We start from the raw sequence: 68,183 nt of genomic DNA, 5'->3' as shown, positions 1-68,183 counted from the left end.
GCGCAGCGGTGCGGGCCGGCGGCTGCACCCTCCTGCTGAGGCAGTCGCGGGCGTCGCAGTATATTCCTGCCATCCTCGCGTCCTCGAACAAGGGGTGGCAGCGCCGGTGGTTCTTCCTCCGGAACGACGGTGAGTTGCTCCCGCCGTTCTCCCAGCGAGTAGTCACCACCGCCACCGACGCCTGGCGTCACGGGACCCCGCACGAAAGACAGAAGAACCTCGGACCCCTTCTCTAGGCCTTGGAGGCGTTGCGGGAGGGGGACTCACCGCTGTGGGAGTGATTGCCGCCATCCACCGTCGGAGGGTGCTTCCCTTGGCGGAGCGACGACTGTCGCTTTGGGAGATGACCCCGGAGGCTGACTGGGAGGGCTCGCGGATGTCCTCTGATCCTCTTCCCTTCGACGCCCTCCAATGGCGGGTGTCCGCTGCGTTGGGGAAGCCGGACCCCCACGCCTTCTCCCAGCTTCGGATGCGCCCCAACCAGGGGTGCGTGACTCTGGTGAGTGTTCGCTCCTTCCTTCTTCATACATTGGGTTGCTCCTGGTTCTTACGATCGGGCTTCTTTCCCCCCCTTCTTCAGGAGGTGGGGTGGCACAAGCCTTCTCGGACACGGGTCCCGCAGGATGCGGTGGACCGAGCAGCGCGGCGGGTCGCCGCGGAGGAGAAGAAGAGGAAGAAGGACGCGGAGAAGGCCCGGGCCCGTGAGCGGAGGCGGGCTCGAGACGCCTTGGAAAAGCGCCGTCGCCAGCAGGAGAGGGAGGGACTCCCGAGGGAGCCGTCGCCGGAAACGCCCGACGACGACGACGACGACGATGATGATCATGAGGAGGAGGACGACATGGCCGCCCGTCTCGGCCTCAGCCCCGTCTCGGGGTGTGGCCAGGAGCCGTCGAGCCAGCCCCCGAGCGGGCCGACGCCGTCAGTCCCCAGAGTCGGGGCGTCGGGGTCCCGGTCCGAGGCACGGGGGCAACCCGAGAGGACACCTGACCCCTCGGCCGGAGGAGCCGAGGTGACTCCGGGGGGCCAGGTCAGGGCGTCTGCTCCCCAAGAGCCGCCGCTCGTGCCGGCAGCGCAAGGAGGTGACCCTCAAGTCATCGTGACAGTGCCCGGGCAATCTGCTCCCCGGGTGTCCAAAGCAAGGGTGGCGCCGAAGTTGCCGGCGAAGCGGACCTCGGCGGCTGTTCCGGGAGCTGGGGTCCAAGAAACTTCCCCCAGGCGCGGTGGATCATGGCCCGGAGCGGGTAGGTATCTCGGAATGTCTTCGTCCTGGCTTTCCATTCATATGTCTCGGCCGTGATTTTCCTTTTTCCCTCAGCAAGCGAAGCCATGGCCAGACCGACCTGGCACCCCGGAAGGCCCTTAAGACGGCGCCGGCCTGTGCGACTAGCGCCGCTCCGGGCCTTGTCGTTCAGCCGACCCTCTCGCAGAACGTTTCACTGCAGGGGGCTCGGGTGGCACCTGTCGCTGTGGAGCAGGTTCCCGAGGCTGGCTCTTCTACCGAGGCGGCCATCGTGATAGGGGAGGCGGCTGACGCTGACGTGGTCCCGAGCCCACCTGACGTGCCGGCCATGCTGGCGCCTGCCGCTACCGAAGTCGCCGCCGTCCCAGTCGGAGAGCGACCGGTTGCTGCCGGCGTCGAGACGGCTGATGCGTCGGCGCCCAGTGCCTCGGAAGAGGTGGGCGTGGAGGCGCGATCCGTCCAGCCGGGCGGCAGCCTCATCGCTGTGCGGCGGAGCCCCGGGGCCCGGCGCCAGTTGCTCTGGTTTCGGACCCGCGAGGCCTCGGACCCTGTCTTCATTCTCGACGATGAACAGGAGGACCAGTCCTGGGATGAGCTCCGCGAGTGTGCTGAAGCGACGGTGGGGTCGCTCCGGTCGTCGCTGGAGGTTTTCTGCAGGGACGTCCCCAAAATCCTCCAGGTAACGGTTTCAGGCATACCTTTTCTTTTCTGTGAACGAGGCGTTCTTCGTGACGCCCCGTTTCCTTCCCCCAGGATCTGACGGATCGGAGCACCGCCAAGTCATCGTTCATCCGCCGCGAGGTCGATGTCTTGGGCTCGCTGCGATCCCTGAGGACCTCGCTCGCCGGGGCTACTGCGCGCCTTTCTTAGCAGGGTGCCAAGGTAGCGGACCTCCAGTTGCTCTGCACTGACCTGAGAGCCGAGGCGGCAGCAGCGCGCGCGGAGGCGGCAGCGGCGCGCGCAGAGGCGCAACGGCAGCGGTCGGAGTTCGTCCAGGTCGTCGAGGAGCGGGACCAATCTCGGGGCCGGGCTGCCGAGGCCGAAAGCCGGGCTGAAACCCTCGCAGCCGACTTAGACGCAGCCCAGGTCGCGGCCTCGGAGCAGCGTGCCCGAGCCGGAGGTACGCCTTGGCCGTCCCTGGTTCTTGTTCTTGTTTGTTTCCTCTGCTTGTGTTTGAGATCTTTCTTCTGGTTGTTCGCAGAGCTCGAGTCCGCCCTTGACGAGTCCGCCAAGGCGCTTGCCGAGGCGCTTGCTGGAGCGGTCGAGCAGAGGGAGGCCGACCTCGCGGCCATGTCCGAGGCCGTCTCGGACGTTTATCGGATCCTTGGCTCCGGCGACGTCCCTTCAGGAAGCTCCCCTCAAAGCCGCCTTCAAGCCTTGGGTGATCACGCGCGCGGCAGAGTCCGCGAGGCGCTACACCATGGCGTCAGGCGGGCCTTCGCCGTGCTCGCTTCCCACTACGTTGTGGACCTAGAGCGGGTTAGTGAGGGGTATTGTCTTCCTGACGAAGACGAAGCTGCCCTGGCAGAAGTTCAGCGGCTCGACGCGGTCGCCGTGGGTCCGAGCGCAGTGCTGGCGACCACCTTTGAGGCGGAGATCCTTCCCCCTGCGCCGTCGCCGGAAGCCGAGATGGACCTTACCGAAGGCGGGGACGGAGCTGAAGGCGCGGTTCCTTCCCAAGGCGACGCCTAACTCTTGTTGGAACAGTTCCTGTTGGATGTGCGTGTGTCTTACTGCGGCCGCTGAGGCCTGAACACTTTGTTTTCATTGCAGGAAGTCGTACTCTTCTTCCTTTTATTTTGCGTGTCCGGCTTAGCTTGTCAATAATAGGGTGGCTTCCCGAGTAGGGTCATTTTTCGTGGCGGGTGATGAGTGAGGTGTCCCTAACCCGGAGGCGTAGGAGTTCCTCGGCTCAGTCGGCCTCGCCACTTACATGCACCCACGTTCGCTCCTTGGGGCCCTGCTTCTGACATAGCCGGGAGAACGCAAAAGCCTTTTTTGATCGAAAATTTTGGATGCGGAGAGATACACCCAATCTTGACGCAGAGGGGTTCCCCCTTTTTAGCCCCCGAGGGAGGGTCGGGCTCTGCCGAGGCGAGGCCGACCCTTCCTTGACGACTGAGACTTGTGTGGGAGCGAGGTATACGAATAGCTTGAAAACATCTTAAGGGTAGAAGCAACGTAGCTGTCGGACGTTCCAAGCGTTGTCGTAGACCTCGCCTTGACCGCCGGCCAGCTTGTACGTTTCGGGCTCCAGAACGTCGGTGGTGACAAGCGGCCTTTCCCGGGGGTGCGTGCAGCCCCCGGGTACCCCCAGCAAGGGCTCGGGGTGCTGTGCGATGGTCGGGGTCTTCTCCTGGTTGGCTTTGATGCCCCGTTTGGAGATAATGAACTCCAAGACCATGCCCTGGGGCGCCCCGAGGACCCACCTTTCAGGGTTGAGCTTGACGCTTTTCGCTTCTTTTAGCATGTGGATCTTCTCGCCTATCACTCTGCGCTTCTCCTTGTCGAATCGGCGCAGAGGCTGCTTGACGGGTCGGGCTCCGGCCCGAATATCCAGCGAGTGCTCGGCGACATCCCTCGGTATGCCGGGCATGTCCGAGGGACTCCACGCAAAGACGTCGGCGTTTGCGCGGAGAAAGTCGATGAGCACTGCTTCCTATTTGGGGTCGAGCCCGGAACCGATCCGGATCTGCTTGGAGGTGTCGCCACTGGGGTCGAGAGGGACGACCTTGACCGTCTCCACTGGCTCGAAGTTGCCGGCATGGCGCTTCACGTCTGGCACCTCTTTGGAGAGGCTTTCCAGGTCGGCGATGAGGGCCTCGGACTCGGCGAGGGCCTCGGCGTACTCCACGCACTCCACGTCGCATTCGAACGCGTGTTTGTACGTGGGGCCGACAGTGATGACCCCGTTGGGGCCCGACATCTTGAGCTTCAGGTAGGTGTAGTTGGGGACGACCATAAACTTCGCGTAGCATGGCCTCCCCAGCACCGCGTGGTAGGTTCCTCGGAACCCGACCACCTCGAACGTCAGAGTCTCCTTTCGGAAGTTGGAGGGCGTTCCGAAGCAGACGGGAAGGTCGAGTCGTCCGAGGGGCTGGACGCGCTTCCCGGGAATGATCCCGTGGAAGGGCGCAGCGCCTGCTCGGACGGAGGACAGGTCGACGCGCAGGAGCCTGAGGGTCTCGGCGTAGATGATGTTGAGGCAGCTGCCCCCGTCCATAAGGACCTTGGTGAGCCTAACGTCGCCGACGATGGGGTCGACGACGAGCGGGTATTTTCCCAGGCTCGGCACGTGGTCAGGGTGATCAGCTTGGTCGAAGGTGATGGGCTTGTCGGACCAGTCTAGGTAGACTGGCGCCGCCACCTTCACCGAGCAGACCTCCTAGCGCTCTTGCTTGCGATGCCAAGCCGAGGCATTCGCCGCATGCCCACCGTAGATCATGAAGCAGTCGCGGACCTTGGGGAACTCTCCTGCTTGGTGATCTTCCTTCTTGTCGTCGTCGCGGGCCCTGCCACCCTCCGCGGGTGGCCCGGCCCTATGGAAGTGGCGTCGAAGCATGACGCACTCCTCAAGGGTGTGCTTGACGGGCCCTTGATGATAGGGGCACGGCTCCTTGAGCATCTTGTCGAAGAGGTTAGCACCTCCGGGGGGCTTCCGAGGGTTCTTGTACTCGGCGGCGGCGACAAGGTCCGCGTCCGCGGCGTCGCGTTTCGCTTGCGACTTCTTCTTGCCTTTCTTCTTGGCGCCGCGCGGAGTAGATGCCTCGGGAGCATCTTCCAATGGGCGGCCCTGGGGCTGCTTGTCCTTTCGGAAGATTGCTTCGACCGCCTCCTGGCCAGAGGCGAACTTGGTGGCGATGTCATATCAGCTCGCTCGCCCTGGTGGGGGTCTTGCGACCCAACTTACTCACCAGGTCGCGGCAGGTGGTGCCGGCAAGGAACGCGCCGATAACATCCGAGTCGGTGATGTTGGGCAGCTTGGTGCGCTGCTTCGAGAATCGCCGGATGTAGTCCCGGAGAGACTCTCCCGGCTGCTGCCGGCAGCTTCGGAGGTCCCAGGAATTCCCGGGGCGCACGTACGTGCCCTGGAAATTGCCGGCGAAGGCTTGGACCAGGTCATCCTAGTTGGAGATCTGCCCCGGAGGCAGGTGCTCCAACCAGGCGCGAGCGGTGTCGGAGAGGAATAGGGGGAGGTTGCGGATGATGAGTTTGTCGTCGTCCGTTCCACCCAGTTGGCAGGCTAGGCGGTAGTCCGCGAGCCACAGTTCCGGTCTCGTTTCCCCCGAGTACTTTGTGATAGTAGTCGGGGGTCAGAACCGGGTCGGGAACGGCGCCCGTCGGATGGCTCGGCTGAAGGCCTGCGAACCGGGTGGTTCGGGCGAGGGACTCCGATCCTCCCCGCTGTCGTAGCGTCCCCCACGCCTGGGGTGGTAACCTCGGCGCACCCTCTCGTCGAGGTGGGCCCGACGGTCGCGATGATGGTGCTCGTTGCCGAGGTGGCCTGGGGCCGCAGGCGCGGTGTTGCGCGTGCGCCCGGTGTAGACCGAGGCTTCCCGCATGAATCGGGAAGTCGCGGCATGAGGTTCCGAGGGGTATCCCTGCCTTCGGGAGGCAGAGCTCTCGGCCCGTCGGACCGCAGCGCCTTCCAGAAGATTCTTGAGCTCTCCCTGGATTCGCTGACCCTCGGTGGTTGATGGCTCCGGCATCGCGCAGAGAAGCATCGCTGCTGCAGCCAGGTTCTGACCGACCCCACTGGATGCGGGTGGCGGCCTGACCCTGACGCCGTCGGCGACGCGGTGCCGGAGACCCTGGGGCAGGTGACGTATTTCTCCGTCCGGGGGTTGGCTCGCCCATGCCTGCCCGACGTCCCGGCGGATCGGCTCAAGCGCTCCTGCTCCCTCGTCGAGCCTGGCCTGCGCCCCTCGGACTTGCTCGAGCTGTGGGTCGTGACCCCCCGCCGGAACGGGGACCACAGCTAGCTCCCGCGGGATGTCAGCGCGAGGCACCGGCCTAGGGAGATCACCGTCCTCCGGCATGCCGAGATGATTGCCTTCGGAGGGATCCCCTAGCTCGACGTGGAAACATTTGCGGCTTGGGCCGCAGTCCTCGTCGTCGAGGCTGCAGCTACCGTCGGAACAGTCGGAGAGGCAGTAGTCACATGCGGTCATGAAGTCCTGCATGGCACTGGGGTTGCCAAATCCAGAGAAATCCCAACAGATGTTGGGGTCGTCATCTTCCTCGGACCCAGAGGGCCCGTAGGTCGAGACGTCCGTCAACCAGTCCCAAGGCGACCGCATGCGAAACCCCAGAGGGTTTGAACTCGCCTTTACGAGAGCGCCCGCCAAAGCAAGGTCGCTAGGCGGGTTGAGGCTGAGTCCAAATGACGTAGGATGGGAATCGATCGGTACCTTTCGGTCGACGAGCAGCGACATAGTCACGTCGGGGATTGATTGCACCGCCGTCTCAGGTACGAGGGCGACGTCCTGCAAGCTCTCTGCGAGCGCACTGGCGTCGTCCGCTTGCTCGGGGTTGGCGTGTCGCGGGGAGACGGCGCTCGCCTTCGTCTCAAACGCGAGGTCGACGCCCGACGCGCCCCCCGTTGGAGCGCTGGGGACGTCGACTCGCTCGACAGCCGACAAGGCGCAGCCTCCCGCTTGGCCTTGGTTGCCCCGCCTCCTCCTCCGTTGGCGGGGGAGGGGACGGGGCGAGCTCGAATGTTGTTCTTCCACTACGCGGGGAAGACGTCGTCGATCCCGCCGCCGGCGGGCGGGCTGTCGGCCGCCATTGTCGTTGTCACGCGGCGGTGGAAGGAGTATCATGTCGTAGCTGCCATCGAAGGACATGAACTCAAGACTCCCGAAACGGAGCACCGTCCCGGGTCGGAGAGGTTGCTGGAGACTGCCCATCTGGAGCTTGACGGGAAGCTGTTCGTCAACACGCAGCAGGCCCCTACCTGGCGCGCCAACTGTTGGCGTTTCGAGACCGGGGGGTCCCTAAGCCGACGAGTGAATGTCGCCGCGTGCCCCAGCCCAGATGGGTCGACGCGAGGCCGAGCGCGAAGGGGGGAAGTGAGGTGGCCGGAGATGGGCGTGAGAGAGGTGGAAATCCCGCGGCCTTCGTGTTCGTCCCGCGCCCAGGTCGGGTGCGCTTGCAGTAGGGGGTTACAAGCGTCCACGCGGGTGAGGGAAGCGAGCGGCCCCAAGAGAGCGCCTGTCCCGTCCTCGTCCCCGCACGGCCAACCCTCTCTAAGAGGGCCCTGGTCCTTCCTTTTATAGGCGTAAGGAGAGGATCCAGGTGTACAATGGGGGTGTAGCAGAGTGCTACACTGCTACGTGTCTAGCGAGGGAGAGCCAGCGCCCTAAGTACATGCCGATGTGGCAGCCGGAGAGATCTTGGCACCCAGCTGGTGTGATGTCGTGGCCGTCGGAGGAGCGACGGAGCCTGGCGGAGGGACAGCTGTCGGAGCGGTTGAGTCCTTGCTGACGTCCTCCTGCTTCCGTAAGAGACCTGAGAGCCGTCGTCGTCACAGAGCATGCGGGGCGCCATCATTGCCTATCTGGCGGAGCTAGCCAGATGGGACACCGGTCTTGTTCTCTGCGGCCCGAGTCAGCTCGGGGTAGGGCGATGATGGCGCTTCCTGTTGACGTGGCTGGCCTGCGCCCTAGGTTGGGCGACGTGGAGGCTCCTCCGAAGCCGAGGTCGAGTCTGTCTTCCATGGCCGAGGCCGAGTCCGAGCCTCTGGGTCGGGTGAGGCGGAGGTCGTTCGGCAGAGGCCAGGGCGGAGTCCGAGCCCTGGGGTCGGGCGAAGCGGAGTTCGTCGTCTTCTGGGGCTAAGCCCGAGTCCGAGCCCTGGGGTCGGGCGGAGCGGAGTTCGCCGTCTTCCGGGACCTAGCCCGAGTCCGAGCCCTGGGGTCGGGCGGAGCGGAGTTCGCCGTCTTCCGGGACCTAGCCCGAGTCCGAGCCCTAGGGTCGGGCGGAGCGGAGTTCGCCGTCTTCCGGGACCTAGCCCGAGTCCGAGCCCTGGGTCGGGCGGAGCGGAGTTCGCCATCTTCCGGGACCTAGCCCGAGTCCGAGCCTTGGGTCGGGCGGAGCGGAGCTTCCTATGGTGCCTTTGGCAGGGCCTGACTGCCTGTCGGTCTCACTCTGTCAAGTGGCACTGCAGTCGGAGTGGCGCAGGCGGCGCTGTCCTTTTGTCAGGCCGGTCATTGGAGCGGCGAAGTGACGGCGGTCACTTCGGCTCTGCCGGGGGGCGTGCGTCAGGATAAAGTTGTCAGGCCACCTTTACGTTAAATGCTCCTGCGATTCGGTCGGTCGGTGCTGCGATTTAGTCAGGGTTGCTTCTTAGCGAAGGCAGGGCCTCGGGCGAGACGGAAATCCTCCGGGGTCGGCTGCCCTTGTCCGAGGCTAGGCTCGGGCGAGGCATGATCGAGTCGCTCGAATGGACTGATCCCTGACTTAATCGCACCCATCAGGCCTTTGCAGCTTTATGCTGATGGGGGTTACCAGCTGAGAATTAGGAGTCTTGAGGGTACCCCTAATTATGGTCCCCGACACTTTTACAGAAGAAGGATGAGCCTTCGGCTATAAAGAAGAAGGCTGAAAAAACGAAGAATCGTTACTATCATGCAAGCCATTGAACAGACATCACCGTTGACCTTGGCATCCAAGATAACATCTATTGCAAACGCCGAGGCCACTGCTGAAGCTGATACCTCTGCCAAAGCTGCAGCTGCTGCTAAAGCTGCCAACCTTGAGAGACACTGTCTGGGATTGATAAAATGCTCTCAGATATGGCTGCAAAAGAGACAGTTGCAGCTGAAGAGAAGGTCATGGCCACAGTGCCTGACAAAGGGAAAAAGATTTTCGATGCTGCTTCGGAAGAAAAGGACTTCGACCTTCGGAACCTGGTCGATCAAGAATTATCCAAGGCTGAAAAGAAGGAGCTACAGGAATATGGTATATCCTGTGGCTACCAGCCTGAGCTATGCTATTTGGTGGAATCGACGAAGGGGCCTTAGGATGTATTCGAGACCGCGCCGGGGCAAAGATAATCGGCACTCTGTCGAAGAGTGTCGGTTTCCCAAAGCTTGAAGCTTATATCAGCGGCTACCAGCGACAACATATCGTCAGCAGTTTGTTCTACTCCAATTTCAAGGTAAAATTCCTTTCGCTAGGTTTCTTTTATTTTTGTGATGAAGCAAAGTTTTCTGATGAAGGCTTATTTCTACAGAGTATGCTGCTAAGTAAGGCATTGAGGATGCAACAAGACCTCGAAGACAAGAAAAACGAAATTATAATCGAGGGCTTGGAAAATAAAATTGAAGACTACGAAGCTTCTCTTGAGAAGAAAGACTTCCTGCTTCAGGCAATGGAGGGTTCCCTCGTGGAGCTTCAAACTGAAAATGCCAGATTAAACGAGGAGCTTCTCTAGGCTTAAGAAAATTTAAAGAAAAATTCAGAATGCTTCGAGCAAGAGAAACAAGAACTGCAAGCAAAATGCAAAGCCGAAGCTGATAATAATACGAAGCTGTAGGAGTCTTTGAAAGAGCTTCAGAATAAGTGCTTAGAATTCGGTAGCCGTTGCGTGCAACAGTTGAAAAAGGTCTTCAGCTCGGTTGGGGCCTGCTCCGAAGATATTACCCCTTCGGCTGAAGACACACCAAACATATTTGATCATATTGAAAATGAAGTTAATGCTCTTGATGAAGTGATAGCCGGGCACGGTGACTTCTGTGCCTTGCTAGCTTCTCGCGGCACAACTACAGAATTTATGAAGGCTAGTTGCACGCACGCAAATACGGTAAATAGACCAACCTTCAGTCTGTCTCCAACAGATTTGGTTGATATCCCCAGCGAAGCCCAGAGCATCGAAAACAGATTTATAACTCAGATTTGGGCTAAGGGTGGGCGAGAGTTGGCTGGTGAAGAAGCCCGAAACCCGCTTAAGCCGGTATGGAACTTATACCTGTTGCTTGCCTTATCTCTTGTAATTACTTTTTACCTTATACCGTTTGTTTGTATGCAGGATGGTGGATTGATAATCCGAAGCCCGTTCCGAAGGCTGCTGAAGCTTCTCTTTAGGCCTGCCTGTATAGGGCTTAGGAAGATTTGTATTATCCTTGTAAAAAACTATAATCGAGGATTGAGCATTACTGTGTATATCTGTCCATACCTTGTAATATATTTTTACCTTTTTATCCATGTACAAATTGCTTTGTTGTGGACGAAACTTGTATCTTTTGAGCCGAAGGCAAAAACACCTTCCCTTCTTTTCGTTCACAACGAAGCATGTCGTTGCATAACATGTAAACTTTTGAAACGAAGATTCTTTGTGTTCATCGAAGCACTGTCGTCGAAGATGGAGTATTTATGTTCGTGCTTCATGTTATGATGATGATGATCCTACGAATGTCTAAATGAATGTCTGTATGAATGCAATGAATGATGTAATGTAATGTGCAAATGAATGTCCCAAACACACGCAAAACCACACCCAGACTCTGCATCCCCTTAGGAACGATTTTGGAGTCTTTAAGCTCTACATCCCCTTAGGAACGACTTTGGAGCTTCTTCACCTTATATTTCGATGGTATTTAAGCTCTGCATCCTCTTAGGAACGACTTTGGAGCTTCTTCACCTTCTATTTCGGTGGCATTTAAGCTCTGCATCCCCTTAGGAACGACTTTGGAGCTTCTTCACCTTATATTTCGGTGGTATTTGGCTCTGTATTTCCTTAGGAACGACTTCTGAGCTTCGAAACTTACGCTGCGCTCCCTTAGGAACGACTTTTTGCAGCTTTAGAACTTGCGCTGCGCTCCCTTAGGAATGACTTTTTACAGCTTCGTCTTGCTCTGCATCCCCTTAGGGACGTCTTTTGAGCTTCTCCCTGTTTTCTTTTTGCACTCGATGTTGCAGGCTCTGATTTTACACATTACATCTTTGGGGGATTTTGGCCCTTGTATTGTGTAGGGCTAAATAAGAATGAAAAATTACAAGCTATGGCTGTCAGTGTTTGGGACCCGACCGCGCACCTGGGGTTACCCCTCGAGGTGCTTTTGGGTAGGACGGTGTAACTGACTGTAGCTCGATGGTTCGTGTTGAGCGCACGAGAGATGGTAGACAATTTTCTACAGGTTCGGGCCGCTTAGAGAGGCGTAATACCCTACTTCCTGGTGTGGATCTTTATGTGGTGGGTTACAAAGGGATTCTCTAGTATGAAGGACGCTAGAGAATTGTGTAGATGGCTAATGAGTGACCTGTTATTTGATGGGGTGCTCCCTAGGCCTTATATACTCGACCGTGGGGCATTACATGCAGGTATGATAACTATGTGCTCCTAAGTAATAGTGAACCGACTAAACTTATCTCCCTATTATCCTGCCGACTTATCCTCGTTTAGTTCCGATGTCTAAGGGTGCTGCGCGGGAGAATCGGATCAATGCTGCGGATAATGTTTAAACCCATTGAGCCGCCTGGGCTCGAGTTGATCCAATCTTGTGTCGATCCATTCTTCCAGTGATTCCTCCCCTGGCCCACTAAGGGGTGGCCTTGCGAAATAATGGGCCCAGAGTCTTTTGCGAGGCCTTCCAGCCTTCTAGTGGACCCGGGGGATATCTGTCCCCCACAAGCCCCCAATCTTTGAGTTGATTTTGAAACAATCGACCCAAAGATTCTAGGTCCAGCTTGCAGTTTTGATTTTAGACTGTGGATGCTTTGATAGTACACTTGTCAAGTCGTTGCTTCTGAACTTTGATCGGTCCGGTAAAAACAAACTTATGTTATATTCTTCAGCTCTTTCTGCGTTCTTCGCTTTATATTTCAGAGATTAGTGCTTGGTCACCAGCTTATGCTTTAGAGATCAGCATTTTGTTTTTAGGGGTTGAGGATTCATTGGGTGCATCGGAGGTGCACCCAATGGGTGTAGCCCCCGAGCTTTGAGTGGATTACTGAGAATAATCCACTCAAAGGTCTTCATCTCCTGCTTTTTAGAAGTCGTTGATTCATCTTCATCTCATGCTTTAGAAATCAGCATTTCATCGTCGTTCCATGCCCTAGAGATCAGTGTTCTGCCTTCGGGGTTGAGAACTCATTGGGTGCACCGAAGGTGCACCCAATGGGTGTAGCCCCCGAGCTTTGAGTGGATTACTGAAAATAATCCACTCAAAGGTCTTCATCTCATGCCTTAGAATTTTGGCATTATATCATCAGCTTATGCTTTTAGAGATCAGCCTGTTGTCTTTAATTCTTGCCTTTGAGATCAGCAACGCGGTCTACCCATGTCCTGTTAGGTTTGAAATTTATTTGATTGGCGACAAATTGGACGTCCGGTAGATGGCTCTTGGCTGGTCTTCATTTCGCTTCGTGCTTCAATGCTTCTGTTGATTAGACTTGTACTTCAGCAGCTATTTTTGGCTTTCCTCCGATCTCTATTGATATCTTCCTTCTGTCTTGATACATTCATTGTGTATACTGTATGGATGTGTCTGCTTGGGGAAATCTATTGAAAATTCCTGGACGTCCCCCCCAATGGGTGTAGCCAAGGGACGACTTGGTGCGCTGAGCATTAAGCAAACTGCCCTTGAGTAGTAACTTGACGTGACCGCGGGGTGTAATCATATCGTCCAAGCAGTTGTCCTCAGTCCCAATGGTGTCGTGTTACATGAAACGGCGTCTGCCGCCTGACTTATTTCCAGACGATTTGAATGGCTTATTGAATATTTGTGACTATTCAGTGACCGTGGTAGGAGATGAGCGGTTGCCTCCCACCTCTATAAATAGCCTGCCTGCTTCACTGGTGTCTTCACACATCTCCCGGCCGTTTGTTGCTTATTCTCCACTTTTCTCTTCTCTTCCAATCAACTATGGGAAAGAACAAGAAGGGCAGAAGTTCGTCGCACCACTCTGGCGACAAGCGGAAGCGCGAGCCAAGTCCCCCTCGGAGGACTTTGGTGACTCCAAGTACTCGGAGGAGGAGTTCTCCTCCGAGTCCAAGGGGTCACCGATCTACGCCTCTCCCTCGGTATCGTCCGATGACTCGGACGATTCCTAGGGGATCGCTGTCGAGGTGTGGACGTACATCCAGGCCATCGAGCGCTCCGGGCTCGAGGGCTCGGATGAGTCAGAGATCTCCTCATACGAGGAGAACTCCTCCTACTCGTCCGAGGAGGGGAGCGGTGGTGACGGCGACAACGAAGGCGACGGCGGCGATGGAGGCGACGACGGCGGTGGAGGCGATGGCGACGACAAGGGCGACGACGACGACGGCAAGGGCGACGGTGGCAGTGGCAAGGGTGACAGCGGCAGTAGCAAGGCCAGTGGCAAAGCGCCACTGGCTTAAATATTAGTATAGATAATTAGTAGTAGAAGTAGTATTAGTAGTAGTAGAATAATGTGGTAGTAGTTAGTAGTGTAGTGTAATTTAAGTAGTGTGGTGATGCAGTAGTGTAATGTAGTGAAAAAGGGAAAGAAAGCCGACTCATAATGAGTTGGTCTTTGAGTTTGTGGAAGAACTTCCCTTCTTAATATATTGAAGAAAATTTCAGCTTGTTCTGAGTATCTCCTTTGCTTTTCCATCGTTCTTTTATAGTCAATCGATAGCTTGTATTCATGCTCAGTGTTGCCGTTGTTCTTAGAGATAACACCCCAGTAACGACTGGTAATTGCTGAGTCATATTTGGTTCTGCCGGCATTTACATAGAGAAAACGACTGAGTTATGGCGGGTATTGCCGACATCTCTTAGAAGTAACTGTCGAGGTGCCCTGGACCATGCCGGCGTTTTAGAGGTAACAGCCGAATCATGCTGGGCCACGTTGGCGTTTTAGAGGTAACAGCCAAGTGGTGCTTGGCGACGTTGGCGTCTTAGAGGCAACAGCCGAGTTACTCTGGGTACGTCGGCGTTTTAGAGGTAACAGTCGAGTTATGCTGGGCCACGTCGGCGTTTTAGAGGTAACAACCGAGTTATGCTGGGCCACGTTGGCGCTTTAGAGGTAACGATCGAGTTATGCTGGGCCACGTCGGCGCTTTAGAGGTAACAACTGAGTTATGCTGGGCCACGTTGGCGCTTTAGAGGTAACTAATGAGTTATGCTAGGAAATCTTGTTTTTCTCGAGTGATGACTTAGCACTTTTTAGAAAAGGTGCTCAACCCGGGAAGACCCCATTTATATCACGTTGCCGCACGCCTCTGCGTTCTGAGCCCTAACCTCACCTTTCTGCTTCAAAACATTCCTCTGTTTCCCTCTGATTTTGCTTCGGTTCAATCCGCCGACGAGATTGCGATGGCGCCCAAGCGGAAGAACCAGAATTCTACTGCGATGGTCATTCCTCCCATCGACCCCAACAACCAGTTGCCCTTCGCAGGTAACCATATGTCTGTTGTCTCGGAGTCGGATCTCCTCCGCCTTGTCGATGTTGGAGTTCTTCCTCCGAAGAAGCTTTGTTCTTGGCGGATTTGCCATGGGGTCACTATTCCGACAGAAGATACCCACGAGTCCGTTGTCTATGTTCCTTTTCTTATCCGCGGCCTTGCTCTTCCCATTTCTCTCTTCTTCCGCGGTCTCCTTGACTTTTATAATCTGAACCTGACTCATCTAAATCCCAATTCCATTTTGCAAATTTCTATCTTTGTTCATCTGTGCGAGGCCTACCTCGGAATTCTTCCCCACTTTGGTTTATGGAAGTATATGTATCACTGTCGACCTAGGATGGCTGGGGGTCAGCACCAACTCGTGGGTGGTGCGAGTCTGGAGATGCGCCGTGGGAGGAAAACAGAATACCTTGACATCCCGCTTAAGGATAGTATTAAAGGGTGGCGCCTGGAGTGGTTTATTGTGGAAAATCACGGCAAGTCCCTCCCCCCTTGTTCGGGGAGACAACCCGATGTGTGCACTCCGAGTTGGATTGAGTCTCCTACTGCCTTGGAAGTAATAGAAGCTAGGGTCTTGCTTGCTGAAATTAGTCTGTTGAAGGAGATATGTCTGACCACCGAGGTTGTGGTTGCTGACTTTGTTTTTAAGAATATTCAGCCCCTGAAGGACAGAGCATACCCAGCTTACTTGTATAGTGGGTTACCGACTCGACTCGAGTTACCAATAGGAGAATTCCTGCTGGGGATCTGGTGAGCCGACTAGACATGATCTTGAGAGGCAAAGTATCAAATGTTGGTGCTCATGTTGCCTACTCTGCCTGGAATCTGCCACCTTCTAAGTCCTTTTTCAATTTCGTGCCCAATCCTCTTGCTTGTGATAGTGGTCTGGGTCTTAGAGTGTGACCCTCTCCTGAAGATATTGAGGCCTTGGTATTTTCTCTTTGTGATCTTCCTAATGATGAGTGGCAAGTTCATTTTGAGATGCCAGCGAGTCCAGATGATGCAGAAATAAATGTTGTACTCGACATGTTGGCTGGAGAATCTTCTGACTCGGTCCCTGCTGAAACATTGGTTGTTGCGGTTATACTAGAGGCTTACAAAACAGTGAACACCCGAAAGCCTGAGGGTACTCGCCCAAATCGTCTTCGTCAAGTTAGCCGTCCAACTGCTCCTGCTGAGGAGGAGAAGAAGAAAAAGAAACTACTTCAGCGACTGTCATGCTTGGATCAGGATGCTAGACCTTCTGCTCCTGCTTGCGAAGAAGTACCAACAGAGGTCTTTACTGAAGTTGACCCCACTGGTGGTGTATCTGTTGAAGCTGACCCCAATGGGTGTGACCGTGCGCCAGCTGAACCCAATGGGTGTGATGCTGCACCAACTGACCTCAATGAGTGTATCCATGTGCCAACTAATCCCAATGGGTGTGATCCTGTTGAAGCTGAACCCAATGGGTGTGATCCTGCACCATCTATTATCCGCATTCTTAACGAGGATGAAGAAGAGGAAGAAGAAATTCCGCTAATTCGTAAGAATAGCCGGCGCTACAGAGGTAGTAGGGGGGATAGTGATATTTCTTCTCCAGCTCTGTCTGCTCTTGTCAGCCTTCTAGATTTATCCATAACAGATTTTGATCAGCCCTTGAGGATGTCATTCTTGAGGATATGCTATTGGAACCGGCTGCTGATGATATGATGGATGTTTGTTCTGATACTCCGGACGTGGGATTAGAGGTATCTCGGGCGGTATCTCGCGCATCGTCGACTTTGGAAGGCAGTCTTCGATGTCAAGGATCTGGTTAGGATTGTCCGACTCCCATGGAGGTGACTGAGGATCCTTCAGCCTCAGAGGTGGCTGTTACAGAAAACTCAGCCCCCAAGGGTGATGCTGGCGGTTACCCAGCCCCGAGGGTGTCGCCGGTAATGATCCGGCTCTGGTGGGTAGTGCAAGCTGCAACTCAGCCCCCGAGGGTGTTGCCGGTAGTGATCCGGTTCCGATGGGTAGTGCGAGCTGCAACCCAGCCCCCGAGGTGTCAGAGCGAGCTCTCCTTCCCACACCTCCATGGACGTCCACGTCGGGTCATCCCCACCACGATCTGATGGAATGATAGCGATGCATACTTCTTTAGCTTCGAGTGAGGGAGTCGCCTTGGAGGTCGGCGAGCCGGATGCCAGAATTCTGATATCTGCTAGTGGAGCTGAATCAATCCCCGACGATGCCCTTCAGATTGTTCCAGTTGATCTTCCTTCGTCGAGCTACAACACAGCTTCTCATGACTTGGGATTGCCCTCATTCTTCTCTAATCTTCAGGTGACTTAGCTCTTTTCGTTCTGTCATTCCTCCTGGTAAATCACTTTCTTTATACTCATTTGTTTTTTATAACAGGCTTTGGTTGACGAGATGTATGCTCAATTGAAATCACATGGTGCCACTATCCCAGAAGGAGCTCTGTCTCTGATGCAATGGAATTCATTGCTGCTTCAAAAACAGATAGCTGATTTGAAAGTGTCAAATGTTGGTTGGTATCTTTGTTTCTTCCTTGGCTGATTGATTAATTTATTTGTAACCATGTATCCTTCTTCGACTGCTTTTTATCAGATATGACCGGTGGTACTCTGAGCTTGAGGACAAACATCTTCAACATCAAGCCGACTCGACCCGGCGGTACTCTGAGCTTGAGGAGAAGTATTCCCAAGGTCAAATCGACTTAGCTCGGGTTTCTGCTTCTTTAGACGACGCACATTCTTTGAATTGTTCTCTGAACGCTCAGCTTGACTCTTAAAGGGTAACTAACGAGGTAAACTTACTCAGTTGGATCTGCTGTGCTTTTACTGCTTAATGGATGCTTGAGAGTTGATTCTTGTTTGTAGGAGGAAAAACGAGCACTTGCAGCCTCTCGCGATAACCTGGATAGGTTGTATCGTGACGTCAGCAACTCCCTAACCATCTTGGAGAGGAGCCACCGCTTTACCATGACAGATCTAGATCATCATCGTCATGAGCTGCAAGTATCCCATGATGAGATCCTGCGGCTCAGTCAGTTGGTGTCAAGCAAGGACTCCATCATCAAAGATCTGTGTGCCACCAAGAGATTAGTCGCCCAGGAGCTAGAGGTCGCTCGACTGGCTACCAAAGTTGCAGAGGACAACTGCGCCGCTTTGAAAGCCCAGCGTGACAAGGCCATGGACAAAGCCATTCGCGCGGGGCGAATCTTGATGAGAAGGCCCGGTGTAGTTGTTCCCGATGACATTGTTGCAGATGTCAAGGCTACGCCTGATGCTTCGAGTCGCCCTTCCTGCTCGATTGCTCCTGCGAAAGATATTGCCAAATAGGGATGTTTTGCTGTGTTTAGAAGATACTGAATGTATTTGTGAACTATATGTGTGTGTGATCAGTGCGCTCGAATAAACATATTTTTGGATCTTGGTTGCATGGGGTGCATCTCAAAGTTAAAAATCTGATTATTACAGGTGTTGCAGCTTTATGTTGGGCTATCTGGATAAGTCGGAATGACTTAGTGTTTAACAAAACCCCGATGGTTACTTATTTGCAGGTTCTGTTTCGGGCGACGCATTGGCTTAGGTTTTGGGGATATTTGCAGAGGGTTGAAGACCAGGAGATAATCAAGGAGACGTGTCGACGGATCGAAGTCGCATCTATGCAATTTTTTTTTCTTATTATGGTTGGAGTTTTACGAACAGTATTACATATTGAGGTTATAGTATGTCTGTTGGGTGTTGTGTTTATTTTAATGTTTATGGTGTAAGATTGCACTCTATGTTGAGAGTGTTGATCTTTTGATGTTAGTTTATTTGTAAGGTTTTACCCTCCTTTCATAGAGGACAAAGCCGGAACCTAGTTTCCATTATCTAAAAAAATGTGACACTTGCACGATTGTAGTATAGTGCATTTAAGTGGGGAGCCAAGCACAACACATTGGCTCCTCGGCACCGGTCATTTTCTATCGAGGCCCAACGTCACATATTGCATCATATATTCATATATCTCTTTCACTAGCGACAGGTCTTCCTCGCCATTGTATACTTTTTTTTTCCCTCCAACGATGTATCATTTTTCTTTTTCGCCTCCAACAGCAACGTGTCATTTCATATGCTGAGATGCTCACTTTCTTTGCCAGGTAAGTTGATCAATCCAAATTGACTTCTTGCAAATAAAGGGATTGAAATTGACCCGAGCTCGATCGCCAATAGGCATGCTAAAACGTCCCCAGTCTCCACACGAAAGATAGGCGATCCAAAATTAGCAATGCAATATCTAGATCCATCCTCACTCTAGGATAATGATGCAGAAAGAAGGGATAAGTGGTAGCAATCAGATACGATTGTTCTTAATTATCTAGAATGGCAAACACAGCCACATGGATATATTAATTGTTCCTGACATCACACGCAGGGCAAAACTAACTAACACTCACTTAAACGATCATCCGAGAAGAGCAATTAGACAAGGCCAAAACTACTTGTGGGTAAAGCACGTCTCGTCGAGTTCGTTCTCGACGGGCGGCGGCAGCTACATCATCTATCGCTCAACGCTGACGGTGACGTTGCCGCCGCCGACGTTGCTGGAGACGGTGGGCAGCTCCACGTTCTTCTCCTTCTTGGGGGTCGACTTGTAGTAGCAGAAGTAGAGGATCAGCTGGACGAGGCCGAAGAATGCGCCCAGGGCGTTCGGGATCTGCATTGCAGGTATTTTAAAAACTGAGATGAGACTATACTCAACTTGGAGGTGGAATTATATTAATTCTGTAACGCTTTTGTTAACATGAGAGGCCGGTGATACTGACCGTGACGTAGAGGTCGAAGCGGATGAGCGCGTAGGCCGTCCAGCAGCAGCCGTTGAGGAAGCTCACCAGCGACAGGAGGAAGGGCATGTACTCAACGCTCTTGGTCTTGATCACTCGACTCTGCACAAAAAAGAAAGATAATAAGTTCACATCTGGCTCCCTCTCCTCCAAGGGAAAAAAACATTTCACTTGTTTCAAATCGGAGTGTGAAACAAATAGAACAACAATAGACCAGCTAAGCACAACAGTACTATACCACAGAAAATATGACAAAAGGAGAGAACCACTGAAAAAAAGGGAATAGCACATTCTGGTACAGGGGACACCTGTACTCACTCCATCCAGGACCAATATATTCCAAAACTATCACACACCAGAAACTGGCTCAAGATTGAACTTGGTCCACCAACCGGCATACGTTTGTGATGAAAAGGTAACCCGTCTTTCAAACAACTAATCGGCATACGTTTTGCGATGAAATATATAACCTCCGTCAGATTCCTTCCTTTCTAGATCCGTACGTCACCTTAGCACCACGCGAGTTTGGTGATCGCAACTGAACGAGTTCGGTTTGTGGTTTGCCAATATATCCAAAGCACAGCGAAGGAACAACACCCTCTACTATGGAATAAAAGCACCATGTGAACGAGAGCAGTAGGCAACCCACGTACGTAGCTAGTCAAGTAAAACAATTAAATACAGTAAGCCTTTTTGACGGAAATAAAGGAGGAAAACATGTCCTCAAAGATCAAGGTGTCCAGCAGGAACAAGAATTATAATACAATTTGACTTCGGTATTATTGAAATGGCCACAGGGCATCTATAAGCAGGGACAGATGATTGTAAACGTGGACATCCAATGCAACATTTAGAGACTATTAACGAAATTGGCTTTCCCATCGGTTTCCGTCCTAACAACTACGCTGTGGCCGCTACTACACATAAATATGGATGCCCTGCGCAGGCTGCAAAATCCTTAATAGATCCACTCGTGTCTAGAGTAGACTCTAGATCATGCAACAAGTTCTAAAGGTGAATGGGACTCTTGACTAGCAATCAATTAAAGCTAATAAATTAACACACATGACCTAATAAATTAACACACATGACCTGAAGATGTCTAAATCCACTCGCATGTTCCAGAAGTTCAAACACTAACAATGAAACACCTGACTACTTGAGCAGAACTAAATCCAATCAGCCCGCAAAGGTGACATTGCACTGGCAAGTGGGTCCACCAAATCCTTCCCCAGCCCACCATACCAAATTACAAGTTAGGCACGCATGCACGCACGCCTCGATCTCTCCCCACAACAGTGTCAGAACTAGTAACTTCTATCCGTATGATAACGATTAAAAATTAGCAAACACCAACCGACACGTGGTTCCCAAATTAAAGCCATGCAGATAAACGAACGCCTAACTGTTGCAAGCCACGACGGTAGGCAGGCGCGGCGGGTTCAAATGAGAGACTGGATAGATGACGGATCACGTACCATCATAGCAAAATTAAAGGGAGAGCGACTGGATAGATGATGGATCACGTACCATGATAGTGAGTGGTGAGGCGTACATCATCGAGCCGAAGATGACGCAGAGGATGCCGACGATCATGGAACGTTTCTCGTGAGTGTGCGCGCCGAGGATCACACCGAGCACCACGGCGACCATGAACAGAATCTCCACGGCCAGGATCGCGAACGCCTTCTTCTGCATTAAGCTCAAAAACCACCACCAGATGAGAGATACACTACACGTGGAGGGAAACAACAGCAGGGACAGATCATGGATCGGGCGAACAACATGGCACGACACTCACGCGCTTCTGGCTGTCGGAATAGAGGAAGAAGATAGTGAGGTAGACGGCCTCGATGACGAGGCCGATGCCGTTGATGGTGACGACGAGAATGCTGTTGGGGTGGACGACGGGGATGCCATAGAACACCCAGAGCATGCAGTTGAGCAGCGTCGCCAGGTAAGGGTCCGGCTTGAACTCCTCCACGTCCTTGGCCTTGTAGATCCGCCAGAACGTCAGCCTGCACAGGCACGCGAGAACACAGATGCAGGCGGCGGCGCGCCTCTCCATATATCAGTACAAACAAAACCCTAACCAAATCAAAAAAAAAAACCACCCAGATGAACCCGGACCGATCGATGAGTGCCTACACTGGGGACAGGAAGAGGCCGAAGGAGATGACATTGCCTGAAACCAAAGCGAGAAATTAACCACGCGTGAGCAGTTGAGCACCCCGAGAGAGACACCCAGCGAAATCGATCGAACGAAACCAAAACCCGACAGCCCGATCTGAGTTCCAGACTTCCAGGCGGCGCCTATCGTACGTACGTACCGATGATGCCGACTACGTTGCGGGCTGCGTCCGGGGAGATCATCTTCGGTCGCCGGGGTGGCGGCGGCGGCTACGGAGGTTTTGGAACGGGCCGGGCTAGACGAAGACGACGAGAGGCGACTACTGAGATTTGGGAAGGTGGTTGCGGTTGCGGCTTGGGGCAATCGGGTACGCCGTACGCCCGCACTTTATAGGCGCGAGGAGGCGAGGGTGGCCTGGCCCGGGGCGGGGGCAGGAGCGGGCGCAGACTCTGGCCAGGGCCGCCACGAACCGCGAGTCCCTGATCGCGTGGGCGGCGGCGCGTGTAGTCTTTATCCTGATGGAACCGGATGGATGCATGGATGGACACATCACATCTCCCTTAATCTCGGTTATTGTTGCGATAGAGGCTGTATGTTTGTTTGTGAAGTTAGATTAGATGATTTGAGCAGATTATAATCTAAATAAACCAATCTACAATCTAGCTTGTATACGGTTAAAGTCTCGTTGCATAATACTAGTTGTATACGTCGTCCAATCAAAATCATGTGTCTCGTGTGAGATATCGAAACCCTGATTTGGGAATTATTATTGATCTGTAGTCTCATTATGCAACGTCAATCTTTCTTAATTTTATTTTATTTGCACAATGTAACAAATCGCTTGCTAGTTTTTGGGGTGGTTGGGCTAGTTCGAGCTAGACCGGGCCAGAGTCCAGACATACTATTCCACTCAGCCCGGCAGCCTGGCCCAACATTAAGAGCCGAGCTAGATGTGCATGACAAAAGGCTTTGACTATCTTTTATGTTGCTAAAAACTGGCTTAAGAACTCGGCGTCGATCGTTTTAGCAAGAGCGAGTTCAAATTAAACCGACAGTTGGCTGTCTACGAGGGGATACAGGCAAAACACGAAGCGAACACCAATCATGCAAACGCGATTGGCATGCCGCGAGTGTCGTTTCTGGGGTTACACACTATTGGCATGAAGAAGCCATGCAGTGATGCATCACGACACATGCATGTATTTTATTTTTTCTGGAAGACGCATGCGCGGCAGAGCTGTTTCCGGACCCTTTAGACCAAGTCCCCATTCCTCCGTATGCACAGTGACGCGTAGAATGGGCGTGTATCACCTTACATGCCACCGTGAACCTTCAACCAATCAAAAGACGGTTGCCCAGAAGAGAGAACCGGAGAAGAGAGTAAAATAAAAGGCCTCCATTTTGCACGGTAGGACTACTAAATGGTGGAACAGTATCTCCATCATGAACCTTTAATTAATCAAGGATGAGGCATAGATGAACCGTGAACGCGATAGTTGATTTGCACGAAAGAGAGGGAACTCGGAGAAAAAGAGAGTGCAATAGGAGGCCTCCATTTTGCGTTGCATGATAGTAACGGCTGAACAGTATCCTAGAGCACATAAAATGGGGATGGAGAGCAAAATGAGAAGGATTCTGGAGTTGGTCAAATTGATTCAAGTAGACTGTTGAATGACAGAATCTGTCGTTTAAGCCGGTCACGTTTAAACAGTTCCTGGCCAATCAGCCAGCAAAGGCATCAAACAATTTTGATTTAGCCGATCAAAATTAACCCCCCATGGTTTAACAGTTAACATATGCTTGTAGAACAATGTAAAGAATGCAATATAACAAGTCAACAACATTACTAAGATGTGAAATCATAGTGTATATGCTTAGGTAGTTTCAAACGGGAAAGATGCAAGCAGCCTCTGCATTCCTTAACCACAACAGTGGCTTCTGGAATGGTGGTATCGTCCTAGAACAATTAACCAAGTGCTTTCCCTGCACTTGGTTAACCCCCAATCATTTGTACATGGCACATATAACAACATAAACATTTCCAACTCCAACATTCAATTCATATGTCATTCTTGTTCCGTCCCATGATATGTCTAAACTTATGGTTTTGACACCAGCTTCCCCCACAAGTGGATACAGTTCACTTCTCCACTCTTTTTGGATTGATGTATCCTCCTTTTTTTTTTGAAGGTGGTGTCATGAAAAGCTTCCGAACAGAGGTAAAAGGGTCATCCTCCTGAATCATAGTGTCGGTGTCTCAACCCTAGGGTCTTACCAACTAGTGAAATAATGATGTATGTCCTGGCTCAGATGGGTGATGCAAGGTAACACAAGTTGTTTATCCTCGTTCGGGCGAGAGAAATCCCTACTTCTAGTAGAGGGAGGATGAGACTTATATTATTTGCACCTAACTGCTTGCAGTAGGGAGTACAAGCCAATCAGGAGAGGGAAGGATCCCAAGTCCCAGAGGTTGATTGAGGCAAGTGCTAATATGGTGGTGGATGTGAGAACCGTGAAGTGTGCGCCTGCCCTCTTGAAGTCGTGGCTTCCCTATTTATAGTCTTAAGGAGGGCTGCTAGGAGTACCGGGGTTGGCAACATACGCTGAGGAGGCGAAGCCGAGCCCCTGTAGATGGTGTGGCCTGGGGCATGGGTCTTGTACTTGCTATTGACTTATGCCTGATGGAGACACCCGATTTTTGCTGAGAGTCGAGGCCAGGGCCAAGGGCTCGGTCACGTACCCGAGCCTACCTGACAAGGAGGTTGCCCATGCCGTAGTGGTTGGTGAAGTGCTGAAAGCTCTCTTGGGTTTTGGTGTTTAGATGACAACCCAGTTAAAGGACTAACAAGTGTGCTAAGTGAGGGTTCAACACAAAGTGAACGAGTCTTCCGCGGGCGATCGATCCAATGGCCGAGCACCATCGTCTTCCTCTAGACATTCCAGTCACGGCGCGGTCAAGGAACTGCAGCAGTGCCATTGCCGGTAATCACCGAGCGGGTGCCCAGGAGGCCCAACCTTAGAACGTTAGCGCGCAGAACAGAGAGGGAAAGGTGGCTAACAATATGGTGGAAGTCCTACCGAGGATTAGGCGCGCAATCACCCCGACCATGGCGCTCGGCGGACCGGGACAAATCCCATCGACGACGGGCAACTCCGGTAGCACAGGCAGTGATCTCTCGAGCACCCAGGGAATAGACAAGGTGGGTTGGCCGACTCGGTATCAATTTTATAGGGAGACACAGAGAGGACCCGAGGAAATTGGCACGCCGACGAGCTCGCGCGGATTCCGCGACGCGCCCTTCGCGGATTTGTTTCAGTGTATTCACAAGGTGGTTTCGAGGTGGGGGAGAACCCTGACAACGTGACCCCTCCAGTCGGTGTCTGGGCGCGTGACGAGGGAAGAGTCCGACTCCATGCCCCATTCGTCCGAGGTGGATCACACGCCGCGCGCGGCTGAGGGGCTGACCCCGTGGTCCCACCAGTCGGCGAGAAGCCAGAGCGTGTGGTGGCGTTTGGTTGCGGGTGGAGGGAGAGCTTACGATGACGGCCCACATGACAGAGGCTTGGGCGCGGACGAGTGGCCGATGGGGTGGGCCCGCCTGTCGGCGCGCGTTCACCCCCGGTTGGGCCGAGGTGGCTAAGCGGGTAGAATGGGCCGAGGGCAAGGTGAGGAAGTCGACCCAACAAACTCTTTTCCTTTTTCTTTTACTTTCTATTCTCCTTTATCTTATTTTCAAATTTCAAACTGAATTTTTAACTCTTGTTTTGAACTTCAAATTTCCAAGTGGCAAAAATAATCTTAATGTGAATACCACTCCTTGTGTTGGCAATAATATTGTTTATTTATTTTTCTTTTCTTCCTATTATTTAATCATAGAAGAAAACAATTGACTTTATTACAATTTCCTTTCTTTTTACTCATTTTCTGTTTTCTATTCTCATTTGAATTTAAATTATGATTCCTTTGTTTTTGATAAAAAACACTTTCAAATGTCTAAATCTTTTTAGCTAACATTATTTTATTATGACCATTTACTTTAGAAAGAGGTGAATTCTAAAGTTTAATTATTCATCAAGGTTACTTTATTTTGATTGTTATTATTATTATTATTATTATTTTCTAACTGATTTCCTTATATCACATGCTTAGGATTTCAGGTGTTACACTCTATCCAGATACCGTATATTTAAAGGCTAGTTTGAGAACCTCATTTTTTCCAAAAAAATTCTATTTTTCTAGAAAATTGAGAAAATATGAATCTCTTGGTGAAATAGAGCTCCCAAACTAGCGAAACCTGAGGGCAAAATGTCCGGTGCTGCTTGATAGGATCAAACTCGGTCATTATATAATACAGTCCTTGTTTTTCTATCAAATAAGGCATAAATTCACAGTTTCGGTTAAAGGAGAGCTAACTGTGATGGACACTGATGACAAGTCACAAATCAAATCGCTATCATTTTCAAATCACACGTCAATGATCAAATTACCTGCTGCTAATCCTCCGCGCCATCTTGAAATTATTAAGACCGACATTACAAGTCTATCTGTACATGAGCACACCTGGGCCCCCCTTGCCAGGGGGCGCTTGTCGACCGTTGCAGCCTGGGCAGGAGCAGGACCAGGTCTACGGGCAGGCGAGAACTACGCAGCCGACCGTTGGAGCCCGATCCCTCCCTGGGATTTCAAACTCGCCGTCCGTCCTCGCCCGAGTACCGATCCGACGGTCCTGGAGACCTCCTCTCGCTACCCAGCTACCCGATTATCACCAGTCACTCTACCTACAACCGACGAAAGTCTCCCCAGAACCCAGATCAAGAACCCCGAAATCCCAGCGAGCGAGTCTTTTTTGCTCCTCAGCGTTGAGGAACTCGTCGACGTTTCGGCGCGCTGGTTCGAGCATCTTGTTTGGGATCCCAGGAAGTTCGTTACTTGGAACTTCTGTCCCGAGGAAGGGCGCGCGGTTCGATGCTGGGGCGGAGCAGCGGCTTGCGACACTCAGATCTGGTGTGAGGAGGAGATGCCGGTGGTGACACGGTCGCGGCTCTCCGCCGCCCGCGGCGACGGCGCGGGCGCGCTGCCGTGGGGCTCGGCGTCGGCGGCGCCGGCTCTGAGGCACGACGCCGGGGCGCCGCGGGAAGGCGTCGCGAGCAAGAACCACCACCACCACCACGGGCTCAAGGAGAAGCTGCGCGCACTCACCCAGGACTACGAGCAGCAAAAGCAGAAGCTCGCCGCGTCGCAGCTCCGCCGCAGCATCCGGTGCCTCAACGCGTGGGAGGCGATCAACGACGAGAACGCCGAGGAGGAGGAGGACGGCGGCAGGGTGGCCAAGTTCCGCTACGACGCCTTCGCTCAGGTCCCCGAGTCCGCGGTGCTGAGGGAGAACGTGGCGCCACCGCAGGCGCGAGCACCGTCCAACGACGGCGCCGTGCTCGCGCGGACGACTGAACCGCAGGCGAAGGAGAACGCGGTGGGCCGCGGCGCCAACGCCATGTCCTGCCCCATCAAGAAGGCGGTACCGGCGCTCCCGGTGCTTCCGGTGCCACCGGCGAGGAAACTCTCTTTGGGAGGGGCTGTGGGCGGCAAGCTGAAGGCCGCCGGGGAGGTCGGGGCCGGCACTGCCGAGGCGGCGGAGAGCCGGATCCTCGTGTTCGTGAGGCTGCGCCCCATGTCGAGGAAGGAGAAGGAGGCCGGGTCGAGGAGTTGCGTCAAGATCGTCAACAGGAAGGAGGTGTTCCTCACGGAGTCCGCCTCAGAGAACGACTACCTCCGGCTGAAGCGTGGCCGCGATTCCCATTTCTGCTTCGACTCGGTTTTCCCTGATTCTACGACACAGGCAGAAGTCTACAGCACCTCGTAAGAGCACAAACATCCTACGCTTATATTACATTAAAAGATTATGTTGATAAGATTATGCTGATAAGATTATGTTACATGAAAAGATTAACAAGCAAAGTTCAGACTAGATCCACACAAGTTGATAAGATCATGTTGGATTTTCATGTCATGGCAACTATAGTAGTGCTTTGCTTACCTGATGAAGAAAACTCCATGAAAAAAAGAACTCATGTCATGACAGATTTATACTATTGTTTGCTTGTTTGATGTCAAAAAACCAGGGAAAAGTTCATTCAAATATAGCATCCAATTTTCATCTTATAGTTTCCTTAGCTATCTTAATGATGACAGACGAAATTTACTGATGAACATGTACAGGTTTATGAGATCATACACTAGATAATACCTTCCCATAATCTATTTCTCCATTTCTGGTCCTGCAGAACAGCAGACCTTGTGGAGGGTGTTCTGCAAGGTAGGAATGGGACAGTGTTCTGCTATGGAGCTACAGGGGCTGGCAAGACCTACACCATGCTTGGGACAATGGAAAACCCCGGGGTAATGGTGCTTGCAATAAATGATTTGTTCTCCAAGGTGACGCAGAAGTACCACTCAATTAAGCTGTCATACCTCGAGATATACAATGAGACGGTGAGGGATTTGCTGTCTCCTGGTAGCCCCCTTAACCTGAGAGAAGATAAGCAGGTACATGAACTGAAATGCTTGACCATGTCTTAACTATTGAAAGCAAGTTTTGTTCAGTGAATTTACTTACTACTGAGATTCTTAGCTGTAAGTATTGGATATGGTAAAAGGTTAATCCTGTTGTAAGTATTGGATATTACCAGTGGATTGAGTAGTAAAATGCATCAGTTCTAAACACATGGCCTTTTTGTACTTTTTCTCCACATGTTTTGGACTTTGGTAATCCTCCTTAATAGCTAACCAAAAAAGTTTTGGGGGCATTTCAGGGAATTGTTGCTGCTGGTCTTACCCAAAGAAGTGTATACTCCACGGATGAGGTATAAGTTGGTTCTTAGGCATGATTAGCTTGCAATGGTTTGAAGCAAAAATGAGAGGAACATTCTTAGCTGATTACATATGCTTGTTTTCCAGGTCATGGAGTTACTTCAGAAAGGCAACAAGAATCGAACAACTGAACCGACTCGAGTAAACGAGACCTCATCGCGTTCTCATGCGGTACTGCAGGTAAAAACTCATACACATGCTTGACCTATGGGGAATAATTTCTAGAGTAAAATCACTCACCACCTTTGGAATTTTACAGGTTGTCGTAGAATACAGATCCTTGGATGGAGTTAACGTAAAACGAGCCGGGAAACTATCTCTCATCGATCTTGCTGGATCCGAAAGAGCTCTGGCAACAGATCAACGCACACAGAGGTCGATCGAAGGAGCAAACATTAACCGCTCTCTTCTTGCACTCAGCAGCTGCATTAACGCCCTTGTGGAGGGCAAGAAGCACATACCGTATCGCAATTCCAAGCTGACCCAACTCCTCAAGGACTCGCTTGGAGGAGCCTGCAACACCGTCATGATCGCCAACATTAGCCCCTCTAACCTTTCCTTCGGCGAGACACAGAACACGCTTCACTGGGCTGATCGTGCCAAGGAGATAAAAACAAAGGTTTGATACTGTTAATCTGTGTGTAAAACGTTGAAAATTCTACTAAGTAAAAAAAAGCTCATGACATAGTGGAACCATCTTGTTGTTTTGCAGACGCAACAAACCACTGTGAATGAGGAGGTTCTGGACCAACCAGACTCTGAAACTATGCTTGTACTGGAGCTTCAGAAGGAAAACCGCGTGCTGAGGGAGCAGTTGGCGAAGCAACAACAGAAATTACTGACTGCCGAGGCTCAGCTACTCGCTTCAAAAACCTCGCCACAACGATCTCCTGCTCCCTCGTCTCACGTCTCAACTCCAGGATCAACTCAAAGGAAGACCAGACGATCTATCTTGGCTGCTGGTGGGGGGAACTACTTCAGCACACTGGACTCAAAGAGGCATGCAGCCGACAACGCACAGGTCAGGGAGCTGCAGAGGAAAGTGAGCACGTTGGAGTCCGAGATCGAGAAGATGAAAAAGGAGCACCTATTGCAGCTGAAGCGGAAGGACGAGTTCATCCGTGACTTGATCAACAGGAAGGATCCTAATAACAACAGTGAAGAAACAGCAACAGTTGATAGAAGAGTTGTCACGAGGGCGAGCGTGCGAAAGGCACAGAGAGACGCATCAGCCGCAGTCGAGCTGAAAAGCCCCAGCCGGGTGTTCACATCACCGGCGCCAACTGCAAAGAAGCGTACTTTCTGGGACATCGGAGGCAACAGCCCTTCAGTTCTTGCTGCCAACGGAAGAAAGACTCGAAGCCATGTGGCAACAGAGACACCGAAGAAAGCATCCTCCAAGCTGCTTCAGGTATAGGCATATAATATAACCCTCCAGTTCGCTTCACACAAGATCAATGGAGGCTTTTGAGTGCTTGTCTTAGTTTCTATTGACACACCTCTCGTTGCATTTCACTTCCTTGCAGCCAGGATTTGCACGGCAAACATCGACCCATCAAAGATTCACATGAAAGACTGCCTACAACTCATTCATTACTAATTGGAGTTTAATCGAAGTACATTGTAATGTTTTTTAGTTTTTTTATCCATATTGAGTTATTGGAACTGTTTTTTTAAAATTAACTTGAGGCAGAGTTTTCCTTTTCTTCGGAACATATAAGCTTTTTTCCCCATCTTACTGGTATTAATCAGAAAGGCAGCAATAATTTTGTGCAGCTTAGGGACTTGGTGTCTTCTATGTGTGCAGTACCCATTCTTATCATTTCTGAAGGTTGTCCAAGTGGAGATCATAAATGTTTTCCGCACCAGCCTGTACACTAAAGTGACCAAGATAAAAAAGAAGGAAAAGTTAAAAAGTAATATTGTTTCAATTGTTCCATGTACAAGTACTTTTTCCCCCCTCCATGTACAAGTTGAATTTTATGTTGGGATAGCAGCAGACCTCAGCTTATATGTTAAAAAAGTTTATATTATGACCAGGCTTTGCATGCTGCTGCTTTGCGATAACCACCATATTATGCACCAACATTTGAAACTATATGTAACTCCCAATGTCTGCTACAAGCAATATGTTGTCCTTCCAGCAACAAGGGTACGAGGTGTTGCAATGCTGGTGCTGTTTTTCTAGTTCATGTTGGACTTTCCTCCTCAACATTTGCAGTGTTGGAATGCCCAGCTTCTTCTGCTGACCTAGAAGGCCACACATCCAGTTCCATTTCTCCAGAGCTCGTACCACTGCAACTCTCGTAGTCGCTATCATCAGAAGAACAGCTACTGGTACCATCACCCGAAGTAGAAGTGTCACTTAGCACGTTGAAAACCGTAATGCTCTCTTTCTGTGAGCTGTGGAACGAATGGCTGCTGTACTTGCCATGGTACAGTGGCAAGGAGCCTTGCTGCTGCAAGCTGGGCTCGTCCCTGCCAAGGCTGTATGATCCGGACAGTTTTCTCTCCACGCTTTCCTTGGCTTTCACCATTTCACCCAGCTTCCCCAAAGCTTCATTCGACGAGACATCTTCAGCTGCCTTCTGCTCGAGCTCCGAGATCTTCTTTCCTAAGATTCTTCTCTTGCTGTGAAGTGAGTGCTGTGTTTTCAGGAGATGGAGGTGTAAGGCCTAGGAGAGGCTAGCCTATAATGAATGAACAATATGAAAGTGGAGGATAAGCAGAGGGGTTCCAGTGTGCATACCCTCTTCTCCAGGAACTTCTGCAATCCATTGCCTTGGAGCCTTTTCTTCGCCCAAAATATGCAACATAACGAAATGGCTACAGCTTCTATTACGATTACCACAAGTAGGAAGATCAACAATAGAACATAGCTAGGTTCTCCTAATCGACATAAGTTATTCAGTCAGTAATGACGTAATTTTTTGACACAAAAGCAGAAGGGGAAGCTGTCCAACTTCACCTGAATCAGCCTGCACAAACTTGGCTTTGGCTTGCCTGCAAGTCGAAGCAATCTTTTGCCCTAGCAACACAAGGAAGTCAGTACCACATTATAACAACATACAAATGTGATGCTTAAGATAACGTACTTCTTGTACAGCACTGTGTGGTGTTGCTGATCCCTGTCTCTAGAAATTTCAGGAGATGAAGTCATTGCAGATTAGTTGATTTGGAATATTGTACTGTCGATCAACTTGAGTATATATATACAAGGACTTACTTGATGCAGATAAAAGAGTTAGAACAACAGTCTCATCTACGGTAAAGTCGTCCAGATCACTACTGGACAGCAAATTTGACAGTTCCCCTGGAAGACGGTCAATATCTCACGTGATATTCAATATAGCTTTCAAGGAAAAGAATGGCATTGCCGTTTGAAAATGAACTATATAAGCATAAGAAGGGACAAACCAGGATACTCTCCAGTCCAGTAAATAGTTCCAGTTGCGGGAGCCAACAAGGTGAACAAAATGAATGATGGCTTCTTCACCGATACATAGGTATAGTCACCAGTTGTCTGGATGGATTTTCCTTCCGCTATGGTCTTAGCGACATACATGGAAAGTCCTGAGCAGTCAAGAACTGGACCTACATGGATCACTGAACCATTTGCTGTTTCTCCAAGAAACTTTCTCATCTCACCATCAGGAGAAATCGAGTAGAGGGCCCCATCTAGCGAACCAATTGACATCCAACCTGTCACATAAATTGGAAATATTACCATCGCTGAAGTATACAGCAAACTCGAATAGAAAAAGGACAGCTTTTAGCAAACTAGTACATGATGTGGACAAAACGGTTTGAGGTAGCAAATTGATGACTTCATGATTGAAGAAAATGAAAAGGTTGGGTCTAGCAGTACATGTAAACAAGAAGAATGGATAACCGACTAAACTCATTCTTCTATCTAAGAGAATAGTGGAACATGCATTTGGCCAGGTTTATAATGATATAAGATCTTGTTTTTTACCGTTGGAATCGACAGTTGGTAAGTTTTTCTCATTACTGATTGGGCCAGTATTCTGCGTCCAAGAAATGTTTCCTGTCGAAGCATTAATCCCCACCACGATAGACTTCCGTGGAAAGACGATGTATAGGCACCCACTGTTTCCCGGCGCAACTGTCATCACTTTGCCATGTGAGCTCAAGTCTTGGATCCACCTGACCCCACGGTTATCGATGTACAGGGAATAGAGCTGGCCTTCAGTGTTGGATATCTGTAAGAACATGGCTGGTGCACAATGAGCTAGCACAGAAAGTGGACAGAACAATTATGTATGCAACTGGTATGGACCTTACATAGAGCACCCCCTCGCACTGATCAACAACAGGAGCCGAATCGAAATAGCAGCCGGAGACGTTTCTCTTGCAGCCAAGACGGTAACCGAAGAAATCAAGCGCAGGCCCAGCGCTCCATTGGAGCTCGCCTCGGAGCGAGAAGGCGAAGAGTCCCCGGTTTCTGATGGTGAGGAAGAGAGACGAGTAGCTGCCACTGACGGCCAGGCCAATGATCTCCTCGGACCTCCCTGAAGACGTCGCATTGTGGCTGAAGAAAACCTCCGATGCTGGCTTGGCCGTGTGCACGTTCCGTGGTGTGACCTTTATGACCTTGTCCTCTGCCACCAGATACACCTGCACAACTCTCACATGGTTACTTTGAACTGCCAACGAACACGACTGACCATCAGATAAAGTGAAGGAGAAGATAACCATACTAGGCTTTGCATTTCATATATACACAGATCATGCAGAGGTTGTGATGGGTTACCTACCTGCTCTCCCTGGAATACAGGGCCGATGCTGTCGTTGCACGTGTGGCCGAGGGGCACGATCCAGGCGAAGGACCCGTTGGGTTCAAAGCCGAGGAGGTCCTTTCCGGAGCAGGCGACGAGGCGGCCATCGTGCGCGATGGAAGGGGCCGAGAGAGCACGGGCAACCCGCGGTGGCGCGGGAGCTGCAAGGTTGAAATATAGAATCTCATTCATGCAATGAGGAACTGGGAAGGGTGGGGTAGATAGACACCCTTACCATTCTGAAGGGCCCGCGACTCGGAGCGTGCCGCACCGATCAGGGAGCACACAAGCAGGCACAGGGACCACATCACTCCCATGGCCATGGCAAAGAGAGCGTACTGCGCTCGGAGATGGAAGAGGAGAGCGTGGCAGTTGCTGTGCCAAGGTGTAGCGTAGCGGTGGTGGGGGCAAACGAGCAGTTGGGTTGGGGGCAGGGGCAGCCAAAAACTAGAACCGTCGTCTCTTTGGCAAAGTGGGAGTACTAGCCGAGCGCTTTCCGAGTCTTTGTTGCCGAGCGCTTTCCGAGTCTTTGTTGCGGCGCGCCGGCGCTTGCTTTCGCGGCAGCGCCGCCCGTCGCCCGACGCGTTGAGCTGTTTCTGCGCCGAACTCACGGTGAAAACAGTGAAAATGAGATTAGGTATTCCATTTTAGTCCGACATTGGTGGTTTGGATGCTAGTTAGTAATATTAAGGTGGTGTTTGGTTCACCCAAATGTAACGTAAATGGATTATATGGGGGTAATGGATACCGATACTTCTGTTCGGTTGAGCTTTTTTCGAGTAATACTACGTACTACTATCCAATCTAATTATAACTAGTAACCATTACCGTCGGTAAAAGATCTCATTACCATTCCCTTAACAACGTCTGAGGTCTAAACTAAACAGCACCTAAATGTAATTTAATTACGAAACTAATTATAGATTAGAACTAAATAGTAAGACAAACCTATTACACCTAATTAGTTCATGATTCGTGCATATGATACTACAGTAAATATTTGTAATCATAGATTCATAGATTAATTATGTTTAATAATTTCGTCTCTCCGTTTAGTATTCATCTATATAACTAGATTATAATTAACATTCAAACATTCGATATAATACGAACTGAACTTTAGTCAGGAGAACAAAGAACTTTAGTAGAACCAAATATCAAAGGATCTTGCCATCATGTACAAGACTTCCACTGTTCTCTTAGCATTCCTACACTGTACATGCCCTCCGGAAACATCTGGTTAAAAAAAAGTAGAACCACCAATACTTGCTCAATACGCAGCTGCTAAAACTGAATTGCATAAGAAAAATCTAGTTCTTCAAATTTCGTTACCAACAAAAGGAGTACCACCAACAGAGCACCCTCCACGACGTTGTAGGACGACAGAGTTCTCTAACACATATACTAACCTATAGGGCCTGATCTACCACAAACGCAGGCACAATTTGTTTGAGCAAATTGGAATACTCGCCTTCCAAGAATTTACAACGCAGCATAGAAATAGTTCTGCGGTGACACTAAGTCCTCAGCTTTCCACCCAGTCGTCTCCGCATCAATGATAGCCTTGATCTTGGGGGCCTTTCACGCTCGTCTGCGCTATCTTCACTGTCTGAAACAACAGCATTCTCGATGGCAAGCGTGTTTTCATTGACACAGGAATTGCCTGAGCTGGAGTCTTTCTGTCCACCAGCAGAGCCAAGGGCCCTGGTTTGACTTTTGAGGACTGCTGGCGCCGAAAATGGGAGTTCACTGGGTGCCACGGGTTCACCTTTGGGGATTGGTTCAGATGATGGCAGTTCATTGAGTTTCTCATCGCTTAGAGGAAAATTATTGGGTCGCTTAGTCTCCTTTTCACAGGCATTTTCTACTCTAGGCAGCCGCGGCTCCGATTTCAGTGACAGCCTCCTGCGTTGTGAACACAGCATCTTTAGACCTTGGTTGCGCTCTTCATTTGATACCATGTTAGTGTTCGATGGTTTCTGCTCAGTGTTAGGATTCTGTTGAACCAGTGCAGGACCTCCGTCGAATTTTTTCCTTGAAACAGCATCTAAGGGCCTTTTCTGCAAATAGCTAAAGCTTGACTGTGAAGGCAGATGGTTTGGAGCCATATTTTCATTTTGATCGTTGTTTTTCTTTTCAGGCTTTACTGATTTCAGTGACAACTTCAGTGCCCTGATATTCCTTCGGTTTCCTTCCGGTGCTTTATATGCGCTAGCTGATGATCCGCCAATTCTCCTTGCCGAATTATTCTCTAAAATGCCATCAGAAGATTGCATGACATGATCTTTAGCATCAGATGCATCTATTGGAAGATGATTAGATAGCATATCACTGGCATCGCTGCTTTTGCAAGGGGCTTCTGAGGTAACAAAAAGACTCTGGCCAGGTAACTGCAATTCCTTTTTATGGCCTTGGTGATCTTGCTTTGAAACCACTCCACTATCAGTACTGATAGACATGTTCTCTGAAGTATCATTCTTTCTGCCTGAAACATCTGAAAAACAAGCAGTAGGATAAGTGGATCCTGCCATGGATGGTAGGTAGCTAGCAACTGGGTCTTGCTTGACAGTTTTCATACTCTCTTCAGATCTTTCATACTTTAGTGATAACTTTTGTCCCAGTAACCGCATCTTCCTTTGATTCCCTTCACAAACTTTTTTAGAAACATTTGGCAGTGATCCCAGGTTATTTGTGTCCTCCATCTGTGTATTCTGTGCCTAAAATTTAGAAATAAAAAACAAATTCTCAGTAAAACATAAAGAGTTCTATTATGATGTTAGAACACAATTAGCAAAATGGATGTTGGATGCTTGTTTACCAGGACATCAGCATCTACAGAACACCAACCGCTAGCACCAACAGCAGCAGAACTAGCATACTTATCTGTCCATAACTGAGCAGTTGTGTCAAATACTTGTCTATTGTATTTGTATTCTCGGCTCTGTCTCAAAAAAATAAACATAGTTAGATAATGAGCTCAAGTGAATTATGTATCAGTATACCACTACCATACTGCAACTGTTACTAAAATGTGCTTACTATTTCAGCCATCAACCCATCATCCGGGTTTGGCTCACTTAGCAGCAAGCCAATGCTTGTCAACACAGTAGCAATGTTGAGTGATGGTTGCCAGGCTCCCTGTGCAACAATATCATCATCAACAACAAAAACTGCTCTGATTAAGAATAAGAGTTTATGAAATTTCTAAGCTGAATATGAAATTTTGAGATCTCGAAGCTGTCATTGAGTATGAGCACAATTCCTATCAATTACCTTTGGGGGCAAATTGAGAATATCAAGGCAAATGCGTCCTCCATTGTCAATATTGGGATGATAAATGGGAGTAACAAAAGTCACATTCGGTGGTTGAAAAGGGTACCTGTGCACCAACAAAAGTTTGAATATCAGAATTCAAAAGTGATATTATAGGGGGATAAGAGCTTATCTTCTCCTTTTTTTCAGTGAGGTATGGAGGTTTGGTTTTGATATCTATAAAAAATGCACCTTTCAGGAATTTGTATCTTCAAAATGAAAACTCCCTTGGCATAAACTGTTCCCTCGGGTCCTTCAATTTCTAATTTAAAGAGTAGGAATCAGCATACAAACCGAACAACATAAAGTTGCTGTGAAAATTTAGAGATAATGAAAAGTAGTTCAAAAAAAGAAAAATATAAAGGACATACTGGCTTCGATACTTGATAACGATGACAAGACATTTTTGTCTTCAGAAAGATTAAGAGAAACCCCATGGGGTGGATCATCCAATAGAAGCTTAATCTCTTTCTGCATTCTCAGATTCAGCCTTGCGGCCTGAGCCATTTTGTGGTTTTGCAGAAAATTCTACCCTGGACAAAAATATAGGACAGTGTAAAGAATCACTTTTGGATGTTAGCTCATCAGCATCACATAAGAACAAAATTCCCAGATTTATTTTCTGTCAGAACAGTATAATACATGTATACACTTGTAATTAGGTCAGTCACAAGCAGCGTTGGACGTGATGTAGGACACGGGAGCACACATATAAACCCCGTTTTTTGTGTGCGAAATATCGAAGTTAATAGGCATAATACATGTCTAGTTGTCTACATTTGTGACTATATCGGATCTGAACGCAAATAGCTTACATTAGGGTTTGGGTTCTCGGTTTCGAACAGCAGGAACGGAATGGAAGGGGTGGGCTGGGCATACCTGGTTGGTGCACGTCGCTGGCAAAGTGCCCGACGAAGACCTGGGCAGCTGTAGTAGAGCAGCGTCGGCGCTCGCCCAGTCACAGCCGCTGGAAGCCACAAAGAAAGGCCACTGCGCACCGCTGGAAGTCGGAGGGAGCGCGCAGGTTATTCGGAAAAAGAAAACAGAGACGGAGCGCGCGCGTGTTGAACAACTGGTGATGGAAAAAGGAGCGCCGCAGCGGTAGACAGCGGAGAACCCACGACAATCTATCGCTCCTGTTGGCCCATAACAATTGAACGGCCCATCAACCTCTTCTGTGGACCGACATGACGACTAGCCACGCGTTGGTACGTGCATCGGTCGACCTGACAACGCCTAGCGGAGTACAGTAGGCATCTTCCCTTCTCTGGGCCGCACCCGCAGTCCCGCACCGCCACGCGCCAGAGACCATGTGGCGCCGCGCCGGAGCCGGGCCGCTCCTCCACCACCTCGCTGCAGCCGCCTCCGCCGCCGCCGCCGGCCGCTGCATTAATGGACGGCCGCTACCTCCTATGCCCACCGCCTCTTGGTCCCCCCTGTTCCAGCACAATCTTGGAATCTCGTGGGGTTCCGCTTCTGTCGGGGCTCCCTTCCGGAGCCTGTCGAACCAGTCAAGCGGCGGCGGCGCGTGCTGGAGCTGCGGTGCGACGGGCGCGTTCCTCTCCTGCGGGTCCTGCGGGAGCGTGCAGCCTGTCGACCCCGCCGTCGACTACTTCCAAATATTTGGCCTGTGAGTAGCCCCGGGAATCTCGAGCCTTTGAATTACGTTGCGGCGGCGGATTCAGCGCTCATAGCCTCATAGGTTTACTCCGAATTCTGGATTTGATGGTGAATGATGCAATGCCTTCGAAATTTAAGATTCCTCTGTTCGCTGATTAATGAGGACTTGCTGGCTGCTGCAATCGTAACACTAGCATGCTAGTAAATAGACTGTAGTGTTTGCCCTGCAGAATTGCAGCTGATTGTTCTATGTATTCTTTGTGTGCCCTGTTATGCTCAGTGAAAATTAGGAATGAATTTAGTGTTCTTTTCTTCCCCTTGAGCACGAAGGGGAACTGTGTTATTGCACTAAGAAAAAGGGTCCAGAAGACCAGAACCCCATAAGACACACGCACTCATACCCAAAAAACAAGAAAGTTAAATACACGTCCTATTAGTGTTTCATCACATGGATGCTTAGAACTTGTAGTTGTACTCGGGTGTGGCTAGGATTGAGCAACTACTTGCTCTAATCCAAATATAAGTTGTATATGAGATCAACATGCTCTATAAGACTATCTTTTGATAACATACCCAAGCATGTCATTATAAATAAAGCTATGCAGTTATTTTCAATGATAAATTTAATAGCATCAACTCCGCATCTATATCTATACTACTATATTAAGAACTCACCTGGTGCTACCACGGCTTCACCCTTCCCATGCCCAAAAAATAGTGCAGAACGAGCACTCGAACTCACACCCCTTTGCTCCAAAAATTTGGGGCTAACTACCAAACCCACGTACCTTAGTGTTTAGAAATAAACAAAAATTATATTTGTAGCCTAGGCACTGCTCCCCACACTCCCCTGCCTCGTGTCAACGCACGGTCACATACCTAGTGATTGCTTATTTATTGATGGTGTAAATGTTTAACTGTCAAGGATAATAAAACCTTGTTTTTTCAATCAGAGGGGAATATCATTTACCATCGGGTTTACTTATGAATGTGTTGCCTCTGTCTGTGGCTGTATACTCCATATGGCTTTCTTGGCAGGGTGACTTGTGCTGTAGCTCTTGTGAATCATCTGGAATGTGATTTATTAAGTCATAGGACCCACATAAGATAATTATTTTTAGTTTATGTGCAATCTATATGTTCCCAATATGAAAGGATGTTGGAAGTGTGGAATTGAGCCATTATCTGATCATATATACTTGACAATCTTTGTCTACTTTTACTGAGTTAACACGGAGTATGCACTTTTGCCTCTAATGCGTACTTTTGTGACACAATTTTTTATCAGTTTGCCAAACAATTTTGCAATTAGATATAATCGTTTTTATCATTTTCATTTTCATGCTATTAAGTGTTAATATTAGGGGTGGGCACTTTTTTACCAAAAACCAAACCGAACCGAAATTTCGGTTTTTTCGGTAGTTTGGTTCGGTTCGGTTTCGGTTTTTGTATCTCAGAAGTTCGGTTTTCGGTATCGTAATCGGTTTTCACCGTATACCGAACCGAAATACCAAAAAAACTGAATACCAAACTTTATCAATTCTAAAATTTGACTTTTCGATTATGTGAACTAAATGTGTGAAGCAATTAAATTGTTATTCACTTATTTATATGTGATGTATGATGTATCTCTAAATATTTGTACCTATATAATTTTTACTTTTTAAAATTATGTGTAATCTATCGTATAAACTTGTTGTATGTGTTGTTTTGAGTATAAGTTTGGTATTCGGTTTTTACCAAAAAACCGAAGTAAAAAACCGAAACCGAAGTTCTCGGTTTTCATTTTCTAGAAAACCGATTGGTTTCTAATGTCTAGAAAACCGAAGTTTTTTAAAACTGAAAAACCGAACCGAAATATAAAAAAAAACCGAATGTCCAGCCCTAGTTAATATGTTGTTCTCCATATTTGTACCATAGTTAGTTATTGATTAACTTATCTGGAGATTAGTTCATAAAGTTATGTTTGTTTGCGATGTAGAAGAGTTCTCTACGCTTATTAAAAGGTAATGAAACTTCAACATGATTTAAGGTTCTGCTATTTTTGCTTTCCTTGTAATGTTTCTGTGCCACTGAACATATGGTGCTGATGTTTTTCTTGTTGGTTTCTTTAGAAAAAGAGAGTATAATATAACGGATAATAACTTGGAAGGGAAGTACAAGGACTGGCAGAAGAAGTTACATCCTGACCTAGTTCACTCGAAATCTGAGGTCTCTGTCCACCTAACGTTCATAGAATTATCCATATTTAATGTTAGCATCTCTAAATCACTTCTGAATGGATTATATTTATTATTTAGAAAGAGAGGGGCTATGCTGCGGAGCAGTCAGCACTTGTGATCGATGCATACCGCACACTCAGCAAACCTTTATCAAGGGCATTGTACTTGGTGAGTTTGTCCAGCAATGCTTAAAGTTTCAGCGATGTGTAATAATGAAACATGTATGCCTAGATTCATCTTGTTTTAATGTATTTCAAAGTTGTCTGGTTGACTCTTCAGTCTTCACCTATGTGTACATGAAAAGAAATACGGAGTAACAAGTAATCACAACTTTGTGCTGGGTGTATTGATTGTAGTGATGTGGTACTTACATCCTTTAATTTTCTCTGTTGGAAGTTTCTCCACTATGAATAATCACAATCATTTTACTCATCTTTGGAAGCATCTCATCTGTACTAACTTTTTTTTGGCAGTTGAAACTCGAGGGTATACATGTGGATGAAGAAAAGACTATCAATGATCCAGAACTTCTTATGGAGGTAATTTCATTCATCTTGGAAATTGGAATACACGTGCTGGCATGCAGTAAATATAACCATCCTTCTCATTTCATGTATCTTTTGATAACTGTGAATAACATTGCAACAATTGGAAGTTTGGAACACACATTCAATGTGTTAAACATCCTATGTAAAGTACATTAAAATGAATGAACTCTGAATTGAGATGAATACAACAACACAAACGGTTTATTTATGTACATCTTATTCCATTAACTTACACGAAATGAAGATGACAATGTTCTCCATAAATCAATAACAAATCGCTTGCAGATGATGGAGATACGGGAAGCTGTCAGTGATGCCAGTGATTCTCAAACCCTGGAGAAGATCCAATCTCAGGTTCTGATCTCTGAATAAAGCTACACGTGCCATAACATAACCAGGGAGCATGATTGCGTCGCAATGGTTTCTGGTCTCATAGCCTTGTGTTCCCTTTTCCAGATTAAGGCAAAGCTCGAAACCTGGTCCGATTCCTTCCAGGAGGCATTTGACAGGAAGGATTTTGACCGTGCGGTGGAAGCCACACAGAGAATGAGGTACTATGAACGTGCAGTGGAAGAAACAGTGAAGAAGCTCTGAGCCTCTGATCTTCTGTTACAGCTGCCAAAGGTGGTGAGGCTTGTGTCTTTTCGTACGGTTCCTTGCAGATCCCCCTGTGCTCACGCAGCTACATTGCAACAGTAACATAGTACAGAGTAGGTCATTTTTTTTACTTATACGTTGCAATGTATTATATGACTACATTGGAATATGTTACTGTAGCTACATTGCAACAGTAATATATATGACTACACAAGACCATACGTTGTAATGCTAAATTCCAAATGTATCCATGGCTGGTGCACCGCAGGTAATTTTTTTTTACTTATACTTCCCACAATTCCAAATGCATCCTTGGCTTTCCAATAAAACAAAACTAAAAGAGTAGATAGGGATTCAGATTAAGGCTTTGATGCCATATATTTATAGAGCGCAAACCCTTGTATTCTGCTGTGGCTTGTGGGTTTGTTGGAATGTACCATTGCTGGTTACGTGGATGTGATGCATGTTATGTGAGGATGTTCTACCCGGATCAAAAGGCCGTTGATGACAATAATGTACGATGAGAGGGACAGACTCAGATACCGTCGGGTTCGAGGATGTGTTTGTTTGCGAGATAGCTAAGAACAGGCCTGGGGACAATATTGAGATAAATCTTATCTTAACATCTGACTCTGAAACAAACAACCTTATTTAAGGAACTATCTCGTTATATTCATTACCACCATAGCAGAAGCAGCGAGAGCACAAGAACCATCGCCGCCGGGACCGTGACGCTGGACGGCCTGAAGCGGCTGCGGGGAGGGGTGTTAAACGGGCCTTTCCTGGGCTACGGTGGACAGCCCAGTTACTAAGTTAACCCTCGCTCTTCCTTTCCCCTCGGTTCTCGTTGTCTGACAGGCAAAGCGGCTATGACGACAACGGCCGCCGGGTACGGCTGCTGCTGGGCGGGGATTCCGCCCTTCGCGTTGTTGCCGCGGATTCTCTCGACCCGCCGGGAGACTCCTCCTCCTCCTCCTCCTCGCGCTTCCCTTGTCGCCTCCTCCTCGAAGCTCAGGGCGCTGGCACCACGGTGCGCTCCGTTCTAGCTCGTTCGTACCGGCTCGTCTCGGTTCGCGGGTGTCTAAGCTCGTCTCTCTTCGTGCAGGCTGAGAGTTTCGAACCGTCCAAGGAGGCTCATTGTCTCCGCTTCCTCCTCCGGCGAGGCCAATTCGGACGCGGCGCCGTCGCCAACGGTCAGCGCTCTCTATCTTTCTTCTCTATGATGTTTCCAGATTGTCAGGGTGAATTGATTTGGGTTATGGATGTGCTCCGTGTTGCCTGGAATCATTCAGTGAATGCGATTATATAGGGAATGATTTGGATTGGGTAGCCACCAGCAACGGGGAAACAGTAATTGCTTGGGCTTTTGGACCACTGTTTATTATTAACCCTGAAATTGGATAACTGACGAGATTCAACTTTAATGATTCATATAGTCAGAATATTTGTGGTTTTCTAGCACCACACATCTGCTTTGTCCATTGTATGACTGGCGTACGTTGTTCATTTGAAATTGCTAGTTCTTTCCTGAGATTGTACTTTGTGTGCATTTCTTGTAGGTCTTTCGTTGCTTGTGTGTCTTGCAGATTATGGCATTCAGAGAACATCACTTTTTGTAAATTTGGCAGGTTGATCGCATACATATGTGAGCATATGAAAAAGAAATGATATTATATAATTCAGCGGTTTATTGCATGAAAGACAACATAACAGATTGCTTGCTGATTGAGGAACAAACTAGGTTCAGAAATGAATAACAAGTGCTCAACTTTGCTGGTAGATTGATTACTGAAGCGGCAAACTGCACACTAGTTTATAGGCCGGAATCTCCTTAATGTACATGTTATTCGTGTGATGTTTCAGGAAGCCGCTATTGATATAAAGCTTCCTAGAAGAAGCTTGCTTGTTCAATTTACATGCAACGCATGTGGCGAAAGGACCAAGCGCTTGATAAACAGAGTAGCCTATGAAAGAGGCACAGTTTTTCTTCAGGTAAACACTTCTTTCCATGTAAATGCAAAATCCAGACCTACTGCAGCTTTGTTTATTTTGGTCCGCTGTATGAGAAAAGCCCACATTCATATGTTTGACGACACATGCCGTAAATTTATGTTCTAACATACACTGCACAAAACAGTGTGCAGGGTGCCAGGTGTACCATAAGTTTGTTGATAATCTTGGGCTAGTTGTTGAGTATGATCTACGAGAAGAAAACGAGCTACAAGGAGAAAATGCGGTGGACACCAGTTCTGAAGATTGATCTGCTGTGAGAAGCGGTGTTGGTATGCAAAACGCCCTGTACTCTGTAGGTTTTTGACAACATTGGTTATTTGTATAGCATAAAAATGGCACTTTTTAAAGTTGTTGCACATACTCATCTGAAATTCTGAATACAGCAGGGCCTACATTGTACTTCTTACAACGTGATATTTATATACTACTCTATTAAGAACCTAATATAAGCACCTAGTGCTACCACGACTTCACCCTCTACGTTGATACTCTGGACCTGCCTCAGGCATCCCGCCCTAGGCACCGTTCCCTGTGGGCCCAGCGCCCACACAGCGTTCTCTCAGCTACTTAATTGTGGACCCCCAGCATCCGCGCGCAGCCACCACACCACGCAAAAATAGTGCAGAACAAACACTTGAACTCACGCTTCGTTGCTCTAGAAATTTAGGACTAACCACCAAACCACACATAATTTGGTGTTTAGAAATAAACAATAATTATATTTGAATAAATATCTTAATACCTATTTATATGATACAATTGGTTAGTTTGGTTTTAAGAAGACATCGAATGATCATAGCACCAGATTACACTGCTGTTCCAAAAAAAAATGATATCTTATTAAAATATGAAAACCATACATTGTCGGCAGGTTATACTGGCGCTACTGATATGGTGCTGATATTTGATATCCACGCTACTCTGGCATCATTGAGATTTTGATCGACGACCGGGACATGTTTTTTTTTTCTTTTTTCGTCGTCATCTCTTTCTCGTCCCCTTTGGTCTCACATGGTCCACATTTTAACCTTGACGACTATCATCCTTGGCGTGGTCTTTCTTCCCATTGAGGAACTGGATGAGGCCCTCAAGCGCGACGTCGGTGTCTTCATTCCTCATGAGCACTTCAGCGACCTCTGCTGGGGTCACCATCACCTCCGTGATCAGGGCTTCTATCTCAGGGTACGTGTCGTGGTCGGTGATGGAGTGGTAGTTGGAGGCCAGGATCCTGAACGACTCTGGGCAGCAGTACCCCATGTGGATGTGCATGTCCATCCTGCCGGGCCGAAGCAGCGCCGGGTCGAGCCGCTCCTTGTAGTTGGTCGTGAAGATGATGATCCTCTCCTCTCCGCTTGTTGACCAGAGGCCGTCCACGAAGTTGAGCAGCCCAGAGAGTGTCACCTGCAGGTGAGCACCGCGAGAGAAAGTTAATTAGGTACGTAAAGGAACGAAACGACAGGGGGGCAGGGTTTGTTTGTTGTTACCTTGTCCTCTGAAGGATTGGATTTGGTACCAGCATCCTGAGCTTCGTCTGCACGTTGTTGCAGATCGAGCGAGCAGTCGATGTCCTCGATGACGAGGATGGAGCGGTTGGTCATCCCGATGAGCAACCTCCGGAGCGTGGAGTTCCAGTTGACCTCGGTGAGCTCGAGATCGTAGACGTCGAACTTGAGGTAGTTGGCCATGGCGGCAATGAGGCTGGACTTGCCGGTCCCGGGCGGGCCGTAGAGCAGGTAGCCCCGTTTCCAGGCCTTGCCGATCCGCCTGTAGTACTCCTTCCTCCTGACGAACCTCTCGAGGTCGTCCATGACGGCCCGCTTCATCTTGCGGTCCATGGCGAGCGTGGTGAAGGTGGACGGGTGGTGGAGGTCGATGGCGAACCAGGACTCGCCCTCGTTCATGTAGATCTTGAGCGTCCGGTCCTGGTCCTTGATCTTCTTGGCCTCGGCGAGGATGTGCGGGAGGTAGGACGCGATGGCCTTCTCCTTGTGCCGCCTGTGGAAGCTCATCTCGAAGGAGCGGACCTCGACGCGGTAGCTGCCGCCGCGGGCGTGGCCGTGGCCGTGGCCGTTGCCGCCGCCGTTGCCCACGCCGTTGCCGGCTCCGTCGCGGCAGACGAGGCGCCACCTGAACTCGGCGCCGGCGTGCACGTCGGCCATCTCCTCGCCCTCCTCCATGCTGAACATGAGGCTCTTGCCCTCGTCGACGCGGCTGACGCGGAGGCGCTGCATGTCGGTGTTGATCCGGGTGGCCAGGTACGTGCGCGCCGCGTCGTACAGCTGGTTGCTGGTCCACCCCTCCGTCTCCTCGATCACCACCGTGTGCCGCGACGACATGCGCGACCGCAGGTAGCCCAGGCCGGAGAAGAGCAGGTCCCGCACCTCGTAGGGGACCAGCTCGTTCACCACGCCGCGCACCAGCATCGCCGACGCCGCCAGCGACGCCGCCGTGGTCACCGCCTTCTTGTAGGACTCGATCGCCTTGTCGTAGGTCGCCATGGCGACGACTGGACTGGGCGGCCAAATTGAAATGTCAACTTTCAGACACTTCTCTCGCCCGAATTGAAATGTCGATCGCGTCGCGTGGGAGGGGAGGGGGGTGGGTTTTATGGATGCCCGCGACTGGTTGGTTGGTTGTGTGAACTGTGAAGTGACTGATGAGTCAGTCAGGTTTTTAGTTAGTATACTAAAAGAAAATGTGGGTAGCCGATGCGTTGTCCACAGAAGGAGGCAGGTAGGCCTAGCTTGGCTTGGCTGGCGACTGTAGAAAGAAAAAAAAAGTAGCCTCCGGAGTTTTCAAGCAATTTTCCATGCGTACGGGCGTGGCTTCTGTTGGGTGGCGGCCAGCGGGAAGGGCAGAATGAACAGGCACGAGACAAAAGCCTCGCTGGCCGACTCACTTTATGATGCCTCTATTCTGTCACTTTGGACGCCCAGATGTTGACCTGAGACTTCCATGGTCTGCGTTGGCCCTCATTCCACGCACAAGCCTGTATGTGCGCGTATAAAAGTCCCGTTGCAGACGAAGAATGGTCGACGCCCGAGCTGGATAGTCTCGCAAGGACCCACCTTTCAATCGCTTTGAGCGCTGGATAGTCGTCGGGGGAGCAGCCACCTTTTAATCTTTTATCGTGCGTTTGGACGACATACACGCACGCATACAATTATATTTGATGAGTGGTTGTGGTTTGGTAATTTATTTAGGTGAAGAGCTATATCCTTTTGTGTACTTAGACTGTCTCTAGTAAACTATAAAATAGGAGACGTAGAATTATAGATGTCAATGTTTTGTATGTTCTATTTGCAGAGTAAAATTTAAAATACATAATGAGATAAAGAGATCTGCTGGAGATAGCCTTACTCACTTACACCTGTATATAGGAGACTTAACAATTTTATATCTGACATCAGGTCGCGATAGTAGTGCCGCCCGAATTTTTTATATTTTAGCCCTTCCTCGGGAAAAAATTCACGTTTGGACCTTAAAAAATTTTAATGTCATTTTTGGACCCTTTGCTCGGCGCCATAGCCAATGGCGCCGAGGTAACACAGCTCGGCGCCATAGGCTATGGCGCCGAGGTGCGTGCTACGCTGGCCCAACCTGAACGACGTGGCGCCAACGTGTTACCGAGCTCGGCGCCAAGATCTATGGCGCCGAGCTCGAATATGTAACAGCAAAGTATGTCTAGCTCAGTCGGTAGAGTGTAAGACTTTTCAACCTTGAGGTTGTGGGTTCAAGCTCCATGGTGGGCGTATTTTTTTATCACTAATTTGTTTTTTTGTTGTCCATATTTTTCGTTTATGTCGCTGATTTGTCCGTCCAGATTTATTTTTTATCTAGTTTTTTTTTGTTTTTGTGACCGATTTATTTATTCATCTAGATATTTTTTTGTTTTTGTTTTTTTTATTCAAACTGCGTGACGCAAGTACCATGCACATAAGTAACCCACCCTATAGAAGTACGGAGTACTTTATAAAATCATCAAGTCACTGTTTATTTATACCTTGTATATTTATATTTTGGACTCTAATTATAATCTTTTTGTTTATTAAGTATATTTATATTTTGGACTCTAAAACTCCAATAATCTAATGTATTCGAAATTATACTTTTTAATATTAATTAAAATTTATCATTGTACATCACTACTAATGTAAGATAAACACAATCATTTGTTTATGATATAAATATTTTTAACATTTTAAATGGTGTACTTCAGTTTTTAGTATATTATTTAATGTTTAAAATCACTTGTAATTAGCGAGAGGATGGAATCAAGCTTAAACATGTGGGGTTTACAATGCACCAAGGGCCAGACGGATTATTCAGTACTATTAAAAAATGTAATAAACAAATCAGTCGCAAAAGCAAAAACAAATCAAGATGAGAAATAAATTTGGACGGACAAATCAGCGGCATAAACGAAAAAACCACGATGCACCATAGCTAAACCGGTGGCCGCTAACCAATGCAAGTACGTTTCCTTAAGCTTAATAAACGAAAAAATATGGACGGATAAACAAATCAGTCACAAAAACAAAAAAATCTGGATAAGAAATAAATCTAGACGGACAAATCAGCGACATAAACGAAAAATCTGGACAACAAAAAAAATCAGTGACAAAGACAAAAAAAAAGTATGAAAACATGCCTATCGTGGGGCTTGAACCCACAACCAAGGTTAAAAGCCTTGTGCTCTACCAACTGAGCTAGACAAGTTTTGTGTACATAACAGAGCTCGGCGCCAAGATTTATGGCGCCGAGCTCGGTGCCACATCAGTGCCACGACGTCCGTTTGTGGCAGCGTAACACGCACCTCGGCGCCATAGCCTATGGCGCCGAGCTGTGTTACCTCGGCGCCATTGGCTATGGCGCCGAGCAAAGGGTCCAAAAATGACATTAAAATTTTCTAAGGTCCAAACGTGAATTTTTTTCGAGGAAGGGCTAAAATATAAAAAATTCGGTAGTGCCGCTCGTTGTGCTCAAGCTTGAGCTCCAGCTCCCTCACATCTTTTCTTCCTGGGCACGACACCGCTCCAAACGACTCAGCTCCTCTATTTTTGTCCCACTTCCCTCGCTCTAAGGCTGGCTGCAGCGCATCCCCCTCCCCTAGCACTGTAGACACGTAGAGCCGCTCTACGCGCGCAGCGGTGGCCTTCAAATGGCCTCCTGCGCGCTACAGTGCTAGGGGAGGCCGCACAGGTCCCCTAGATCAAGGGGAGCACTATAGCGCCTCCTTGCACAGTGCTCCCCTATTTAATAGTTGAAAAAAATAGTAATAAAAGATGAATATGGTTAGATAATAATATTTTATACTTGTAGTGGGGTATAAGGGATAATATAGAGGGAACCGCTGCGGGAGATGAAAATTTAGGGGGTGAAATGTTGATGATGTGACGCAAAAAAGTGATATAGGGGGAAAAATTTAGAGTAAACCGCTGCGGATAGCCTAAGCTTATGTCGCCTCCCCCTCTTTCTCCTGTACTCTCCCTTCCCTGTCCCTAAGGGTGAAAATGTGGTCATGTTCATTTCACTCTGATTTCTATATTGATCTGTTCGAATTCATATTTATAGATATTTAAGTTGTTTTTAATTTTTCGTTTTTGATAAATGTGTAAATATGATGAAAACATTATGAGTGTTTTTCCGACCATTTTTATTTTTCTTACATGATAATGATTTTATTTAAATATATAATAATAATTTTATTACTGTATTACATTGTCTTAAATTTATTGTGACCTCCTACTTTATATTAAAATGTCTTATAAATTATTGTTCATATTATGATGGGTCAAATTAAATAGCTAGTTCTATGTTTTATAATTTGATGTGTGATATTGTATTATGATTTTCTATGGTTATCAATGTATTTTCAATCGCATGGTTTAGTTTTTTAAGGTATTTTGTTGTGACTTTCTAACTATATGTGTACAGTGCTCGTCACTTATATTTGTGACATATTTTTTAGTTCTTTGTGACATATGCTTTAATCCTTCGTGAATTTGTGAAATATTTTTATATTATTACTAATTTCTATGTGGATGTATGACTTGTGTGTATTTTTAAAGTCAAATGATGATCTATGTTATGAATTTTACTATGGCCGTAACCTAAGTATTTTTCGTACCAAACTTTCGTTTCCGATATTTCTGAATTATTTGATGTTGTTTTTGTTTTAACAGTTATTGTTTACGAATTCGTTTACAAGGAAATATATGAAAAAGATGGTTTTAGCCGTTTTCATCCATGTGGGAATTGCTTTTTTTAGCCAAAAGCAACTTTCGCTATAGTGAAAAACTTACATCACCCGTCACCGGCTCTGAAGCCTCTGATGGTGGGTAACTTCAAAGGAATTAACTATTTGTTTTTTATTTTCTTGAAACGAGAGGCCGCTGGTTCGCACGGCTATCTCGCAGGCGAGCTCCAGAGTCTCTTGCCGGGTGGCTCCTCTCCCGCGACAATGATGTCTTCTAAATTTTTTCTCTATATGGTACTATGCAAACACATCATTAATATTTCTTTCTCTATATACACTTTTCTCATAACAATTTTTTATTAAAATCTCTTTATACCTCACTACAACTGTAAAATATTACTTTCTATATCTATTCATCACTTATTACAATTTTTTTCATCTACTAAAAATAAATCTCGCGCGCAAGCTTAAGGGAAGGGCCCCCTGCTGCCAGCCGCGAGATGTGGCATAGAGCTGTTGCCCGCGTTATTGTTAGACTGACTGCAACGCAATACTCTTCCCCTCCCCTCCCCTTGTACTGTTCATCGTATAGGGGATACAGTGCCCCCCTTCCTCCCGCGGCGGCGCGCGCTACCCTCTCCCCTTCCTCGCGACACTCTTCTCTCTCACGCCAGATGCAGGGGACGACTGTAGCCGCCCCCTCGCCTCCTTCGCGCGGACGCTGCCGGCCGCGCCAGACTACGGAAACTTCGCGTTCCACTTCGCTTCGCCTCGACGCCTCCGCGGACGGGCGATTTTGCGCGGCGACGCGGCGGCGGATCCACCGTCGCCCCGTGGAGTCGGCCCCGGCCCCCCTCGGTTGCGCAGAAGAGGTCGACTTCGTCAACACGCACAGCCGTTCGCGACCGAAGGTGAAGAGGAGTACATTCCGCTTCCGGCGACGAACGTCGCGACCGATCGGTTTGCTTCCTTCTCCGACAAACGACGGCGCCATCAGATCCAGACGGATCCCCTACGATTCGGCGTGGTGGGCACTAAATCTCCCCTTCTTAAGGTATTACCTTCATGAACCACGGCAAATCATTAGTTATTTCCCGATTGATTTACAACACCACTCGTATTTTGCTTGATTCGCCGTCTTGCGGCCCAGATCCATCCCTACTAGAGGTTTAGCATCTTCTACCCCGTCAAACGAAAACTTCAGTGAGGATAAATGTACATTAGCACTGAAGCTGTGTTCAAAATTCGTAATTTTTGTTGCCAAGCCCATAGGAGTTTAGCAGATCCACACTACAGTTCGAGGTATGAACTTAGGAAGTTGTTCATCCTCCGATTTAGGCGCCTGGTATACCAAACTTTATGTTCCACGTGATGCAAATACACGAACAAAAGTAACCCTAACATTAGGCATGGCAGCAATTATATTTCCCCAGTGGTGTTCATTGGACTGTTCTTGGTGTTTTTAAACTGAAGACAATGTATTTGTGCCATTTATGTGCAATGTTACCCTTTCGCACTATATGAGTATGCACCAATATAAGCCAAAACACTGAATCACTTATTTTCTCACACTTCTTTGTGCTTCCATGGAGTACACGTATGTTCATGAGTAGAGTCACTAAAATTAATGACATGTGAAATTACTTATGACTTCGATTATGTGCCAGATCATGTGTCTGCCACAACTTGTGTTTGACTATGATTATCTGCCACAATATGTAATGTTGAAGACTTCAACTTGTCTTTCTGTCATGACATTAGCTCTAACATTTGTCTCTGCACTTACTAGTTTCCTTTATATTTCTGTGCCACTTATTTTCCTAACCTTTAATTGTGTATAAAATGTTCTTGCTTTCGTTCATTCCCATGTACCTGCCAACAATTATATAACTGATATGTACAACTTCAAAGGTTGCATCTGTCTGTTTGTTTTATGATTCGAAGTGTACATGTCATATGTCATCTTCACTTTACTGAAAATCCCTATTTGCATTTGGACATGTTCATTTTTTTCATATGGGTTAAGATACAATTTGTCTGTTACATTTCATCATCATTATGATATATCTTAGGAAAGGGCTTGTACATATCAGTTATGGTTTGGAATCTCTATTTTATACTTCCCTTATATTTCCTACAAGTTTGTAATGTTTTTCCTTGTTTTTATGATACCCTGGTGGTGCAAACAAAATTTGTATGCAATATTATGTGCCAACTTTTGTCATTACAAGAATGCATATGCTTTTAAAGGGTTTCAACATGTTACTTCATAAATTAAATGTTTGCAGTCCATTTGATAATGGCATCCTCCCAAGAAGATAAGATGAAGGCTTTGATGAAAGTCCTTGTCGACTGTACCGAGGATGCCACAAAGTCCCTGGGGGGTTTAGTTGATCATGCATTAGACCACATGCATGATGAAGAAATCCTAGCTAGGACATTGTTTGCCATCAAAGAAAAACTAGAGTTGCTTCAGCAGGATGCCTTAGAGGCAAAAGTCCAAGCCTTTCCAGAAATAGCTAAGTACGAGTGGGATGACATCAGTGTTGATCCTCCCTCTCCGTCACCCCCTCCAACAGTTATTGATCCTTCTGTTGAGGAAGAGGAGTTCTACTGCCCCGACGTCAGTGACGAATGGTATTTCAGTGATTCAGATAGGTCTACCCGTAATAGCTACTGGAATATGTTTTAGGTTTATGTTTGCAGTGAAAGGTACATGACATCCTTTTGAACACCCATATGTCATGTATGTCTAAGTCTAAGCAGTACACTGTCCCAAGAAGTACTTAGTTTGATGTAAGCAATTATGTAGTCAGTGAACTTTGTTCAGTACTATTTGTGATGTGCTTGGTTTAGTACTATAACCGTGAATGGGAACCTTTTATTATAACTGTTGCTGAGTTGTATGCTTGTTTTCTAAATCATTTGTTCAAATGCTTCTGCACATTTTCATAACTTCTTAGCATCTGACTTAATTTGTCCCCTCTCCACACTTACTAGAATGGACCCATCAAACAATGCCACTTCTTCTCAGCCCATGTCAAATTCATCAATTGGCCAGCAGTTTCCTCCTCCACCCCCTATGTGGCCAACGGGTTACATGCAGCAGAGTGGTATGGATTGTAACTTTATGGGAAACCTGAATTTTCCAAACCCTGCTCAAGGTCCGACAACAATGTGGGCACCCATGCATACAGGAAATACTTCTTCCCAATCTACCATGATTCCCGCCTCACAATCAGCTATGTACTGGAATCATTACTTGAACTTTGTCAGGAATCCTCTTGGGCCACCTGAAGTAAACCCATTTCCTGATTCCATTCCACCATCCAATACCAGTACACCATTGCAGGGTTCCAATACTATACCTTCCTTACCTGTGAATTTGGACTCAGATGCAGAACACAGTGTTCATGACATCAATAGTCCTGAAAAGAATGCACCTCCTATACATAAACCCAAAAAGTCTAAGGAACAAAACTTTACTGGCCCTGAAGATCTTCTACTTTGCACAACCTGGTTGCAAATAAGCAGTGACCCTGTTGTGCACACTGGCCAACGTAGGGAGGGCCTTTGGGCTAGAATTGAAAAAAGATACAACGAACGGAGGGGCAACTTTCCTTGTAGAGTGAACAGAGCGCTTAGCAGCAGATGGGACAAGATAAGAGCAGATGTAAGTAAGTTTGCTGGCTACTACGCAAGAGTTCTAAGAGAGAAACAAAGTGGGTTAACTGATGACGACAAGGTAACCCAAATTTTACCGACTTTAAATCATGTACAAATGATTGTATACATGTTAACACATTTGTAAAATGAAACCATAATTTGTACAGACATCGAAGGCGGCAACATTATTTGCACACGAGGAGAACAAAACTTTCCAGTACATGCATTGCTGGCACCAACTAAAGGGAGAACCGAAATGGGAGAGCATTTGTAGTGGACAATCGTTCCGCGGATTGAATGCAAATCCAATTGGCTCAACAGGTACTCCGTATGCTCCCACAACTGAAAATGATAGTGCATCTGCAGGGTTGACAGGAAAACGGCCGCGTGGTCGTGATTTCAGTAAATCAGAGAGAAACAAACCTGCATCATCTTCATCTCCAGAGTACCTTAGTCGTTTGCAAGAAATAACTGAAAAACAAATTCAGAGGTCCATAGAAAAGGGTGAAAAGAAAGAGAAGTGCTCAGAAGAAGACAGGGAAATGGAGAAAAGAGGTTAGAATTGGAAGCAGAAAAGGTCCTCATACGAAAAAGGGAATTGAAACTTCAAGAACTAGATTGTGCTGAAAAAAGATTACAAAGGCTGGAGGCAACGAATGAAGAAGATGTCGAACCCGAAGTTTGGATTATGATGCAAAAACAAAAAAAGAAGTTGCAAGAATTCATATTTGGTTATGAGTGAAAGATATATTCGGTTACTCGTAACTTGAGCTTGTTTTACCGAACCGGTTTCTATTATTTGCTTATGTCAGAACGTTACATTTGTTTGGCAGACCATTATATTTTTGTTCGAACCATAAGTCGTCAAGGACAGTCGTGCTGTGCTGTTTGTTGTATGGTGTTGTAATCGACAATAATTATTTGCATTTGTTGTGAACAAGTTTGGTTAAAGTTTCATATATTTCATCGTTAACGTATTCGAGATTTGCAAATAATTGCTGCGTGTTCAGCTTCGAATCGCTTGTGATGTGTACAAATCGTTAGCAGTTTTCATCTTGTTGTGTTCAAAGAACAAGTACAGGTTTCCAATGAGGATCTACTTTATTTCAGAACCGATACGTAGGACATGAGAATGGAAATTACACATAGTAAAATGAAGTTGAAATAAACTTTAGCATACGAATGCTGAAGTTTACATGCTTCCACGCCGAGCCCACAAATGCTCGACAAGATCATTTTAGAGGGAGCACGATCTTTCTTGGCGACGAAGATCGAAGTGGTTAATGACCCATTCCGCCCTTCCTTCTGCAATTAGTTGTGGTGCTTGACTGGTTGAAGTGTTATCTCCAAAATCAGTATTAGCAGCAAACGACCCTTCGTCTTCAAGAATCATGTTGTGCATGATGATGCAAGCTGTTATTATTTCAGTTAAACGATTACAATCCCAACCATATGCTGGACCTCGTAGCACTGCCCACCTAGCTTGAAGAACTCCAAATGCACGCTCAATATCCTTTCGACAACTTTCCTGCATTTGTGTGAAATAGACTTTCTTTTGCTCATATGGGTGCCTTATAGCTTTTACGAAAGTTGGCCAGTTGGGGTAAATACCATCAGCTAGGTAATATCCGAAGTTATATGCATTACCATTAATTGTGTAATGGACAGGTGGCATTCGACCAGATGTCATGGGGTCGAAAACAGGTGATCGGTGGAGCACATTCACGTCGTTGTTTGTCCCGGGCATGCCAAAGAAAGCATGCCAAATCCAAAGGTCATACGTTGCCACAACTTCTAGAATCATGGACGCTCGACCATTTCTGCCACAAAACTGACCACGCCATGCGGTAGGACAGTTCCGCCACTCCCAATGCATGCAATCTATAGAACCCAACATCCCTGGGAAACCCCTTGATTCGCTATGGTGCATGATGCGTGTTATGTCAGCTTCATTAGGAGTTCGTAGATACCACCCACTGAAGTATGCAATGATACCTCGACAAAAATGCTGAAGGCATTCCCTAGCTGTCGACTCCCCTATTTGAATGTACTCGTCTACAGCATCAGAAGGTAACCCATATGCTAGTACCCGCATTGCCGCACATACTTTTTGTAGTGGACCTAGACCAGGCATACCAGTTGCGTCTACCCGTTGTGTAAAGTACGAATCATGTTGTTGAAGACCTTGCAAGATTCTCAGGAAGAGAGGCCTACTCATGCGGAACCTAAGTTTTGAATAAATAATACTTGTAATGAAATTGCAAATATCAAACCGTATTCGAATAATAAGTAGTGGGTACCTTCTACGAAAGACGTGGGGTGGATACACAGGGTTCTCGGCGAAGTAGTGATGATGGATAAGATTTTCTCCACGAAAATGATCTCTGTGAATAACCCGTCGAGGCAAACGGGACCGTCGTTGGAGGTGGCGTCTCGCCTCTAGGTTGAGGACAAGAAGATTGACAAGCATAAGTGTTTCGTCGTCACTATCACTCGAGTAAGAGTCTTCATCGTTATGGCTGTGAGACATACCGTGAAATGGTTCAATTGTTGATCTACTGAACTTTGTTGCTGCATTTGTGAAGAGATGGATTCCATATATATAGGGGAGAGGAAAGCGGCTTCAGGTGGAAGCTAGTGGCTTCCCACGAAAGCCAAACGTGGCTTTCGTTGCAAGACAAGTGCGGCTTGCCGCACACGACAAGTGGAATTTGGTTCGCAGGAAAATATATTCCTGATCCGAGGACGGATAATACGTTTTCACGAAATTATGCAATTTCGAATGTATTGTAAAATAATAGTTGTTATATATTATATGTGCAAGTAATTGTAAACTAATTATTTTTAATAATTATATTTTTTAATACATGCGCAACATGTCGGACGTGTGCAAAATAATTAAATAAAATCAAAATTGAAGTTGGTTAAGTTAGTTATATGGAAATGGTTTTTTAATGAGTAGAGGGATATATAGGGGAAACTATAGGGGGAACGGTTGCGGGACGAGTGAATATAGGGGATGGAATCTTGCTGACGTGGCTGCATAGTAACATTTAGGGGGAACGGTTGCGGACAGTCTTATAGCTAGTAGGGAGCAAGCAGACGAGAACAGTAGAAGGGGATGTAGCGGCTAGCAAATACCGCTGCATACATCTCCCTCTACGCTAAACCTGGTGGCCATAGTAGCATACCAAAGGGTACAACGGTTGCCCCTATAGGGCCGCTGTCTCCAGCAACGTCCTCTATATTCATCCTCTATATCCGTCCTTTACCGTCTCCTCTAAAAGATTCCATCCTCTATATCTCCTTCCTCTCCAACAACGTCCTCTAAATCACGTCCTCTACACTCAAATATCTATATTAGAAACATTTTTTTTATTTTTATTTTTTATACATACGTATTTGTCATACTCTCAAATGTATTGTACATATTTTACTTTTGCTAAACCGGTTATTTAAAGTATTAAATGGATAGAGGATCGTTTAGAGAAACTCTATATATAGAGAATCCAGCAGCGTTCTCTAAATTTAGAGGACCGTTTAGAGGACGCTGCTGGAGGGCGTAGAGGACCATTCGATCCTCTATATTTAGGGTACAGAACCCTTTAGGGTCCCTTGTTGGAGCTAGTCTAGTGTTGGCCTGTTGGGTTTGTCTCTCTCCCTCCAAATGTAGTGTGCCCCTCCAGCTCTTGTGCTTTGTACGGCCGCCTGCAATTTCCCACTTTGTGCGGTACTGAACAAGTATGAAGGAGAGAAAGTGCAGGTAGTTGGAAGAAAAAATGTTAGACTGTCCGCAACTGTTCCCCCTAAATTTTTCCCCATAAATGCTACTATGCAGCCACGTCAGCAAGATCCCATCCCCTATATTCACTCGTCCCGCAACCGTTCCCCCTATAGTTTCCCCTATATATCCCTCTACTCATTAAAAAACCATTTCCATATAACTAACTTAACCAACTTCAATTTTGATTTTCTTTAATTATTTTGCACACGTCCGACATGTTGCGCATGTATTAAACAAATAAAATTATTAAAAAATAATTAGTTTATAATTACTTGCACATATAATATATAACAACTATTATTTTACAATACATTCGAATTTGCATATTTCCGTGATCACGTTTTATCCGTCCTGGGATCAGAAATATATTTTCCTGCGAACCAAATAGCACTAGTCGTGTGCGGCAAGCCGCACTTGTCTTCCAACGAAAATCATGTTTGTCTTTCGTGGGAAGCCACTAGCTTCCACCTGAAGCCGCATTCCTCTCCCCTATATATATGGAATCCATCTCTTCACAAATGCAACAACAAAGTTCACTACATCAACAATTCAAACATTTCACAGTATGTCTCACAACCATAGCGATGAAGACTCTTACTCGAGTGATAGTGACGACGAAACACTTATGCTTGTCAATCTTCTTGTCCTCAACCTAGAGGCGAGACGCCACCTCCAACGACAGTCCCGTTTGCCTCGACGGGTTATTCACAGAGATCATTTTCGTGGAGAAAATCTTATCCATCATCACTACTTCGCCGAGAACCCTGTGTATCCACCCCACGTCTTTCGTAGAAGGTACCCACTACTTATTATTCGAATACGGTTTGATATTTGCAATTTCATTACAAGTATTATTTATTCAAAACTTAGGTTCCGCATGAGTAGGCCTCTCTTCCTGAGAATCTTGCAAGGTCTTCAACAACATGATTCGTACTTTACACAACGGGTAGACGCAACTGGTATGCCTGGTCTAGGTCCACTACAAAAAGTATGTGCGGCAATGCGGGTACTAGCATATGGGTTACCTTCAGATGCTGTAGACGAGTACATTCAAATAGGGGAGTCGACAGCTAGGGAATGCCTTCATCATTTCTGTCGAGGTATCATTGCATACTTCAGTGGGTGGTATCTACGAACTCCTAATGAAGCTGACATAACACGCATCATGCACCATAGCAAATCAAGGGGTTTCCCAAGGATGTTGGGTTCTATAGATTGCATGCATTGGGAGTGGCGGAACTGTCCTACCGCATGGCGTGGTCAGTTTTGTGGCAGAAATGGTCGAGCGTCCATGATCCTAGAAGCTGTGGCAACGTATGACCTTTGGATTTGGCATGCTTTCTTTGGAATGCCCGGGACAAACAACGACGTGAATGTGCTCCACCGATCACCTGTTTTCGACCCCATGACATCTGGCCGAATGCCACCTGTGCATTACACAATTAATGGTAATGCATATAACTTCGGATATTACCTTGCTGATGGTATTTACCCCAACTGGCCAACTTTCGTCAAAGCTATAAGGCACCCATATGAGCACTTCAAAATGATCTTGTCGAGCATTTGTGGGCTCGGCGTGGAAGCATGTAAACTTCACCATTACTATGCTAAAGTTTATTTGAACTGCATTCTACTATGTGTAATTTCCATTCTCATGTCGTACGTATCGGTTCTGAAATAAAGTACATCCTCATTGCAAACATGTAATTGTTCTTTCAACACAACACGACCAACACTGGTAACGATTTGTACACATCACAAGCCATTCCAAGCTGAACTCGCAGCAATTATTTCCAAACCTCGAATACGTTGACGATGAAATATATGAAACTTTAACCAAACTTGTTCACAGGAAATGCAAATAATTATTGTCGATTACAACACCATACAAGAAACAGCACAGCACGACTGTCCTTCACGACTTATGGTTCGAACAAAAATATAATGGTCTGGCAAACAAATGTAACGTTTTGACATAACCAAATAAAAGAAACCGGTTCGCAGGAACAAACTCAAATTACGAGTAACCGAATATTTGTTTCACTCGTAACCAAATATGAATTCTTGCATTCTTTTCAGGACTATTGATGTCTTGAACACTGTTTTCTGCATCTGAGTCCAAATTCACAGGTATGGAAGGTATAGTATTGGAACCCTGCAATGGTGTACTGGTATTGGATGGTGGAATGCAATCAGGAAATGGGTTAACTTCAGGTGGCCCAAGAGGATTCCTGACAAAATTCAAGTAATGATTCCAGTACATAGCTGATTGAGAGGCGGGAATGGTAGATTGGGAAGAAGTATTTCCTGTATGCATGGGTGCCCACATTGTTGTCGGACCTTGAGCAGGGTTTGGAAAATTTAGGTTTCCCATGAAGTTACAATCCATATCACTCTGCTGCATGTAAGCCGTTGGCCACATAGGGGGTGGAGGAGCAAACTGCTGGCCAATTGATGAATTTGACATGGGCTGAGAAGAAGTGGCATTGTTTGATGGGTCCATTCTAGTAAGGGTGGACAGGGGACAAATTAAGTCAGATGCTAAGAAGAGTTACATTTGTGCAGAAGCATTTGAACTAATGATTTATAAATCAAACATAAAACGCAGCAACAGTTATAATAAAAGGTTCGCATCCACAGAAATATAAAGGAAACTAGTAAGTGCAGAGACAAATGTTACAGGTAATGTCATGAGAGAAAGACAAGTTTAAGTCTTAAACATTACATATCGTGGCACAGAAATTAAGTGATTCAGTGTTTTCGCTTATATTGGTGCATACTCATATAGTGCGAAAGGGTAACATTCCACATAAAAGCCACAAATACATTGTCAAACATGAAGAAGAGTCCAATGAACACCACTGGATGCCGTGGAACATAAAGTATGGTATACCAGGCGCATAAATCAAGGATGAAAAACTTCCTAACTTCATACCTACAACACTTGTCTGGATCTGCTAAACTCCTATGGGCTTGGCAACAAAAAATACGAATTTTTAACACAGCTTCAGTGGTAAGGTACATTTATCCTCACTAAAGTTTTCGTTTGACGGGGTAGAAGATGCTATACCTCTAGTAGGGATGGATCTGGGCCGCAAGACGGCGAATGAAGCACAATACCAGTTGAGTTGTAAATCAATCGGAACATAAACAATGATTTGCCGTGGAGTTGTAAAGCAAAATACCTTAAGAACGGGAGATTTAGTGCCCACCAAGTCGAATCGAAGGGGATCCGTCTGGATCTGATGGCGCCGTTGATGGTCGGGGACGGAAGCCAACGAATCGGTCGCGACGAACCTCGGCGGAAGCGGATTTGACCCCTCTTCGTCTTCGGTCGCGAACGGCACTGCGTGCTCACGACGTCGACTTCGTCTTCTGCGCACCCGAGCGGGGCCGGTGCCGACTCCACCGGCCGACGGGAGATCCGCCGCCGCGTCGCCTCGAAAAATCGCCCTTCCGTGGACGGGTGGAGACGGAGCGAGGTGGAGCGAGAAGTTTCCGGTGTCTGGCGCGGACGGCTCCTTTCGCGCGAAGAAGGCGAGGGGGCGGCTACAGTGAACCGCTGCATCTGGCGTGAGAGAGAAGAGTGTCGCGAGGAAGGGGAGAGGGGAGCGCTCACCGCTGCGCGAGGTAGGGGGAGACTGTAGCCCCTAAACGATGAACAGTTTTAGCGTAGGGGAGGTGAAGAGGTATGCGTTGCAGTCAGTCTTATTTTATGTTGTGAGTGGGTTTTAGGGGGAAGAGGTAGGGGAAATCGTGAACGTGACACGATAGTGAGATATAGACAGGGGCGGATGTGCGACCGGGCTGCCCGTGGCCCATTAGAAACAATGATATATGGTAAATTTGGCCCACAAAAATCTAAAAATCTAGGTCAGACTCTCACAGCACCTCTCCGCATGCACCCAGCCGCCGCTGACCGCTCTCCATCCCTTCGCACCGCACGTCCGCGCTGCGCCCATGGCTCCTCCCGCACGCGCTGTGGCACATCGACAGTGCAGCCTGCGCCCTCGGCTCCTCCCGTCCACCCCCACGTCGGCCGCGGCCCTTAGCCCCGCTCCCTCACTCCATCGGGATCAGGACTCAGTCAAGTGCCGCCTCCCCTGCTGGTTGCTCGCCTGCTCGATGCTTGTTGGCTGCTTCGTGGAGTGGAGGCGTCAGATGTGAGCGTGCTATACACCTCGTGAAGCCTCCCTATCCCTGCTGATTGCTGAAGACTGAACTAATGAATCCTACTGCACTGCTTCTGATGCTAGTTTGCTATGTGCATATGGCTGCTAGTGCTACTATGCTAGGTAATAAGGTGAGATTATTTGGTATTTTGGTTTAATCAATTATCTGCTAGGTTAGTAGGTTAGTTGATAAAATTAAATTTATATTTATAGGGATAGGATGGATATATTCCTTATCAAGAATCATAACGATATGTATTGATTATTTATTATTGTATTTGTAGAATTCGTGTCGACTTATTTAGCCTACATGTTTTTTAAGTATTTAAGTTTCATCTTGCTACTTGTGTTATATTAACATCAATTAGATTGTTTTTTAAAAGAATTTTATAGCTTTAGTTTAGTAGCCCCCTCATAATCTGTTTCTCGATCCGCCACTGGATATAGAGAATAAAATTTAGAGATAACCGTTTCACATAGTCTAAGACCACATGGCCAACCGCACAAGCGCAAGAACCCATAGTAGTGGTAGCTCGCTGCCCTCCTCCCTTGCCTTTGAGACTGTCTCCAGCAATGACATCTATTAAACGAAATCTATTAAATAAATATTTTTGGTCATTTACAGTACACTTTAAAGGATTATGTTATTTATATCTTTATTATGTTCAATAACGTTTTCTAAATTTCATCCTCTATTGTTTTGTGACACCTTTTTTTTTGTCTCCAGCAGCCTTCTCAAAAAATGCTATAGCATTACATGGCAGGTGCAGAGCTAGGGAAGATATAACTTGTACTGGATAAAGAAGGCGCTAGAATTGGAGGACGAGAGGAGGCCCACAAAATTTAGAGGACATGAGAGATGACATTGCTGGAGACGTGCGAGTGACATTGGTGCGCTAAATATACTGGATACAGGTGCTTGCTGGAGCCAGTATGAGGCCCCATGGTCGACCGCAGGATGGCTAGCTTGTAGCTGAGGCTCCTACTCCGGCTCCTTCCCTACAAGGCGTCTTTGGTGGCCTGTCGGCCGCAAGACAAACCTTTGGATCTCACCTTCTTGACGGGGTCCCTCTAGGGGGTGAGAAACAGGTGCTATTGGCGAACGTCGCCACCCTACGCACCTATGGACCGTCCGATCACCAGGCGCGGACCGTCCGGTTTGGCGCAGGGAAGACCCGCTCCTGACGCAGGGTCACAGACCATCTGACCCTAGGTCGTGGACTATCCATGCCGCCACAAAGATCACCACCGCCGATACACCTCTTACTGATTGGCGCCCAAATCGGTGCCAACACTATGTTAATTTGGTGTTGAATTGATGTGGTCTTCAAAACTATGGCTATTTTCTGTTATTAAATTGGTTTGAAATTATCTAGAAATTAATTATGATAAGTATACATGTGTGTGTGCATACTGTTCTTTTTGGTTTGCAAGCTAAACGAGTAAGTTCGAGCTCGTAAACAAACTGAGTCGAGCTAACTATCTAGCTGGATTTCTTAATGAGCCAAGCCAAATCAACTCGTTAGTTTAATGAGTCACCTCGAACTCAATTGACCTAAGCTGAACTGACTATCTAGCTTGATTTCTTAACAAGTCAGCCTAACCAGCTTGTACTTTGTCGAGCCGAGCCGAGCTGAGCTGACTCGATTCCCGCCCTAGGCGAGCCCAAGCATGTTTAGGCCTTCGGCCATACCGAGAGAATATTGGAGAAGACAAGGGAGAGAAAGATTGATAGGATAGGTCACACGACACGTGAACTTGCCTACAATAGTTTTTCTATAAGCCCCAACCGTTAAAAATGGCTTTGAGGCACAATTCGTAACCCATAGTATCTTTTCTAGAGGCCACAACTTACTACAGTTTTTTAAACTATAACTTAGGTTATTCTCAAACCATAGTATCATATAACATAAGTATTTTTGATAATGTGGCAAGAGAGTTAAAATGAAAGAGAAGAAAATGTGGCAAGACAGTTAAAATGAAAGAGAAGAAAGTTGTATCTCGAGGGAGATACTACTTGGACACGTGATCGTATGCATTAAAACTTTAACCATCTAAATGCCCACATCTCATACTCCAATATTCTGTTGAGGATCAAAAAGCTATCTACTGTTGGAACCGGACCACCGACACATGGCGTGTCCGTCGGGGCCACCCGCACACATGGAGCACCCGCCTAGGCTGTCCGGCCGTGACACACGCGCCCGCACGAATAGCAGTGGACTTTAGGTCTCTTGGGCTAACACTCCACAAAAAGCTAGCCTTTTAGAGGGTTGCATTCTTAATAATATAAACCATGCTTGCATATCCTCATCACACAATGTGGGACTATTCCCAACATCTACGATACCATGTGTTGCATATGACATGTCAAAAGTTGTCTACGATATCATGTGTTGCATATGACATGTTAGCTTTGGATCATGTGACAAGGTATAATAGACCAGGAATAACCTTATAACCTACAATATCTTTTATAAAGGAATATAAAAGGCTATTCCAAATATTAAAAAAAAAAGGCTAGGACTAGGATCATTTATCGCAAAGAGTAGCGGAGAGCTAAGCTTGAGGATGCCAAATCAAACTAAAAAGTGCTCCTATTCGAAAAAAAAAACACTATGCGATTTAGTTGGATGATATTGGGGACATAAAAACTGGAGGACGACGCGGGCGGCGCCTTTCCGGTAACATGTTTCCCCCCGTGAGGTTTCTGATTGACGAAAAGGAGAGAGAGAGAGAGAGAGAGAGAGAGAGAGAGAGAGAGAGAGAGATGGAGTGCGCGTAGTATGTAGTATCAAAATCCAAAAAGCTGGTTTGGTCGACTGATGCGAAAGTTGTTGACGACCAGAACCGACCAGGGGCTTTGCACTGTAACGAAAGGGAGTGCGGTCCGTGTATGTATCATATTTCGCATTTGACCGTCCCTTCTGTTTGTGGCGACGAGCACACACAGCCACACAGGGCGGGGGGCTTTGCCCTTCGTTCGCCCGTTCGCCGGACGGGCGGCCCCGTAGACGAGGCCGTGGAACTTAAGACACGTCATAGGACTTGAGTCATGGGCTCATGAGTGACCCACTTGCATTGCAAGGCAGAGTGATAAGAATTAAGAACAGTCTCGAAGCTGTTCCTTTTTCCACCGGGAAAGCTTCAAGAGAGCTGCTGATACATCACATGAGAAGGATCGCTAGCTGCATGCCTGACTGACCTTGCAGTGTTTCGAAGAAGATTAGCTGCTTTTGTTGTATTGTCTTCGCTGGACCCTTGAGGAATTCTTTTGTTGTCTTCAGTTCTTTTTTTTCCTTCAGTATATATTATTCAGTCCGCAGTTCCTCTGTCTCGCCCATTTTTTTCTTAGAAAATATCGCTCTCACTCTGTAAGCCTTATGTCAGCAGCCAGCAGTGAGATTCTCTTCACTTATTCAGCTTTCTATCAGCGTTGACGCAGTAGTTGAGCTTCCAGCGAAGTTGTTCTGGACAATCAGAACTCTTCCCCACATGAGGCATACCACAAAGGATTGTTAGTGCTGTGAAATCAAAGTCCAGACCTATGTATGTGGCATGTGACTCGTTATCTCTCACTTTGGACTTGGTATATTCGGATACTTTTTCTAGAAATTTAGGGGGGGGTGTTTGAATTGAAGGGCTGAAATTTAGTCCCTAATATTTAGATGCTAGTTAGAAGTATTGAACATAGTCTAATTAGGCTATCTCTAACAGCTTACCCATCCATATCCCCACATTTAAACTCCACTCTGCAAACAGTGCACTCTACAGTGTAAAACAGTGTGTTTGGGTGACCATATGTGTGAACTGCTGGACACGGTCTTACAAAACTAATCACCTATTGAGCACATTGAAGTCTGCCTTCCTCTCTCACTCACACACATTGCTTGGGATCGCATTCTAGTGAGTTGGATAGACATTTAGTGCATTGAAACAAGTTACTGATCCTTGAGGCACTATAAGTTCATCAAGCAAGCATCATTGACTTGTTACTCTTGAAGGTTGCCACCTCCTTGACGATTTGATGAAGGATCCCCATCGAGCTCTTCAAAGAAGATTGTGCAGAAGCCACAGTGGGGATTATGAAAGGCCTTGTGCTTGCCTCATCGGAGCAGTGAAAAGCAACTACAGTGAAATCGAGGAATGAGCAGAGCGGTTCAATGACCTTCTGGCTCAAAGATCAAGTGGTATCTTGATAGAGGAGCAGTTTGAGTGCTTTGAATCCATCTCAACGTGAATTACGGGTGATCGGGCAAGTCACCGAGACAACGGTAATGATTGCAAGCAAGAGAACTTAGCGAGAGTGGAGAGGAAGAATCAAATCGTAATAGAGGATTAACACAAAGACACGGGCGATTTGTTTCCCAAGGTTCGGTTTCGAAAAACCCACGCCGTTGAGGAGGCCAGGTCTCTTTCAATCCTTTCCCTCTCTCCAACGGTCACTTGGATCAGTTGAGTGCTTCTTCTTGATCTCGAGGATCACTTAGATCCCGCAAGGATCACCACACAATTAGATGTCTCTTGCTAGCTTTACAAGTCACTAAGAGTTTAGAAGGAGATGAAGAAAGCACAATCATGAAACCAAGCAACAAAGAGCAACAACAAAATCACAATGCCACACTCTCTTGAGTCTCTCCAAAGAACTAATCACTAATGATCTTGAAACACAATTATGGCACTTGGAAAGGACTTTGAGGCTTTGAGTGTGGATGAAGTGAAGAACTTGCTCTTAGCAATGAATGGGAGTTGTAGAGGCTTGGGTGAATTGAATGGAGGTGGTTGGGGATGTATTTATAACCTTCAACAACTATATAGTCGTTGCCAATTTTCTGCCACACGTAGACGGTCCACGCCCCTGGGTCGGACGGTCTGCCCCTGTACATCAACGGATGAAATCGCAACAGTCAGTAGTAACGGCTATACCAACGGTTATAAGTGCATTAAATGCGTCGTCAGATGTCAGATAAAAGCAGCCGTGGACAGTCCGGTCGTGCACCCAGGACGGTCCACGAGGACACTAAAAATGAATTTTACCGAACCCTGAACCTTCGGGTTTTTCTGGTGTTCAATAGGCAGATGTTCTATGCCTAGGGGCCGAACGGTCCGCACTTGGTCCCGGACGGTGTTATTCTCTCCTTCAGATAGTCCGTAGTAGAAGTGTTGAGATTTACACAGTTCATGTCCGAGGTGTCACGAACGGTCCACATTCATGCGATTTTTCCAAAAAGGCTCTCCTATCCGGAATAATCTACGTTATTCCGAACAGTCGACTTAGAATTAAGATGGATAGACTTATGCACCTGTGAATCAATGAACTAGGCAAACTAGTTAGTCCATAACGTTGTGATAGTCATCAAGCACCAAACTCAATTAGAGAAAATGGTAAAGACCATTTCCCTTTCAATCTCCCCTTTTTATGATTGATGCCAACACAAACCAAAGCAAATATAAATAGCAACAATGTAACTGGTTTGCAATTTTAACAAGTGCATAAGTTACTGAAGTGAATGCAGTTCTCAGTACATATGAATGTTTTTGAAATAGTTAAAATTTTGGACCACATTTGCACTACTTAGTTTGTTTATGCAAATCTTTTAGTAAAATCCCTACAAATTCATTTGCAATTGGCCTAAGGTATAAGAATACAATTTTTCAAAAGCATTTTCCAAGTTTGAAAGATTCCCCCTTTTTCAAATGTTTTTCCTTTGGTCAAATAAAAGCTCCCCCTTTTGGCATAAAAGTTTTTTCTCTTCTTAGTTGTCAAGAGGGTTTTCGCAAATGCAATAGTCACCCAAGAGACACATTGTGGGCTTCGACAGGAGGTAACTGAAGCCGACTTAAGTTCTCGTGCGCCGATTCAGGGAGGCCAACTAAATGTCGCAAGACTCGGTCCATGCATGCAGATGGGCGCGGGCATTGAGGACGAGGCCAACTTAATACCGAAGGACTCGACACAATTGGAGGAAGTAGTGGATAGATTCGCATAAGTATTCTGATCTGTACAAGGATATCTCCTCTGCCGGCTATATAAGGCGGATGGAGTACCCATACAAAAAGGTTAGACGTTGCTAGATCACAAAGGGACCTTCATCTCTCACCTCTCGCAATGACATGTAAAACCTCGTACTCAGAGCAATACAATCTCTAGAACCACACATGACATAGGTTATTAAGCCTCGCGGTAGCCCTAACCTGTATAACTCATTGTGTTCCGTCGTGCCCTGCACGAACCGAGCTACATCTACATCGTCGTCCTCCTAAAAGCACTGCGTGGTACGTCCCATAGTGCGCCATTGGTACCAATCACCGACAATAGGGTTCACTACCCAAGAGACATGTATTCCCTCTACTCCTTTGAGTTATAAAAGGGAGAGGTAGACCAACATAGAAGAGGCTTCAGTTTTCGACATCGACTCTAGACCTTCTTACTCACTCCTGAGTGATCAGCTACTTGTCTTTCAAATAAGAAGATTTACAGAGGTGAACTAGAGACCAATAGTGTCGGCGTTTCGAGACAGGGGGGGTCCCTAAGCCGACGAGTGAGTGTGCTGCGTGCCCCAGCCCAGATGGGTCGAGCGCGTGGGCGAGCGCGAAGGGGGGAGAGGCGAGGCGGCCGGAGCCGAGCGTGAGAGAGGTGGAAGTCCCGCGGCCTTCGTGTTCGTCCCGCGCCCAGGTCAGGTGCGCTTGCAGTAGGGGGGTTACAAGCGTCCACGCGGGTGAGGGAAGCGAGCGGCCCCAAGAGAGCGTCTGTCCCGTCCTCGGTCCCGCGCGGCCAACCTTCTCTGAGAAGGCCCTGGTCCTTCCTTTTATAGTCGTAAGGA

At 47.7% G+C, this 68,183-nt stretch overlaps 8 protein-coding genes across 9 annotated transcripts; 3 read left to right on the top strand and 5 right to left on the bottom strand.

Annotated features, from left to right (window-relative positions):
• Positions 1–18,895: 18,895 nt before the first annotated feature.
• LOC100282631 (uncharacterized) lies at positions 18,896–22,040 on the bottom strand. The gene is made up of 6 exons (NM_001155539.2): positions 21,759–22,040; positions 21,577–21,613; positions 21,230–21,446; positions 20,959–21,120; positions 19,411–19,530; positions 18,896–19,301 (listed from the first exon to the last, which is right to left on the bottom strand). The coding sequence occupies exons 1-6, from the start codon at positions 21,799–21,801 to the stop codon at positions 19,146–19,148; spliced, it is 735 nt and encodes a 244-aa protein (NP_001149011.1). The 5' UTR covers positions 21,802–22,040; the 3' UTR covers positions 18,896–19,145.
• A 4,183-nt stretch (positions 22,041–26,223) lies between these two features.
• Positions 26,224–30,444, top strand: LOC100285143 (ATP binding protein). Its single transcript, NM_001158037.2, has 7 exons — positions 26,224–27,416; positions 27,842–28,103; positions 28,370–28,420; positions 28,515–28,607; positions 28,687–29,046; positions 29,140–29,838; positions 29,954–30,444. The coding sequence occupies exons 1-7, from the start codon at positions 26,578–26,580 to the stop codon at positions 29,996–29,998; spliced, it is 2,349 nt and encodes a 782-aa protein (NP_001151509.1). The 5' UTR covers positions 26,224–26,577; the 3' UTR covers positions 29,999–30,444.
• Positions 30,311–33,549, bottom strand: LOC103651584 (protein GAMETE EXPRESSED 3). Its single transcript, XM_008677243.2, has 10 exons — positions 33,462–33,549; positions 33,206–33,387; positions 32,733–33,065; positions 32,404–32,650; positions 31,845–32,129; positions 31,654–31,740; positions 31,523–31,561; positions 31,396–31,455; positions 31,177–31,316; positions 30,311–31,072 (listed from the first exon to the last, which is right to left on the bottom strand). The coding sequence occupies exons 1-10, from the start codon at positions 33,547–33,549 to the stop codon at positions 30,617–30,619; spliced, it is 1,917 nt and encodes a 638-aa protein (XP_008675465.1). The 3' UTR covers positions 30,311–30,616.
• Positions 33,550–34,378: 829 nt separating this feature from the next.
• Positions 34,379–37,638, bottom strand: LOC100286132 (uncharacterized). Of its 2 annotated transcripts, NM_001159020.2 has the most exons (7): positions 37,418–37,638; positions 36,910–37,071; positions 36,731–36,800; positions 36,500–36,605; positions 36,266–36,364; positions 36,045–36,167; positions 34,387–35,943 (listed from the first exon to the last, which is right to left on the bottom strand). In NM_001159020.2, the coding sequence occupies exons 2-7, from the start codon at positions 37,043–37,045 to the stop codon at positions 34,744–34,746; spliced, it is 1,734 nt and encodes a 577-aa protein (NP_001152492.2). In that variant the 5' UTR covers positions 37,046–37,071; positions 37,418–37,638; the 3' UTR covers positions 34,387–34,743. The 2 variants fall into 2 exon arrangements, with proteins under 2 accessions (XP_023157678.1, NP_001152492.2); XM_023301910.1 differs by lacking the exon at positions 37,418–37,638 and having other exon boundaries at positions 34,379–35,943; positions 36,910–37,074.
• Positions 37,639–37,757: 119 nt separating this feature from the next.
• LOC103651583 (iron-sulfur cluster co-chaperone protein HscB homolog) lies at positions 37,758–41,807 on the top strand. The gene is made up of 6 exons (XM_008677242.3): positions 37,758–38,168; positions 40,273–40,369; positions 40,459–40,548; positions 40,854–40,919; positions 41,214–41,282; positions 41,385–41,807. Exons 1-6 carry the CDS (start codon positions 37,849–37,851, stop codon positions 41,520–41,522), a joined length of 780 nt encoding a protein of 259 aa, XP_008675464.1. The 5' UTR covers positions 37,758–37,848; the 3' UTR covers positions 41,523–41,807.
• Positions 41,808–42,326: 519 nt separating this feature from the next.
• Positions 42,327–43,939, top strand: LOC542743 (etched 1). The gene is made up of 4 exons (NM_001322848.1): positions 42,327–42,555; positions 42,631–42,718; positions 43,389–43,517; positions 43,663–43,939. Exons 1-4 carry the CDS (start codon positions 42,395–42,397, stop codon positions 43,783–43,785), a joined length of 501 nt encoding a protein of 166 aa, NP_001309777.1. The 5' UTR covers positions 42,327–42,394; the 3' UTR covers positions 43,786–43,939.
• Positions 43,940–44,239: 300 nt separating this feature from the next.
• LOC100273892 (uncharacterized) lies at positions 44,240–46,104 on the bottom strand. Its single transcript, NM_001353584.1, has 2 exons — positions 45,023–46,104; positions 44,240–44,939 (listed from the first exon to the last, which is right to left on the bottom strand). The coding sequence occupies exons 1-2, from the start codon at positions 46,034–46,036 to the stop codon at positions 44,562–44,564; spliced, it is 1,392 nt and encodes a 463-aa protein (NP_001340513.1). The 5' UTR covers positions 46,037–46,104; the 3' UTR covers positions 44,240–44,561.
• Positions 46,105–54,533: 8,429 nt separating this feature from the next.
• Positions 54,534–55,836, bottom strand: LOC118476775 (putative nuclease HARBI1). The gene is made up of 2 exons (XM_035966513.1): positions 55,704–55,836; positions 54,534–55,628 (listed from the first exon to the last, which is right to left on the bottom strand). Exon 2 carries the CDS (start codon positions 55,619–55,621, stop codon positions 54,641–54,643), a length of 981 nt encoding a protein of 326 aa, XP_035822406.1. The 5' UTR covers positions 55,622–55,628; positions 55,704–55,836; the 3' UTR covers positions 54,534–54,640.
• Between the last annotated feature and the right edge of the window lie 12,347 nt (positions 55,837–68,183).

The sequence above is a fragment of the Zea mays genome, chromosome 3 (genome assembly GCF_902167145.1).
Source record: "Zea mays cultivar B73 chromosome 3, Zm-B73-REFERENCE-NAM-5.0, whole genome shotgun sequence".
Taxonomy (NCBI): Eukaryota; Viridiplantae; Streptophyta; class Magnoliopsida; order Poales; family Poaceae; genus Zea; species Zea mays.
Note: the sequence above shows the minus strand (reverse complement) of the source record. Positions and strands in the feature narration are given on the sequence as shown.

Coding starts and splice junctions, on each gene's coding strand:
- LOC118476775 (XM_035966513.1), bottom strand. CDS start 55,621: ATGAGTAGGCCTCTCTTCCTGAGAATCTTGCAAGGTCTTCAACAACAT.
- LOC100282631 (NM_001155539.2), bottom strand. CDS start 21,801: ATGATCTCCCCGGACGCAGCCCGCAACGTAGTCGGCATCATCG. Junction 21,121..21,229: donor ATTCCGACAGCCAGAAGCGC/GTGAGTGTCGTG, acceptor AGCTTAATGCAG/AAGAAGGCGTTCGCGATCCT. Junction 19,531..20,958: donor CCTCACCACTCACTATCATG/GTACGTGATCCA, acceptor TTTTTTGTGCAG/AGTCGAGTGATCAAGACCAA.
- LOC100285143 (NM_001158037.2), top strand. CDS start 26,578: ATGCCGGTGGTGACACGGTCGCGGCTCTCCGCCGCCCGCGGCGACGGC. Junction 28,104..28,369: donor ACCTGAGAGAAGATAAGCAG/GTACATGAACTG, acceptor GGGGCATTTCAG/GGAATTGTTGCTGCTGGTCT. Junction 29,839..29,953: donor CATCCTCCAAGCTGCTTCAG/GTATAGGCATAT, acceptor ACTTCCTTGCAG/CCAGGATTTGCACGGCAAAC.
- LOC103651583 (XM_008677242.3), top strand. CDS start 37,849: ATGTGGCGCCGCGCCGGAGCCGGGCCGCTCCTCCACCACCTCGCTGCA. Junction 40,370..40,458: donor TAGTTCACTCGAAATCTGAG/GTCTCTGTCCAC, acceptor TTTATTATTTAG/AAAGAGAGGGGCTATGCTGC. Junction 40,920..41,213: donor ATCCAGAACTTCTTATGGAG/GTAATTTCATTC, acceptor AATCGCTTGCAG/ATGATGGAGATACGGGAAGC.
- LOC100273892 (NM_001353584.1), bottom strand. CDS start 46,036: ATGGCGACCTACGACAAGGCGATCGAGTCCTACAAGAAGGCGGTGACC. Junction 44,940..45,022: donor CCAATCCTTCAGAGGACAAG/GTAACAACAAAC, acceptor GCTCACCTGCAG/GTGACACTCTCTGGGCTGCT.
- LOC103651584 (XM_008677243.2), bottom strand. CDS start 33,549: ATGGCCATGGGAGTGATGTGGTCCCTGTGCCTGCTTGTGTGCTCCCTG. Junction 32,130..32,403: donor ACCAACTGTCGATTCCAACG/GTAAAAAACAAG, acceptor TTTATGTGACAG/GTTGGATGTCAATTGGTTCG. Junction 31,562..31,653: donor AACTCTTTTATCTGCATCAA/GTAAGTCCTTGT, acceptor TGAAATTTCTAG/AGACAGGGATCAGCAACACC.
- LOC100286132 (NM_001159020.2), bottom strand. CDS start 37,045: ATGGCTCAGGCCGCAAGGCTGAATCTGAGAATGCAGAAAGAGATTAAG. Junction 36,801..36,909: donor GTTATCAAGTATCGAAGCCA/GTATGTCCTTTA, acceptor TCTTTAAATTAG/AAATTGAAGGACCCGAGGGA. Junction 36,606..36,730: donor AAGATACAAATTCCTGAAAG/GTGCATTTTTTA, acceptor GTTGGTGCACAG/GTACCCTTTTCAACCACCGA.
- LOC542743 (NM_001322848.1), top strand. CDS start 42,395: ATGACGACAACGGCCGCCGGGTACGGCTGCTGCTGGGCGGGGATTCCG. Junction 42,719..43,388: donor ACGCGGCGCCGTCGCCAACG/GTCAGCGCTCTC, acceptor GTGATGTTTCAG/GAAGCCGCTATTGATATAAA. Junction 43,518..43,662: donor GAGGCACAGTTTTTCTTCAG/GTAAACACTTCT, acceptor TGCACAAAACAG/TGTGCAGGGTGCCAGGTGTA.